The sequence below is a fragment of the Zeus faber genome (assembly GCF_960531495.2).
Source record: "Zeus faber genome assembly, chromosome: 13".
In the NCBI taxonomy this organism is placed as follows: domain Eukaryota; kingdom Metazoa; phylum Chordata; class Actinopteri; order Zeiformes; family Zeidae; genus Zeus; species Zeus faber.
In genome coordinates, this window is record NC_137198.1 from 14,164,983 (window position 1) to 14,235,686 (window position 70,704).

At 44.5% G+C, this 70,704-nt stretch overlaps 7 protein-coding genes across 9 annotated transcripts in view; 5 read left to right on the forward strand and 2 right to left on the reverse strand.

The window, feature by feature from the left end:
* Positions 1-10,332: 10,332 nt before the first annotated feature.
* On the forward strand, positions 10,333-16,743 carry bahd1 (bromo adjacent homology domain containing 1; the record flags this gene model as incomplete). Its single annotated transcript, XM_080012004.1, has 6 exons — positions 10,333-11,998; positions 12,798-13,219; positions 13,752-13,911; positions 14,018-14,097; positions 14,432-14,523; positions 16,105-16,743. The coding sequence occupies 6 exons, from the start codon at positions 10,333-10,335 to the stop codon at positions 16,295-16,297; spliced, it is 2,613 nt and encodes an 870-aa protein (XP_079868130.1). The 3' UTR covers positions 16,298-16,743.
* Positions 16,744-24,605: 7,862 nt separating this feature from the next.
* ccdc32 (coiled-coil domain containing 32) lies at positions 24,606-27,424 on the reverse strand. Of its 2 annotated transcripts, none has more exons than XM_080011776.1 (4): positions 27,332-27,424; positions 26,727-27,035; positions 26,029-26,182; positions 24,606-25,600 (listed from the first exon to the last, which is right to left on the reverse strand). In XM_080011776.1, the coding sequence occupies exons 2-4, from the start codon at positions 26,959-26,961 to the stop codon at positions 25,396-25,398; spliced, it is 594 nt and encodes a 197-aa protein (XP_079867902.1). In that variant the 5' UTR covers positions 26,962-27,035; positions 27,332-27,424; the 3' UTR covers positions 24,606-25,395. The 2 variants fall into 2 exon arrangements, with proteins under 2 accessions (XP_079867902.1, XP_079867903.1); XM_080011777.1 differs by having other exon boundaries at positions 26,727-27,006; positions 27,332-27,421.
* Positions 27,425-27,583: 159 nt separating this feature from the next.
* Positions 27,584-31,937, forward strand: pcmtl (l-isoaspartyl protein carboxyl methyltransferase, like). 2 transcript variants are annotated; one of them, XM_080012841.1, is made up of 8 exons: positions 27,584-27,913; positions 28,655-28,759; positions 28,847-28,878; positions 29,043-29,147; positions 29,272-29,392; positions 30,004-30,089; positions 30,238-30,407; positions 30,949-31,937. In XM_080012841.1, exons 1-8 carry the CDS (start codon positions 27,796-27,798, stop codon positions 30,959-30,961), a joined length of 750 nt encoding a protein of 249 aa, XP_079868967.1. In that variant the 5' UTR covers positions 27,584-27,795; the 3' UTR covers positions 30,962-31,937. The 2 variants fall into 2 exon arrangements, with proteins under 2 accessions (XP_079868967.1, XP_079868966.1); XM_080012840.1 differs by having other exon boundaries at positions 30,985-31,937.
* Positions 31,938-32,466: 529 nt separating this feature from the next.
* rpusd2 (RNA pseudouridine synthase domain containing 2) lies at positions 32,467-34,999 on the forward strand. Its single transcript, XM_080011775.1, has 3 exons — positions 32,467-33,056; positions 33,356-33,652; positions 33,823-34,999. The coding sequence occupies exons 1-3, from the start codon at positions 32,610-32,612 to the stop codon at positions 34,657-34,659; spliced, it is 1,581 nt and encodes a 526-aa protein (XP_079867901.1). The 5' UTR covers positions 32,467-32,609; the 3' UTR covers positions 34,660-34,999.
* A 250-nt stretch (positions 35,000-35,249) lies between these two features.
* On the reverse strand, positions 35,250-45,767 carry disp2 (dispatched RND transporter family member 2; the record flags this gene model as incomplete). The annotated part of the gene is made up of 10 exons (XM_080012005.1): positions 35,250-39,984; positions 40,109-40,270; positions 40,487-40,584; positions 40,965-41,080; positions 41,361-41,476; positions 42,186-42,309; positions 42,481-42,510; positions 42,622-42,911; positions 43,233-43,377; positions 45,676-45,767. 10 exons carry the CDS (start codon positions 45,765-45,767, stop codon positions 36,667-36,669), a joined length of 4,491 nt encoding a protein of 1,496 aa, XP_079868131.1. The 3' UTR covers positions 35,250-36,666.
* Positions 45,768-53,152: 7,385 nt separating this feature from the next.
* pkdccb (protein kinase domain containing, cytoplasmic b) lies at positions 53,153-60,890 on the forward strand (the record flags this gene model as incomplete). Its single annotated transcript, XM_080012441.1, has 7 exons — positions 53,153-53,734; positions 54,831-54,983; positions 56,163-56,437; positions 56,759-56,838; positions 57,170-57,277; positions 59,870-60,046; positions 60,523-60,890. The coding sequence occupies 7 exons, from the start codon at positions 53,153-53,155 to the stop codon at positions 60,615-60,617; spliced, it is 1,470 nt and encodes a 489-aa protein (XP_079868567.1). The 3' UTR covers positions 60,618-60,890.
* An 8,274-nt stretch (positions 60,891-69,164) lies between these two features.
* Positions 69,165-70,704, forward strand: part of eml1 (EMAP like 1) — a 49,234-nt gene continuing 47,694 nt past the window's right edge. The window contains exon 1 of the mRNA XM_080012331.1: positions 69,165-69,182. The gene's annotated coding sequence lies outside the window, so the exon portion shown is untranslated. The remainder of the gene's footprint in view (positions 69,183-70,704) is intronic.

Genomic DNA, 70,704 nt, shown 5'->3' on the forward strand with positions numbered 1-70,704 from the left:
TCGTTTACAGCCGTTAATTACACACTGTAAAGCTGATATTGATGATGCCAATTAGCCGTTATACCAATTAAGATGGATCTTTTGGCGATATGCCAGCCCGACGGCATAATGGCTGAATAAACATTTCGTTTTTAACACTGGTACATTCACTGGTTGTTTTGTGCAAATTGAGAGCCAATTATTATGCCAATAAGTCCTAAAAGTTAGAGCTGCAATCCATAGATTTGTTGCCGTTGTTTTGTCTTTGTCACTTGAGGTGGACGGAATATTTTTTTTCTTCCGAGGGGGCTGCTTCTTTCTTGTGAATGTTCATCCATATCAACAATTTACTGACCACAACGAGCTACGCTGCCTTGTCAAATTCACCGTGGCATTGCATTTTTCCTGGTATGGCGGACCCAGCCACCAACAGTGGAAACAATATACAAAATAAATCTCACGGATAACCACTTTAAGACTATTCGATCACCATTAATGCCTAACATTTACCAAGCTGAATTGAAGACATTTTAAGACTTAAAAACCTTTCACTTCTTGCATGTGCTCGATTAGCTGCATACAGGAATGGCGGACCCCGCCGCCAACAGTGGAAACGCTTCATAGAGGAATCACATACACAACAGCCAACACATCGAACGGCTGTTTCTTATAAAGTACCGGCTAAACCAAGTATCAAATATGGGATTTTCTATTAAACAAAGTCATTTCACAGATTACCACTGCAGAACTATATCATGACTTGGAAGGCTTAAAGTGGATTATGCTCCTTTTGACACAAGTCCGTATAGGTCTCTGAGGTCCGCAAAACATGTTTTTGAAGTTGTTTGCTGAAAATACCACTCAGATTATGCATTACAACCATTCTAACATACCTCTAAATCCATTGTGTTCCTGACGCCCTGCGTCAGTGGGTGGAGCCACCCTCCTGAGGCCACAAGTTATGCTAGCCAGTGGGGTGTGCAGACGTTCTGGGTTTCGTTTCATTTACTCCTTAACTTTGACTGATTTCACCTTATGCCGCATTCAGACTTTGTGATTCGGGCCTGATTTTCCACTCGCCGACAAGTTTTTTGAGATCGCCGAGAAAACCCCCAAATCGGATGAAAATCATAGCGCGCTCCCATGAGTGACGAGCGTGTGCCGTGAACTGCTCACAACTCGATCCGACTGCTCGCCAAGCGCAGACACCGGTGAGACATCAGGCGGGTTAAATATCTGGTCGTGTCAGGATCGAGTCGGGCGTGACGCAACGAGCTACACCCAATAAGCGCAGACGCAGGGTGGGGGCGAGAAGGAGAGACGGGAGTGCGCCGAAGCAGCAACCAGAAACACTCAACATACCTATTTAACTTCTCTTCTCTAGGTTTTTAATATATTTCTTATTTAAATTCTGCTTTTCTTCGTTTTGTTTTTTTTACAGTGTCCTGCGTATGGTATCGCTTCAATTCTGGTGTAACCTCTCGTGTGTTTTCGTGACAAAACGTAGTTTGGCCTGCCGTTGATCAGTAGTTTAGTGTGAAACCACGACTTCAAGATTCCCGATCACAAGACAAAGTTGTGTAGTATGAACAGTACAGCGGTCTGACTGGATTATCAATCCACCAAAATCTGTTTCTGAACATATTTGAAGCGGAAGTAAGCAATCCAGTTGCTGAATCTTCACTCATATTAGATCTACAAGGCCTGATTTAAAAGATTGTGTCTCGACTTTCGTTACCTTTCCCCATGCTTGTCGAGGACACCGCACCGAGACGCCGCACCGGCACTCTCGCATGCAGGGATTTTTTTGTTTCATGTAAACGTTGGGGGGAAAAAACGAAATACATCCATCCTATGATAAAAACACACTTTTTATTGGTTTTGTTTGGAGGAACGCATAGCAGATCAGCAGATGACCATGTAAATAAATCCGCGGGGAGCTGACGTCAGTTCGTGCCGAAAGTGGAAAAATATCTTTGGAAACCGAGCGTTCAGAGTGGTCGAGAGCCCCTGCGTTCTGCTCACATAGTTTACCTTCATCTCATATGAACATCTGACATTGTAACATTATATATATGACAGAAAATAAGGAAGAGCATAATAGGTCGCCTTTAATATTCATCAAAATGAATTTAAGACATTTTAAGACTTCAGTCGCAGATCAATTGCACACAAGAATGGCGGACCCCGCCAGCATCAGTGGAAACAGCATGTCGAGGAAGCACATACACAACGCAAATACAACCCAGCACAAAGGCTTTTTTTTTTTTTTATAAAGTACCAGCTAAAGGAATTAGGAATCTAGGGATTTTTTGTCAACAAAATATCCCTACGAATTACCACTTTAACGTTGCATGTAAACCAACTGGTTTGGTCCAGTTGGTGGTCGTGGGGGTGTGATCCATAACTGCAGCACTGGATCTATTGACGACTGATCGATTGAGATGGTCCCATGTCCTGACCTTTTGACAAACCCGTGTTGAGATGATAGAACTTTGACAGATGCCTGTGTGTGTGTGTGTGTGTGTGTGTGTGTGTGTGTGTGTGTGTGTGTGTGTGTGTGTGTGTGTGTGTGTGTGTGTGTGTGTGTGTGTGTGTCGCGCGCGCGCGCCTGTACGCGTGCGTGCGTTGGGCTGATCGGGTGTGTGTGTGTGCGTGCGTGCGTGCGTTGGGCTGATCGGGACCGTGCGCGGTGCGTCGGAGTCCCGGTGCAGCGGCGATGCAGCGCATGAATCTCATCTCCAGAAGTAGGTCACCGATTCACCGCGTCTCTCCCTCTCTGTGGAGTGGGAGCTCGGTCCGCGGATCGGCTCCACGCAGCCTCGCATAGAGACTTGACACGGAGGAAGCAGCACCGGATTATTTGTCATTATTTCTTCCGAGGTATTGGACCACCAACTCCACCGTCTAGTATTCCGGTAGGATTATATTTATATTTGTATGAGCGCTTGTGGGGTTTTTTTAAGCGACAAGGGCTCCGATCCACTGGCGATATCGTGATTTGGTTCGATTGATCGAGCAGCATTTACCGAAGCTCGATCGCAGGTCGATCGCTCGTCCCCCGGAGCGTTTTTTTTTTTTTTTTTTCTTCGAAATATCACAACCTAGAAAGCGACAAAATTGACATTTTCATTTCGCACCGCATGCTGTTGGGTGAACTATCCAGGAGCATGTGGTGTGTTGTGTTTATTCCAGCCTCGGATTCTGCGTTTCACTTTTTGCTTTTTTTTTATTGTTATTTTTTTAATTATTATTTTTTTTTAATGCACAATTATTAAGATGCGTCGTCGGGAGTTGTCGGGTGGGTGTTTATACTTGGTGCATGGAAGTGGGGATGTGGTGCTGCTGGTGGGACTGGGAGCGATGGTCTGGACAAACAGCCGGTGATACGCCCTGTGGAAGCTCCACGCCTCGTGGCGAGTAGATTAAATAGTGTGCACCCTGGACCGTGTCCTTTCTCATACCAGGGTGTCCTCGAAAAGTCCTAAAATGCCTTCAATTCAGTTGGGCAAATATTAACCCTTGCACGTCACTGGCTTTAAAGTGGTAATCCGTGAGATTATTTTGTTGGCAAAATCCCATATTTGATACTTAATTTCAGCCGGCACTTAATAAGAAACAGCCGTTAAATGTGTGTGTGTTGTGTATGTTTGTGTTGCTCCCCTATCTGCGGTTTCCATTGTTGGTGGCGGGGTCCGCCTTTCCCGGCAAGAACGCAAGAAGTCAGAATGAGGTGAATTTGATAAAGCAGCAGGTAGTCCTGGTCAGTGAACTGTCGATACGGATGAACAGCATCCTCAAGGGTGCTGGACAAATATCCCCACCACCACCTGTCTTAAAGGGATTAAATGTAACTCTCCGATAAACTCTGTGTTAAACGATAATACACAGGATTTAATGTAAATCCCTCGTGTCGGTAATTGGAGAATGGTACACACACACACACAGTTGCCAAACAACTTCACACAGTTCCGTATAAATGAATTTTCATGCATACGGAATTCATCGAAATTCTTTAAAGTTTCCCTCAGCGGTGTGTGAATCTGGTAACCCAGAAATTATAAATGATTTTAAATACTGATATGTTCTAACACATTTTAGATGACATATTTTATCAAATAATATAATATTATTTGTTAAAATCACTGCAGCTTAGCTTCAGAAACTCCGTTTTCATGGAGGTTATTTGAGTATCACTTATAAATGTGGCATAGATTATCCAACCCTTATGTAATTGAGATCCGAATTAGCACTTAGTATGCAGAATTATTAAGTGGATAGTTCAGCATTTGATGTCAGTTTGTCAATCAATAAGTATTTTCATGTTAATCCGACCTTCACAAGTTGTGATGGACTACTGATCCTTCAGTGTTAATGGAAGTGAAAAGGGAACGTGTGGGTCAGTATGTTTAGTATGTGCTTAGTAGCGCTTTTAGTATTTGTCCGAAACAATAGGATGCATCAAAATAGGGTGCAAACAAAATGTACCGGGACGACATACTACACTACGCTGGCAACGCATTGTCAGGGCAAGACAGCGATTAAAATGTTCTATACAACGTGCTGAAAATATGCGTTGCTGAAGACAGGGATTTTTTTGCTCACACACTTAAAAGTACGCTGGATGGAGTACGCACATCGAGCGTCTAAGATACATAATATGCCATTCAGACGCAGGGACGGTGCTTAAAAATGGTAAAACTCTCCATTTTAAAATGGAGAATTGAGAGAAACTTTGTTGTTTGATCTGTCCGTCTACCATGCTGTGGATTTTACTCTAAATCATTTGTATCCTATTTGTGTTGGATGTGTCAAGTTTATATATATATATATATATATATATATATATATATATATATATATATATATATATACACACACACACACACACACACACACACTCACAAATGTCATGTGTAGAATATATTTGTCCTGTAAAATATGAATCTCAAATAACAACAACGTTATCGGTTTAAAAATAAAAAGAAATATTACCCAGGGCAAGTGGGCGGAAATCATTTTTTCAGCAGAAGACAATGTTCGGTAATGAGCAATTCTTTCTGTACCCACGCATGTCGTCTCCATGCGAAGCAGCTTGATTTGATACCAACAGAAGCAAACTCAATGCGAGTCTCCTTCTTGTTATCTGTGAAATTTAATTCCTCTTTCATGGATTGCATTTCATGGTTGGCTGAGTCAGTCAGGAGTAAGAGTGTACTGGGTTATGCGATGGTTGATGATACGCTGCTGGAAAGTGCTGTCCGCTCCCAAAACAAGCCAGCAGGCCGTCTGCAGCGCAGTACTTTGGGAATTATTCTGATAGAGGACAGAAAACATCAAGCATCTTTGCAGTTTCTATCAAAGATTTAGATTTTTTTTGTTTTGTTTTGGGGTTTTTTTGTTGAGCAACAAGTGCCAGTTCTATACTGTCTGGAGGTTTGTCCATCATCCAGTTTGTCCAGTTGTTCCTAAAATGTATTGACGGAACAGAAACCAGCTCGTTTCTGAGCTCCTCCTTAGACTGGGGCTGCTCCTCCGTGTCCCTCTGATTGCTTCCATAAAAATGTTGAAGGAACTTGGTCCGCATAGCACACCCACAATAATTAATGGACAAGGGAGGTAGAGGACAGGGGGGATGCTAGACGGGGGGAGGGACCTTTCTCGTGCTTTCTATTTTTCAGGGAGACACTAGCTTTTTTGTTTTCCTACTAAACAGTAAGGAAACTACTGTTCACTGTCCCCTGCTGGCAATTTGTCTTGTAACCTGCAGAGACGCGATGATTTCTTGCGTGGGGTTAAAAAATGATTAATGGCACACTTGGGTGTCCTGTAAATCTTGTGCCCGAATTGATGAAATCACTTAAAAGATTATTTGGCCATCAGTATGCAGTGCCACATCAATTTGAGCAGAGTCGGTCTTCAATTTTGATCCATAAATATTATCATCATTATAATTTGGATTGTTACCAAACGGTTGATTGCTGCTTTCCTTTGGGCAGACTGTTCGAACCGAACCATCCCAAAGAAAAAAACGTGCTGCCAGCAAGTAGCTTTAAAACTGCTTTAACAAAGATCTCCGGTGGAAAATACTCTGACAACCAACCCGTTGCAAAGGCACCGGGAGATACGTCTTCCCAACGAATGTTAGCTGCCTTGTTTGTTGATATTCCCTCCTTTTATAAACCATGTTGACAGGAGCTTGACTGTATCTTGGCTCTCCACAACGTTCTGGACCTCCCTGCTTGATTGAAACCTCGGTCACTCCCAAACCCACTTTGAAGCTGCAATATGTGATGATATGTGGTGTAAAGCGGCGGGGGCGGAGGTAGAAGGCGACGTCTGATTGATGTGTTGCTCTCATACCTCTATCAGTACAAACAGAATTTATCACGTGTACAGGTTTCGTCCCCCGAGTTTCTCATTTGGGAAAAAAGGAGACTGCATCTCTTGATTGGTATTTAATATGTTAAGGTTTAATTTAGGTTTATTAAATAATCAGTTCCCAGAGTGTGTGAAATGGCGAAGCTCAATGGCTTTCTGGTTGAAGTGGCACTTCATCTGAAAGAGAGAAGGGGTCAAGTGGCTTAATTGCCTTTCAGGGCGAGTACTTGGTGATGAGGCTGATTCATCCTATGCTGTGTACAGAAGTGTCACTGCAGTAAGGGAATGCTATGTACACGCCTCAGTTTCTCTAAAAAGTCATGTGGGTTTTTTGGGCTTTATTTGAGAGAGAAAAAGACTCAATCAAGCTCAAATGAATTGCATGCACGCAAACTTTTGATTGTATTTCAGCAATCCCTGCACTTTATTTCTCTGAACAATATGAAAGCGGTCTTCGGCGCTGTTTACACCTGCCATTAACATGTGTCTTGGTTGATCCCAACACAAGTGGACAGCTCTAACGACATCTGTTCCCACCTGGCATTAGAATGCGTCTCCACATGCGTCTCGAGTAACCACTTGTAATCGGATCTCACTTCCCCGCTCTATATGCAAATCAAATGTATTGTGATTATAATATAGTAATATATATATGTATATATAATCTCATAGCAAAATATTTGGATTTATTTTGTTTCCTTAGTTCCTTACTTGTATGGAAAATGAAAACCGTATTGAGGACACATTGGGTGCCTTTACACCTGGCATGAGCGCCGTCCACTTTTGATCAGATCACCAAAGACGCATGTTGATACCAGGTGTAGACAGGGTCTACGACACTCTGTAGCAGCCTGTTGACTAGAATCTAAAGAGAGCATTGTGTGACAAATTTTACGCAAAACCTGCTGAAATACTGTTCAGTTGAGCCATTTGATAATAGCACTCTACACCGATCAGCCACAACATTAAAACCAGTGACAGGTGAAGTGAATAACATTGCTCATCTCGTTCCAGTGGCACCTGTCAAGGGGTGGAATATATGAGGCAGCAAGTGAACAGTCAGTTCTTGAAGTTGATGTGTTGGAAGCAGGAAAAATGGGCAAGCGTAAGGATCTGAGCCACTTTAACAAGGGCCACATTGTGATGGCTAGACGACTGGGTCAGAGCATCTCCAAAACAGCAGGTCTTGTGGGGTGTTCCCGGTATGCAGTGGTTAGTACCTACCAAAGGTGGTCCAAGGAACGGAAGGAAGGACAACCAGTGAACTGTTGACAGGGTCATGGGCGCCCAAGGCTTATTGATATGTGTGGGGAGCTAAGACTAGCACTTCTGGTCTGATCCCACAGAAGAGCATCTGTAGCACAAATTGCTGAAAAAGTTAAAGCAGCACTATGTAATGTGGAATATGTTCTTTGGTATTTGGCATTACAGTTTCTGAGTGCAAGTACACTTTTACAACACCGTCCTTAACCTCGAGCGAATATATATTTTTTTACCGGACAAAATTGAACCTTACTGGTCACATTTCAATAACAGTCTGTCACAAACGCAGAGAGGCCGCGGGGATCGGCCCCCTGCTACCGGTGTAGGCTCCTGATGTTCCAGAGGGTGAAACAAACCCTGTGGCGCAATGAAATTAAGTGCCGCTGTGCGCCGGCTGAGGCGTGGGTGCCAGGGTGCACCACTGGCCCGTCTCATCCACGCTGTTGGGTAGATGGAGTGGCTGCTTTTTGTATGAGCATTATTTCCTGCCATTTTGACCGGCAAGTTTATAATTTATCTTTTACTTTTTTTTTTTTTTTGGTAATACATTTTTACCAGGCAAAAAAACTATATTTACCAGAGCCAAACCATTGCGTGTGCATTATGCCATAAAGCATAATGCACATTTCCCATAGTTTCGTACCCGAACACAGAAGTTACATAGTGCAAGAACAAGCATTCGGGGGGTGGGTGGAGATGAAAGAGGTGCCATTCTCCATATTACAAGTCGGTGTAGCATCTAAATGATTTTGAAGCTGTTATTTTGAGGTAAAAAAAAAGTAACATAGTGTTGCTTAAATGCTGGCTCAGATAGAAAGGTGTCAGAACACACAGTGCATCACAGCTTGCTGTGTATGGGGCTGCGTAGCTGCGTAGAGTGTCCATGCTGACCCCGGTCCACCGCAGAAAGCATCTACAATGGGCCCATGAGCGTCAGAACTAGACCATGGAACAATGGAAGAAGGTGGCCTGGTCTGATGAACAGAATTTCCGTTATTTGGTAATTTTCGGTTTTTGATTGGGAAAATCCATTGAAATCCGACATATTTAAATCTCTCCGGTCATAATGTCCAGTGAAAATAATTCCCTCCAAGCGCAATTTTAATTGATTCTGGGCGATAAAACGATAACGATAATTATCACAGTATTCTTTTCCTCTATGGTGAAATGAAATAGAAATAAAAAAAATCCGCAGCTCTGTTTATTTCAGTGTTTGGCAAGTTCCAACAGAAAGCCAATGAGTTTGGACGATCTATAGCTGCCCTCTCATCTCTAACCATTCATGTACGTCGACATAGAAATAAGCTCCACCCCCTCCCTCATGTACAGGTTGCGCTTGTAAGCACACACTGAGCAGCGACAAAGCACAGCGTCCAGAACTCAGAGAAGCCGAAAGATAACGTAACGTAACAACAATGACACATACGTCCATATTTTGGAGTTTTCTGGGATATTTAAGTTCTGACCCAAAGCAGACGGTAAATACCCATTGTGTAAAATATGTCAACAAGACGTGCAACACCACAAACTTTATTATTTATTTAGACCTACTTGCCATATTTATCTTGTTTTATGATTTTATCAAAATTGTGTTTGAGTAAAATGTTAATTAAAGCAGCTGCACTTGTAACTTATTGGTCACAAACGGAAATGATTTGATTTCAAATCATAATATGCGTAATATTTATTTATTTATTTTTAAAACTGTGTTAACTGACGGGAACTATTTTATCTTGAATATTCAATAAAAAATATTATAAATCGATTTCTTTATATAGCCTGCTTATCAATAGTTTTTAAGCTCAATAGATACAGATAATATTTGACCGCAATCTCTCCCATTTGTCCGGGACATTGTAAACTTCCAGGACACGTTGACCGGCACAATTTTTTTCGAACAGAAACTTTGCCGATAAATCACGTTTTCTTCTACATAATGTGGATGGGCGGGGTAAGGGTCCGATCCGATGGAGCATCTGCGGGATGTGCTGGAACAACAAGCAGGATCCATTGGGGCCGTCGCGACTTCCAGGACTTAAAGGATCTGCTGCTAACGTCTTGGTGCCAGATACCACGGGGCACCTTCAGAGGTCTTATGGAGTCCATGCCTCAACAAATCCGAGCTGTTTTGGCGACACGAGGGGGGAGCTACACAATATTAGTGCTTATTAGTGGTGGGTTTTAATGTTGTGGCTGATCAGTGTACATTACAAGCATTCGCGTTGCGTTGTCTTTCTAGGTGTACAAACTATTTCAATTCTCGAATTGTTTGATTCGGGAAAAACTCTAAAATCTTTCATCGTGCTCATGAATGTGAGTCATTTATCTCTTCAACCAAGGGTTCATGCTTTACAAAGATTACCACCACTGACATGAAAAATATGGAAATGAAGATTGAAATGCTAGTGTTTTTCTTTTTTGGTCCACATCTGCCTGAAGCCATATGTGTAATGCTAAAACCTTTGGTGAATAAATAGTGACGTGTCTAAATAGTACTCATTCAACTGGAGGACATTCTTAATGTCAAACTGTGTACGAGCCATGGTCGACTTTAAAGTGTGCAATCTGTCTTTCCCTCAGGGGGTGTATGGGCCCATGTGATGATCCATGACCATGCCCATGGAAGGGCCTCTCTGAGCTGACACACCATAGTAGGCCTTGGGAACCGGTGGAAGCAGTGGTGGGGGTGCGCACACCCTTGCTGGGACCATGGTCAGAGCTCAGCCACCTAAACCGCCAAAACGAGGGAAACGTCAGAAGGGGAAAAGCGGCAGCATAGGGAAAGGAAAACTGAGGGAGAAAAATGAGCCGCGACAAAGGAAAAGAAAGGAGGAGAGAAAGTGTCGTCAGCGAAGGAAGAAGAGGCCCTCGCTGGGCGACGGGGACGCGCTCGACTGCTGCGTCCTGCTCACCCGTCTGGAAGAGAAGACAGCGCTCGCTAAGGGAAAGCAATTCCCGAGGAGCGGAGAAGGTAGAAAGCACGAGCTATCCAGCACTTGGGATAGAAGGACCAATTCCAAGACCAAGTCTTTACGAAGGAAATCTTCCATAGCCGATCAACAAGCACCAGAACCAAAACTCAGCCCGTCAGAAGCCTTAGTACCGCAGCCCCCAGCCTTCCCCGAGCCCCGTAGGAGGAGAATCGCCTCCCTCAACGCAGAGGCTGTCAACAGCCTGCTTCTCTACAGAAATGATTGTCTCGCATCAAATCTCGCGAAGAAAGAGAAACATAGCGGCAAGGGCCAAGCTAAAGATAGTCTGAGTAAAGCTGCGCGCATAGAGGACCATGAAGGGCACCGGACGGACAAAGAGGTTGCCAAGGGACCGGAACCAGACCCAAGTGAGAGACCCAAAAAGAAGAAGCGGAAGAAGCCCGCGAAGAAGGCCGAGGAGATAGACTGGTTGACGCTGTTCACGCCGACGCCTCGGCGCCGGGCGGGGCTCACCGCCGCCACATTGCTCAAGCTGACCAGCGCGCCGTACGGAAGCAGACGGAAAAAGAAGACAGAATGTACTCCAGGGATCGAAAGCGGGGCGGCCAAGGCACAAAACCAGCTTGTCTGTAAACCCATGAGCGAGGGAGTGGCGCAGGACACCAGACTGACACGTCCCAAAGCAGAAGAGCAGCTCAAACACGGAAAAGGGGTTACGGAGGATTTAGGCCATTCCAAGTTAACATCTGACGTAACAAGAGGCACCAGTGTTTGTAAAACAGAGACTTTTGATCACGAGGGGCAGTGGAAACGGGACGCCGGGGTGGAGGACTGCTACAAATTTGGGTTCCCGTGTGGCTCCACGTTGGGGTTTTCCCTCAAGTCCATTAAGGAGGAGCAGGGGGAGACGGGGGTGTCCTCCTGCTACTGCTGCTCCCAGGAGCGCTGCGTGGAGTACTGCCACAGACTGGCCCTTTTCCTGGACGAGAAGAGCTTCAAGGAGCCCGAGGACGGTTCTCTGTCGGAGGTGTTCCACCACCACCACCACCACCACCACCATCATCATCACCACCACCACCACCTTCATCCCTCTCACACTGTAGCCCACTCGGCAGCCATCACCATCAGTCCACACAGGTACACCTGTTGCCCCGGCTACTACGTCCACTTTAGCCAACCGGACAGCTCACCCCCCTCTATACCGCCGATCACGCTATGCTCCAGGAGCGGAAAAAGACCCAAGACCGCTCGCGACCCCGGTCCGCAAACTCCGGGCATCTCCCATCCGCTGTACTGCTGCACCTCGATGGGGGCGTGCTACGGGGAGCCTTGTGGAATCAACAGCTATTCGGCCTATGCCAGTGTTATACCAAACATCAGCACTAGAGGGTGCTCCATCAGTTCCAAAGACTGCACCAAATACAACCGCGGCATCAACAAAGGTAAGCGGACTCAAATTATCATTAAACATTAAGTTGATGTGTAGCTGTTGTGTTTACGTGTGTTGTTGTCACAATACAGTAAACATTGAGTGCAATAAACTAGCCGAAACCCAACCTAGCGGCCGAAACTAGTACCCATCCAATTCATTCGTTTTACTGAAAAGTGTGTCATACATCTGAATGTTTTATCACTGGAGGTTGTCAGGTTTTTGTTTCAACAGAATGTTTTGAATGCGTTGTATGGAAGTGATTCTAAAAGCCTTGGCCCTCAGGGGATAAACATTTCCTGTGTGTGTAATTTATTTGTCCCCCAGCAGCACTTGTAACTTCCCGACTCCGATTAAACCGACGTGTCTTGACGTCGTTCTCTTGCACCGCTGTGTGTGTGTGTGTGCGTGCGTGCATGCAGACTCCTAAAGAGACCTCAGCAGAACCTCATTACACAGTACTCATTACAAATTTTAACTGTCATTCTTTATCTTTCACTCTTACTCTCTATCCTCCTGTCTCCTTTTCTCACACAGGGCTATTAGACATATTATCGTGTGCGTGTGCGTGTGTTTGCATGTGTGTGTGTACATGCATGTTTGTGGGGCACTAATTGACTTTAATTGCTGCTGGTTGATTTTCCGCAGGCTCTTTATAACAAATGATTATCAGTCACGTCTCTGTTATTTAATCTTGAAACAAGATGTTAATCACACTGGTCGGACGCTAAAATACATTCGCTTTGAGTCTGAGTTCCTTGTATTCCTTCCCCTACCCTCTAAGCGTCTCTTGCTTATTATTTTCTCCACAGAGAAACATCAGTCATCTCTCAGCGACCAGCACAGCCTCTCCTCCGCCCCCCTCTCCCCCCCCAGCCCCCGGACCCTCGCCGGCTGCCCCACCGTACCCTCTGTGCCTCCAGCCGGCCAGTCAGTGCCCCGCGTCCAAAGCCCGCCCTCGGATCCCGGCCGGCCACAGGCGCCGCCGCAGGTGGCCAAGGAGTGGCCGCAGAGCACCAAGGCCCCCACTGGCTCCAGGTCTGGCGCTTGCGGCGCCGGCGGCGTCGATTCTGCTCTCCGCCCGATTAACAGGGAGGAGAAGAAGAAGAAGGAGGTCGGCTCCAGTGACACCGGAGAACGCGCTGTCGCCAAGCAGCTGAAGACTGGCCGCCGCAGGGCAACCAACGGCTGGCTGCCACTGGGCGTTCCCTTTGAGAAGGAGGTGTTCACTGTGGTACGTAAAGAAAGATCCAGCATTGGAATTGGGATTGTTAACTTTTCAGCTTTGCGGTGTATTACTATAGTTTTTGTTATTACTTTATTATTATTATTATTATTATTATTATTATTGTCTATTGTTTTAATGTGAGCTGCTGGTACACTGTAATTTCCCATAGGGAATGAATAGAGTATCCGTCTGTCTGTCTATCTCTATCCCTGTTATCTCTATCTTTATTATCTCTATGGCGCTTATCTCTATATCGCTTATCTCTATATGTGTCTATCTATTTATCACTTTGAGGCAGGTGTCGTACATTTTGATATTTTGGTTAATTTTGTTGACATGGAAACTGAGAAAGGGCATTGTGTGACAAATGTTTTACGTAAAACTTGCAGAAATACTGATCAATTGCGTAATTTGATAATAGGTCAATTTATTACAGATGTCTTGGAAAAAGCTTCTTACCGCACAGCTTCCACAACAGCCCATCATATCCATGCTACATGAGCGACCTGAGTACAACCTCAAGCTTCTGTTTTCTCAGGGGGAGGAGGCTCCCGTGCTGAGGAACTGTTTCGAGGGCGTCCACAGAGACGGGGACGTCATCCTGGTCAGAGACACGGTTCTCTTGAGGTCCGGACCCAGGAAGAAGTCCCTGCCCTACGTGGCCAAGATCTCTGCCTTCTGGGAAGACCCCGAGTCAGGTAGGACCTTCAGCCACAGGCCCAGATCATTCTAAACAATGACAAAGTTATAGTTCTGTGTAACTGGCTGTAAAAGAAAAGTAATTGACTGATTGTTTTGCATCAGGGGAGATGATGATGAGCTTGTTTTGGTACTACCGTCCAGAACACACACAGGGCGGCCGCATCGCCAACATGCACTGTGAGGTGAGATCATTCGTTCTCATTCCGTTTTTGAAAGTCACTTAGTTTCACGTGGTTGACAAAGCATCGATCACTCCGCGGCCCGCGCTGCCGAACAACAAACAAAGCGGAGCGGTTCCATCGTATGAGTGACGACTGTGGACCTGACGGAGCCGGAAAAATGCCCTGCACCCGTCTTCTTCGGCGTCCGTCTGTGAATGAAAAGCGGACACCGATATAATGTTTCACTGTCAAAGAAATTTTTTTTTCAAAAGACCTTTTTTCTAATGCAGTTCAAATTTATTCAGGATTTTGTTTTTTATATTTATGTTGTTTTTTTTCCCCCCTCTTTCCCTAGAATGAGATTTTTGCATCTCGTCACCAGGATGTGAACAGTGTTGCCTGTATTGAAGACAAGTGCTATGTCCTGACATTGGCACAGTATTGCCGGTAAGATGAAGGGGGAAAAAAAGAGCGATTTAATTCTACTTCTACTCATTCTACTTTACCATGTTGTTTCATTCAGTTTATCAGGGGTCCAGCCCGTAGTTATTGTTCGGCAGCCCCTTGTTATTGTTCAGGATCAGGAAATTCTCCGAATTTTTTTTAATTTACGTCTTGTTTGAACCGCGCTGTCACCAAGACCTTGTGGTTGAAGTTTCATCCAAATTGCTCCACATACGGAGCAGATATTGGCGAAAACTGACCAAATTTTGAGCGATTTTACACAGATGAGCCAGTACTGTACATCTGACGCCGAAATATGTCCAACCCGGCTAAAACTATCTGGAAGACAACCTTCAGCAGATTCTACGAACGCGTTTGAGGTGTCGTTTAAATTGCTATGTCACAAGGATCTCATGGTTGAAATCCAAATCCATCCACAAACAGAGCAGATATTAGTGAAAAACCAAACAACTTTGACCCGAAATATTGGTGTGAAGTGGTTAACTGACACGTCACACGTCTCGTTCTAAAACGAACAGGATGATATTTGCAGTAAGACGCTTTATGACGTCATATTATTTACTATAAATTTACAGATTTCAATTGAGAATGTCCAGTTGGACCGTGTCCAATGGGCGGCATAGACTCGGTCACTCTGTATGTAAATTATTGATTTACATGTATATTTATATAGCTTCTTAATTGGTGGATATCAGTACATCTGTGCGATTGATATTTTAAATCCGTGGTCCACATTACTTTGCGGGTTTAATGTAAAAAGGAATAGAAAATAATCCTTATAAATTCGTCAGCGCGTCCCTCAAACTCAGAAATGTGCGCCTGAGTGATGCGTTCAAGATCCAGCGAGGCGTCGGAATAATAAAAGCCATACAATGGTAAATACTCACAGAAATACCACAACGTTTTTCGTATTTCATAGAAACGCAACCTACTGAAAATGAAATCCAAATAAAAAACTCAACAAATAAATGACGTGCCCGACACAGCACCAAACTGCCACCCACCTCTGAGAGTGCAGCTCGATTTCCACTGACAACACAGTGAATTATAACAATGAGAAGTTCTGGTTTACAGGCAAACATGGACGGTTGTTTTAAAGACAGGAGGGTTGCGCTGTGTAGACCGCATAGTAGTTGCTCCGCGAGACGAGCAACCAGGAGGCGACAGACCGGAGGGAGCCCATGCTGCCTTCAAAGTAACCTGTAAAATCGTGCTGCGTGTCAGAGAACCTGGGAAACTGTAAAACGCACCCAACGCAACTAAACTGGACCCCGTGTATTGCTGCCTGCGGCTACATTTATTATTTTTATTATTATTATTATTGTTGTTGTTATTATTATTATTATTATTGTTATTATATTGTTGTTTTTGTTGTTGTTATTACTATTAATATGTATTCAATTATTTATTAATTTTGTTATGTTAACATCCTTCTCTCATCACATCTTATGTTAATATCATAATTGTTGTGTTCATGTCTTGTTATGCTTTAGCAATGCCGGAATCCTTGTCATCCGTATTGAATTGTGGGGTTAAGTCCTGTTGTTTATTGTTCATTTCCAGATTTTGTGCCTTGGTTAAGTGCCGTAAGGAGGGTGTTGGTGACAGCGCCACCTCCGTCGTGGTGCCTCCCACTTTGGGCCACGCCACGCCAGCCCACCGCTGTGTGCCCGACGACGTCGACCCCGACCTGGTGTTTGTCTGTCGCCACGTCTACGACTTCCGCTACGGACGCCTCCTCAAGAACCTGCAGTAGCGACCACGCTGCAGTCACAAAACACACAGTGCAGGATATCACATCATTCTACTCCTTTTTTTCTTCCTTTGAACCATTTCTACCTACCTACCCACAACCTCTATGAGAAGTAACACATGATGTCATAGAGATATGAGTTTCGGAGAAGAGCTCATTTAAATAAGGAATAGGTCTTGCCTACACTGAATAATTCATTATTTAAAAATGATGGGATTTTTTTTTTTTTTTTCTAAATGAGATATCAGTTATATAAATGCAATGTGAATATCCAATGTGATTGCTCTCTGGTATAAGTACCTGTGTGAGCTGTTTTTGTTCTTCGATACAGAAATACCACGGAGGCTCCCAAAATTTAAATGTGAGAATTAAAATCGAAGAGACCGACGGAAGGAATGACTGAAGATCCTACCGTCAGAGATATGAGATGTCTCAATGAAATGCGTCTAACTAATGCATCAACTAATGAAATGTGAGGGGGGTGGGGGTGGGGGTGGGGGAGCCTGTTTCGGCACCGCATATAAAAAGATTAGCAGCTTCCGAAAAGGAGACGAGAGATTTCTAAGACCTAAGACGCCAAAGTCATAATCTCATTTGCGGACGGATTTTGCTGCGTTGGAGAGCCGGCCAGCGCCCGTTTAAGGGATTGTTTCAGGAATCTGACGCTCTCCACAAAACAACACAGGCCATCTCCAAGACAGGTGTTTTTGTTTTGTTTTGTTTTTTCTTTTTTGTTGTTTTTTTTTTTTGTTTTTGTTTTTTGTTTTTTTCTCCAACTTTCACTAGACTAGCACTAGTTTACAAGACAATTTTGTATCTCTTTCTTAACACAGCTATGGCAAATAATAACGCGGGGGTTTCGATTCGAGGTTTCCGATTCATCCAGATCGCACTTCAGGGCTGACACGCAGAGACCGGCGTTGGCACCGCCTTTGTGTTTTTCGGTTTATCCGTGCGAAAAAGAGCCCTCGAGCCGCCCATTAGGATTAACTGTTGTGTACTTTACTCTCCCCTAGGTGGCTGCTGGAGGTATTATTTCAATCCCCGTGTCGGCTGATTTCTATATTTGCATTATCTATCTGGATGAGCGTCTGCACACGGCAGATGGCAGAAGTTAGTCACATATTTTCTTGTTTCTTCCTGGATGAGATAGCGACAGATGTACTGAGCAAAGCATTGAGATCTGTGATGATTCATTCCTGTGTCCGAAAGAAGATATGTATTTATTTCTGTAAGAGCTTATAATTTATTTCAAGAGATAATTTTTAAAGAGATGTATAGTTTTAAAAAAAAGGAAAAAAAAAAAAGAATGATTTGCGTTCCTCGTTAGAAAGGAGGTTGAGGATATACTCCCCTCCCTATATGCACTGTCTTTACGATGAAGTAAGGTGTGTCCGTCGCTTGCAATAGTATTTAAAGATCCGCTCTCATAGTTTTATCTGTGGCTGATTAAATACTGTACGTCGTTCCCAAAGAAGCCAGTCAAATCCCGTATCAAAAAAAAGGTTAGAAAAAAAAAAAAAAAAAAAAAAAAAAAACACCCACCCGAGAAGATTCACGCACAAAATAAAACAAATGACCAGAACCGAAGGACCAAAATGTCCAAATTCTCCTGCATCTTACACTCTCTTATTCTTTCACCTCCCGTGGAATGCTGAAGGTTTGTCCCGTTTCCCATAAAGATAACTCTTAACTTCATTTGACCTTCCACTCTCTGATAGCCTTTGCCCTAGCTTGTGCTGCCTTATTGAACATTCCCATGATGCCCATGATGTCCGCCTGCCGCTTCTCGAGCTCCATATAGCGCGACCCCATTTTCCAGATTTTGTGTTTCCTCAACTTTATAATCTGTCCACGAACCTGGCCATGCATCCACATAAACTATATAATATCACACAACACAACGTAGTAGAATAGGGTGTCATATGGATGGTCTGGTTACCCTTTAGATGTTCTGCATTAGAGCTGAAAGCCACTTACTTAGCTGCCTTAGGAATCACTTAATGGACTTTGGTTTATGAAGATGTGTGATGCATTGTACGTCTTACGTGGCCCTCTGTGCCTGTTCCATCTCACCTTTATTCCAAGTTCTGAAGAGGATGATGTAACAGTTTTGCCGTTATATGAATGCACCTTCCAGATACATTTTATTTTTGTCCAATAATGCCGGTTTGCTTTTGAACCACCCGCATTAACTGTCTGTACCAAAAATAATGAGGGAGGAGGGGAGCAAAACATGGATTTCTCTACTCCACCATTGGTTGGTTTGAAGTGTATTTGTATTCCGATTCTTTGCATGGAATTTGGGAAAGATCTGGGAACTATTAAGCACAGATTATTTGTATGATTTCAATGGACTTATGTTATTATAAAAGCAAATATTTAATTGTAATAAATAATATATGCGTTTGAAAGTGTTGTGTTATGATGTTTTAGGGTCCAGTTTTCTCAAGTTTCCTTGGACGAGACTGCAGTAACCGTAGTTCTCCACAAGGGGGCAGATGTAGCAAGTACTATCTAGATATATTACTCTACCATCTAGATTTCTACTGATAAGCCGTACGGTCATAATAGGAAGAAATTCAGAATTTGATCGTCACAAATAAATGAGGGTAGTGAGACTTTGAAAGACAATTTGAAGCACAGATTTGGATGTGATGTGTCACCCAGAATGCCATCCTCGATTAGAATAAAATCAAATGAGAAGAAAAAGGCTGTTCAAATTAAAAGACACAGCAGTCCATCTCTCATCTGGTATTTCATCAAGGCATGAAGATCCTGACCTGCTGCTGGAGGAATACTGCACACAGCACACAGCTGGCTGAGTCCCAACACCCCTTTAAGAGCGGTTTTGACAAATACGACTTCGGAGCAGAATGATTTCACATCAAAGATTTAGGTTTAGGCGGGATTAGGTTTTCTGCGACCTGCTTAACCGCTCCCTGAAGCAGCGTGCCGCGCCAATCCTGTGGATGTCATCCATCTTACCCCCTCACACACACACACGCCCCAGATGAGCAACCCAGTGCTACCCAATGACCCCAGGCCTGTGGCTTTAACACCTGTCATCACAAAGAGACCTTAACATTGATGTTATCTAGACACTGCTCCTCCTTGTTTCTGAAGCTTTCGGACAAGCAGCATCTCGCCAAAACAGTAGAGAAGGAGCCGCACAAATACCTTGGAACCGCCTTCGACAAATCGGCAGACTGACCTTTGGAGCCAACTGTCACGGAGTCCATGCCAAATGTCCATAAAGGCTGTTTTTTGTTTTTTTTCTGCCTGACCTCCCTGACCGAAACGATCCGTTTGGTCCTCATTGTATTTCACACCTGCTTCGCTGAACCGTCGTTGACATACTCGGTTTAACATCTGGAAGATTAAGCTGCATGGACTGAAATTGTGGAGGAGTGGAATCTTTGGAAAAAACGGCAAAGCAGCACGGAGGAGCTTTATGGGGAGCCCACGAGAAAGGAGAATGCGGAATGGATTTTCCAGTGGGTCACAGAGGGATAGGTTTTAAGGTCCCGAGGTTAAACTGGTCAAACACTGAGTGCTATACGTTGTCGGAAAAACAAAGTTCATGGGTTAAGCAGTCGTGACAAGGGTGTATAGTACTCAAGGTGGTGACAGAAGAACGAAATCCTTTAACTCCTGTGAGTAGAGCGGTGAAAGAAGGCTCTGACTACTCGGTCCGTATATGCATTTGGAATGGCGCGGGGTCGGAACACGCCTCGCATCTGCAAAGGCACAAAATGTGGGATAAGAGACGATGTTCATATTCTATTGATTATTTATCAGTTGATAAATACAAATATAAAATCCCCCAAATAATCGTATATACAGTGCCATTTTTTTACTTTCATTGATAATATATTCAGGAATACCGGAGGGCGTTGATGGGGAATGTCAGTAGAAGGTAGTGGTGGGTGTACAGTATAGTCTAAGCACAACAGGATCAGGCCACGGTGTGTACATGTGTGTGTGCACAACTGAGTTCCGTCCAGTAACTAGCAGAGAGAAGATGGGGGGGAATGAGAGTTTTGTCGGTATCGGCAAGTTGCATTTGAGTTGAGGTTCCGCAGAAAAGCCCGAGAAAGATTTTCCCCATATACAGTACAAGGGCATCTCCTGGATGTCCGACCCAATTTCCAGACTCTGCGAGATAGTGTCAATGAGTCATCGGGCTGCTGAGTGCTTTTCCAGTTGTGCCTGTGCTCAGATTGGATTCGTCCAGATCGGGCTGTGTTTACGAGTTTGAGATTCAACCCAGGACATTGTATGGGGTTTTTTTTTTCTGCAATACATAGATGATCAAATAGTTGGTTTAAGCTTTAGGTTGCTCTTTTGACTTCTATCTGGTTTATCGGACGGTCCTTGGGCACATTCATTTCTCTTAGTGTTTTGGAAAAACCTAAATTGCAAATCTCCTGCGTCCCCATCCATTCCCCGCGGAGAGTAATCTCCTCTGAATCGAGGCGGACGAAACACTTTAAACCGCTCGCTAATCTGATGTCTCTGATTACTCGTTTTTAGGGATTTCTATCATTGCGCACTCGTCTTGAAGTGCGAGTCATTCCAGCGGGCATGGTGTTTATTCTGCCACCTCCTAAATCCAAATGAAACTGGAAGGGAAAAAGAGAGGCATCAACCCGGGAGCCAGGAAATTATTGTTTTCCTCAACTACAAATAGCATGGAAGGATATTTCCCTTGTGTTAAGTCATTTGGTTTTGTTTTTGTGACCGAGAGTCATTGGGCTAAGGTTGTTTACCCTGACTAGTTTATTTTGAGCTGTTGAGCTGTCTTAATCACGTTGGGAGTGCTACTGTACTATGTTGTACAGGTGTAGTCAGGCTCAAATGAGGCTGAATTAAAACGGATGCTAACATTTTCTAAGGTTTCATTATCCAGCCAGAAATGTAATTTTCTGGTTCACCTTGGTTATAACTTTTTGTCCCATAATCTCTCCACTCAGGGATCTGTGCAACTCACAACCTAAGTATTTACCAGATATAATCAGCCTCTCCCATTGTTCAAACTGAGCTCCGAGGACCTATTCGACCTTATTTTTAAACCGAATAATACAATATAGATTCAGTTTTCTTAAGATGCAAAGATAATTTATTTTCAGACAGCCAGTTACTGATGTTTTCCAATTCATCACCTAACTGGCTCTCAACAATGTTCTTGTCCTTGTGGGAAACCAATAAAGCTGAGTCATATATCGAAAAAAGATTACATTTGCAAACATATGTCATGTCACTAATGTATAACAGAAAGAGCAAAGGACCGAGGACACTTCCCTGTGGCACACCACATTCCCTCTCGCCTCAGATAGAGTGCTGTTAATAGCAACTCTTTGATGCCTAGCAGTCAAATATGACCGAATCCACTCACAAGCCATGCTATTGAAACCCAAAGCCTTTAGTTTAGTGAGTGTGGTGTGGGGATGGTGTGGTTTGAGCAGCCACGCCTTTCTTGGGTCTAGGTAATTGGGCCCAGGATCTGGGCGGCTGTGCGCCTGTTGCTGGTGAGAGTAATCAACGAGCAACAGGTAAAACCCCGTCCACACACTCACACACAGGAGAGGGGTCCTTGACATGACGTGTTGTCCATCCACCTTGCCCACTCTCTACAATAAAACTGGTACTTTTCAACCCCGTCGCCTGTGTCTCTGTGTCGGAGGGGCCTGGAGACGCAGCTCGGATGGTGTGCGGTGGCAGGTGAAACTGCCACATGCAGCAGAATCTGATGCTCTACAGTGTCACATAGTATTACATAGTTGGGCTGATTTCAGCTAATGAGGAAGCAGCCTACAGGCTTGAGGTGGAACATCTAGCTGAGAAGTGTAAGGACAACAACCTGGTGCTTAACACACCTCCAAGACCAAGGAGAGGGTTGTTGACTTCAGGAGAACAAAGGCGAGGGGCCACCCTCCCTCTCCACATGCACGGAGAAGCAGTGGAAAGCGTGGAAAACCTAAAGTTCCTTGGAGTAGATTTGTCAAAACAGCTGACATGGACCTCACACTTGGTTAAAAAAAAAAAGGCTCAACAAAAACTCCTCAGGAACGGGCCCAGCTCCCACAGAGACTGCTGCTGAGATTTCTATCGGAGCACCATCGAGAGAATCCTGACTAACTGCGCCACCGTGTGGTACGCCAGCCGCACAGCCGCCGAGCCAAAGAACCTGCATCGTGTGGCGGAGGCGGCCCATCCCATTGTCGGAAAAGGCGCTCCCGAACCTGAACACTATCTACTGTATGCCTGTCGGCTGAGGAAGAAGGGAAGCAGAATTATCGAGGACACCACACACCCCGAGCCACTCCCCGTTTGAAACGCCGCCGTCCGGCAAAAGGTTCAGGGCAACAAAATCCTGCAACGACAGACTGAGGAACAGCTACTTTCCCAGAGCTGTGGCCTCCATCACTCCCCTCTCTGCCAAACCACAGGACAGATTAGAGGAACTGCGAGCGCGCGCACGCACACACACACACACACACACACACACACACACACAATCACACATCAATCAAGGACACTGACACACACACACACACACACACACACACACACACACATCAAGGATTGAAACACACACACACGCACGCATGCACACACACCCACCTCCACCCTCAGAGACTGCTGCCACAGACACAATATTTTTTTCATCTATTAATATTTATAACATTCAACGATCAAGTTGTACTTGCACATGTCACTTTTTCTTTTAGCATCGTGCTGCTACGACTACTTGTCGTACAAAGACTCTTGATACGACTCCCAAAATGGAAACAGGTCGATAGTTTACCCTACCAGACTCGATGGAGGGATTAAAAAACGTGAGTGAGATACGGCGCAATATGTTCTGCAGTAGGATCACTCAGAAATCTGGCAGGCACATCATCTAGCCCGGTTGCTTTAGAACATTTAACGTCTTTCGATAGCTTTAACACCTTGTCCTCTGGAACCCTAGAAAGCCAGAAAGAGTCCGCTCCCAGTTGTAAATTGTATTGGAACATTTATTTTCCATCACACATCTCAAGATTGCCCGGCAGCCTATCCACTAGATGTGAAAAAGGTATTAAACTTCTCTGTGACCTTGGATGGATCAGAGGAAAGCTCGCCATGAATGTTGAGACCGATATTATTTGCCTTCGTCTTGAGCCTTTTGCTGTACCCAATTTGTTTTAGAAACTGACAAAGTGTCTCTGGGTTATTTTGTGTAAAAATGCTTTTTTACTCTCATTGCTAATTTTTTGCAACATATTTCTCAGTTTCTTGTGATTATCCAAGTCACCCTGATCTTTGGACTTCCTAAAATGGAAAAGGGCTTTGTTTCTCTTGGTAATGGTGTATCACTATTCATCCACTCTTCATCCATGGGTCCGATCTGTTTCACTCTTATTATTTTCATAGGAGCAACCTTGTCCACCACCTTTAAGAACAGACATGTGAAGTGTTCCAATGCTTTATCAACATCCCTACATTAGCACTGGAGACCAGTCTAATGCATTTATGCACTCCAAAAAAATGATCTCGGCTGTAGTTCTTGACTGACCTAATTTTGATTGTATTGTGATCCTTGAATGCCTTTTCCTTTTTCCTTGTACAATAAATAAACAAGTGGTCGCTCAAGGTACAATTTACAACCCCTATCTGGGAAATCATAGATCGATCAGACACCAAGAGAGATGTATGACAGTTTGACTTAGTTTCCCTACTCAAGTGGGCTCTCGAATAAGTTGTTGTAAATCCAAAGCCTTGAACATCCCATGATCTGCATTTGAAACATCCGTGTTGAAGTCACCAATCATTATAATCTCAACCTTGTCAAAATCTTTGCAGGAGGTAAAAGATTCTTCCAAATCACCACTTAATAAAGGCTTGCTTTCATATACGTATAAACCCATACCCCGCCCCTGTTGCGAATACGACCTTTCCTCAAAATAACATTTTTCAATTTCAATACCACTGATGGAATAGTCCAGCCATGTCTCTGACATTGAGTAGTATTCTAGAACTTTTTAGCTTTTAGGACTCCCAACATATTAAGTCTGGTTAATAAGATTTTGGCAACAAATCTGGCATCAGCAAGATATCTGGCAACAATGCCTACTGCTTGTATGAATTCATATTTGTTGCTATTTTTGATGAATCTCTTTTCATTCACAGTTTCCTCATCAAGTAGTGTGTGTGATGACACTTAAAACCAATTATTTGGATAAATAGAATTCCTTTGTTTAGAATGACAAATAAGAGTAAGGATGTCCACTTGTATTACGTTTACATTGAATCCATTCTATTTAGAATACAAAAGAAATAAAACATTTATTCTGGTTGACACATTAGGGTGTACATTAAAAACATACATTGGGTCTTTGCAACATAAAGGTATGGACACAGGAGATATTTGGACTGAATTAACATAGCAGTAACATGCCAACCTTAGCTTGTAAAGTACAACGCACTAAATTAGAACACTGTGAGTAGCCGAGAAGTTTGATTCAATTCTGCTCGAAACTGGTAAAGTAGTGGTGAAGGAAGACAATAAAGGACTTGTCAGCTCGTCCTACCATACCCAATACTTAAGTCCAGGGCTGGTAAGAGTCTCTGTCTTCTAATAGTCAAAATCATTCATGACAGGCAGCCCGAGGACTTGCATAGTGCTCACCTGGGCTGTTTTCTGGTATATACACAACATATTGTAAAATAATCACATTGTTAAATAGTAAAACGTGTATTCAAGGACATTTGCCACAATTCGGATTTGAATGGAAGTATTTGATGGAAGACACATATACACAACTGTTGAGTATAAAAATAAACAAGTCATAGATCCTGGCCTTATGCATCTGAACCAACGCAACTGACAAAGGACTCAACATCCAGCTGCTTGGGAATTATAAGTGAAGATGACAACAAACAAACACCAAAGTATGTTCAAAGATTCGTTCAAAATACTGCATTTTAGTTTAACAACTGGTACGAGGAGAAGGCGACTGAAATTTGCGATTCGGTTGCATTTGATTGCAAATGGACACCTACCAAAAAAATGAAGCTCTTAACTAGTTATCAGTTACATACTACAACTACATCAGTTATTTCTCTGGGCTGGGACAATCCTCCTCCTCCTCAGAGGGGGCTCTGTCTCCGGCTGCTTCCTGCTCGTTGAGTGTTTGTTCTGGGTCGGTGGCATCATCGGCTGCGTCCTTGTTCTGAGATGGCCTCAAGAGATACTCCAGCTCCTCGGCACTGATGGCCACCTTCTCAGGAATCAGCCACCTCTTGAAGTGTTCCAGGGCACTGAAAGAGAAAGAGCTTCGTGATTTCTGGAGGACGGACATGAAAGTTTTTCCCCACACAGACACGTCCATATTGTTTTGTGACGCTAACTAAACGTTGGAGTGGACTATTGGATGAAATATCTGCCTTGAAACAAATCTCAAAATTTCTCTCTCTTTCTCCTATGTATAGTCTATATATGATTACAACACATCCAATTCCAATATTCAATCTACAGTCTGCCACCTACAAGTGTGTAGAAGGTCAATATACATCTATCCATATTTCACACCTGTACGAAAAAATCTGAAATAGAAACACAAAAGCATTACAAGAAAATATGCACAGGTTTAACTCATCCACCAGAAAATCTCTCAATTTTGTTTTGTCTTGAGAGTTAATTTAGAGGATAGGAAATAACAAATATCGATCTCTCGATTTAGACGTACCCATCATCCATTTCACTGCCTTGGAAAAGCTCAGAGGTCTGAGGATCATGTAAAAATCTGTCCCAGCATTCCTTCTTGGCTTGAGACAGAGAGCGCAGCATGTCCCTTGAAGTCACGTCACTGGATTGGCCCTTTAGTCTCTTCAGACGGTTTTCTAAAAGCCGAGATGGAGAAAAGTCTGTTCCAATGTGTAACACCTACAACAGCTCAGTAGTTGAGTTGGGTAAGTGTAAAAGGCAAGCGTGACAGCAAGCGTCAGGTTCAGTTGTGGTCTTAGGGTTTTACAACAGAAATGGTGATAATGATGCAGAACTGGACTTACTTTGACAGAAATGAATATAGGGGCAAATAAAATCAGTTTAAGACTATTGAATGGCGCCCAATATTTGTTAAAACAAATTAAAGACCTTCAAAGACCTGCAGACTCCTGCAGCTTGCCAATAATAGGGACCGGATACTGGATGAGTGCAAGTTATAAAGTATTTGCGCAAGCAGTATTTCCCTCATTATGCAGGAAATTAGACAAACATACAGTGCAGTCGAAGCAGTGAAAAGACGTCAGTGTGTTGGTGGGTGGGGTGGATGACAATATCAAAGCAGGAAACCTGAAATAAATTGATATCATGTGCCTCTATAGAAGAAAATGGGGTGGTGGTGATGTGGGCTCAGGGGTAGAGAAGCAGAAATAGTGTCTGTACCTAAACTGGCTATGTAGATCTCAGAATCCTCCATAGGTTCCCACTGGGCGCTGGAATCGCTTCGTCCGTTGGGCTGCAACCCGGCTTGCAACGATGGCTGAAAGGAGTCCGTGAAGTGAACGTTGTTTTCTTGACTTGGCACCGGTCCCTCCCGTGTTTCTGGCAGGCTGGAACAGATCTCGGACCACAGCTCCCCACTCGTCCGGACCTCTTGCGTCTCGAAATCGTCGATCATCGCGCTGGACTCGCGGGGGACGCCAGCACGAAAGTGGCCCGGGTTCTGGTGCGAAACATCGGACACGTGGACGACTTAGTGAGCCCCGGGTGCGAGACGGGCAGAAACACACACACACACACACACACACACACACACACACACACACACACACACACACACACACACAAAACAACACAAAACGAAAACAGAAGATCTCAAATAAATGATCATTGACCAGTGGGGACTCGTTTGAGTTTAGCTAGTCAAATAGCTATGAAGCAGGCTAACGCGCTTTGCGCTCTTACAGTAGCTCAACCCCTGAATGACAACGAGTTGCTGGTAGAAATTGCAAATATTCGTTATTTCATTATCCGCTGCATCGTCTTACCTATTTAAAAAAACAAACGGGGCCTTCAAACGTACAAATAAAGAATATTTTTTCCGCCACCTCCCCCCCAGCTAAGCACCACGAACTCTGTCGGACGCAACGTTACGACCAGCACCGAACCGCTTCCGTGTTTTGAGAAGGCTGATTGGACGGCGCGGCCGCCGCTCCGATTTCCCCGAACGCCGACGGGCTGCTCCCCCCCCCCCGCGTCGGAACGGTACCAGCCAATGCGACGGGAGCGTTGCTGTCGTCCCGAGAGGGCACCAGGAAGTCGGGCGGATTCGGGCGCCGCGGTCGTCGGCGACGGGCCGTCAAGGTGAACGCGCCCTGCGCCCAACGGCTGGTTTCCTAGCGCGGCACCCGCAAACGCGCTCGACCTCCGCGCGTTTGCGTTTCGCCTCCCGTGTCTGCGGGCGGGCTATTGACTGTTTGTCCGCCGTCGTCGGGTGAATGCGCTCCGGGACATGCGCGCGTTGTTCCGCCTGGCGGTGGTAGCGGTGCCCATGGGTGTGCTGTTCTCCCGGACCATGGCGTGGATGTCCAGCGGGAAAACGCATCCGGAGCTCGTCGGCAGGCTGCGAGGTGAACTCCGCACCACACGTCCGCACTAAAGTGGACGTAGACGACGCAGGGGTGCGCTGAAACCGGCGGTCGAACGCGCACTTTCACATGTTACATATGAGTAAAAAATCCACTTTATCCTCACTGAGTGCTTCTCTTGGGTGGTACTTAAAGTATTAAAAAAACCCAACAAAGTACTTGTCATATCCACTGCCTTGATATAACAGAGCCCATAGCCTATAATAAGAGCCTATAATACGGCATAAAGTGGGGGACTCTTACCTTTTTCATCCATATACTGATCACAATTTATGAAATAAATAATACAGGCGGTGTCATTTCAATCAGCGTCAGCCTTTATTGGCCAAGTCATTTAACTCTATTTTCAAGGCAGTTCCCCTAATGAATCATTGGCGAACAATACCTAATCAGCAATTTGTTAGATACATTATCTGTAAAAATAATTTTACATTTTGGCCTTGGCGTGCTTTTGATATGAATAGAAGTAATATTATATATCAAAGTTAAAGTAAAATGACTGAGTAGTGGAGTGAAAAGCTGAGGTATTTACTTTCAAATGTGTTGCAGAATTAAAGTCAAAGGTCCTGAAAATGAATATACTTAAGTAGGTACAGTACTGCATTTTAGTACAGTAGTAAGTAGTATTTGAAAAATGTACTTGTACTTTGTTGCTTTCCACCACTGTTCTTAATTGAAATAATTTTGAAGTTCAGCCTCATCGCCTCTTCATTGTTCCTTCAGACCAAGGAGTGATCCGCAGTGACCGTGTGTTTAATGCCATGCTGGCTACAGACAGAGGAGTCTATTCTAGAGACTACCCATATGCAGACTCTCCTCAGTCCATTGGTATAAACAAATTTCATTTTCTCCGTCAGAAAGAAAAATACATTTTTGTATTTTGCATTGAAGAGGTTTTCATTTTTTTAAACTCAGGGTACAGAGCAACCATAAGCGCACCACACATGGTGAGTAGTATCATCTTCAAGGAATGGGCTCCAACATGAAACAATAAATCTAATGCTTCCACATGTCAGATTAGAGATCTGGGGGAAATAATTGACTTGCATATTATATCATTGATTTACACATCATGCATTGACCTTTTTATGGGCCTTGATCTTTCTGACAGCACGCTCATGCTCTGGAAGTGCTGAGTGACAAGCTAACTGAAGGAGCCTCGGCACTGGATGTGGGTGCAGGAAGTGGCTATCTTACCTCCTGCTTCGCCAGGATGGTAATTTCAATCTCCACTATTGTATTAAGCTCATTATTGACTTTATCCACTCAAATACTTCTGATTAAGGCGTGGCACGCGTTTCTGAACAGAAACAATGCGTCAACTCTTCTTTTGTGTGCAGGTTGGACCCAGTGGTAAAGTGGTGGGGATTGAGCATATTGAGGAACTGGTCCAAACAGCGGTGAAAAATGTGCAAGCTGATGACCCAGAGCTGCTTTCCTCTGGATGCATCAAATTTGTGGGTGAGTGATGTTCCGCAAACTAACATGTTAAAACTAATATCATTTTTAATGAACCAACATTTCCAAGGACTCAACTCTGGGTTTAAATTAGCAAGATTTTGAGAGATTATGTAATTGTGGTGGTGTGGTTTGAGCAGCCACACCTGTGCTGGGTCTAGGTAATTGAGCCCAGGATCAGTGTGGCTCTATACCCGTTGCTCGTTAGAGTAATCAACGATCAAGATCAAGAGATTTGTCACATACATATGCAGTGAAATGTCATGACACCTGGTGATTACGCACAATAAGCTCTATAAGCCGAGCAACAAGTAAAACCCCCATCCCCACACGCACACAGGAGAGGAGCCCTTGTCTTGGCCTGTTTTACATCTGCTCCGGGCTTGTTCCACCTTGCCCACTCTCTACAATAAAACTGGTGTGTTTCCAAAACACGAGGCAAAACTTCTCCAGTAATGTAATGTTCTTATTTTATTATGCATTTTAACAGGCAAAACCATAGCGCTAAGAAGAGGATATGACTTGACCCCAGATTTGTTTGATTTTGTTAATGTTTGTGGTAATCAATTCATTTCAAGCATTCTTTTATTTTTTTTCTCTGATATCTCCAATAGTAGGGGATGGGAGGCTTGGGTACCTGGATGGAGCGCCGTATGATGCCATTCACGTTGGAGCCGCTGCAGCTACACTTCCCAAGGCTGTAAGGACATCTTGGATTTACACTTGAAAGCAAATTTTCTTGAATATAACTTCACCGGTAATAGACACAGGTTAAAAATAGAACGAAAAATCGATTCCAGTAAATGTCTTGTTCGACTTGTCGTCTTTCCCTTGCACTGTTTCTGAAGCTCTTGGAGCAGCTTAAGCCTGGTGGGCGTCTGGTTCTTCCAGTGGGTCCAGACGGCGGCAGCCAGGTTCTAGAACAGTACGACCGGCAGAGCGATGGGACCTTCCTGAAAAAAGCTCTAATGGGCGTGGTCTACGTTCCTCTAACCGACAAGAGGCATCAGTGGCCTGGGTAAGATGTGTACTTTGCAGGATGAAGACGTTATCCACAAAGTTATCTTTGCTCAGTCTCTTTAGAAATTGATTATACGTTCATAAATCTGGACACATCAAACATAGATTTGTAGTTACCAATACAACACAGCTTTTTTGTTTTGTTATGAGTTTTTTTTTTTTTTTTCAATAATGAAGTGCCAAGTTTATACACAGCCTCTTTCTTTCCGTTAGTAAGCAGCTGTGGTTCTAGCAGAAGATGAACTCTGAGGTGTCCTGATAGAGGAATAATATATATAGAGGACTTGGCAAGATGGAACTCCAATTTTCACATAGTGCTGCCTTGTAAATTATTTTCCTGTATTTTGACACCTTGTTGTGCATTATTGCAAACTGAAAGCATGACTTCTCACCTTGACCACACATGTCAATGATATTTCATTGTATCGTCAGGATGACTCATATTGGTGGTAAATGTACAGTTATTAGTAAAATCCACATTTTACCGGTAAGTAGATGTAAATATGCCTTTTTGTTGTTGCTATTCCTTCTTTTCCCAGAGGTGAGCTCTGACTGCAGTGTCGTTGCCCCTGCAGGAGGTGGCAATGGTGTTGCAGCTTTGGGGTTCCATAGAAACGCCTGATGGTTTTATAGGGCACCACTGTTCCCTGCGTTTGCTCCCACAGCTTGTCACCTAGCAACACGCTAAAAGCTGCCACCGCCTGCCTCATCAGCAAGTCTTCTCATAGCACTATAAAGATGAGCAATGGACTGACTAGAACATTTTAGTGGTTAAGTTATGGCTATGACCTCCTGGCCACACTCAGAGGATCTAGTGAGTGTGTCTGTGAAAGGAGGGGTTTTCTGTAGATAAATTCAATAATTTGTGTGAAAGACTTGCTTTGAAAAGTTTGCATTTGCATTTGCATTGTTAAAATGCTAAGTTTAGTATGTGGAATCCATAATGACATGGCTTTGTCATGACTGCATTAATGCTTAAACAGTGAAGCCAAGGAAAGTCATTTATTTGTTTTTTATTGACATTAAACTTGTAATGTCAGATCTAATGAAGCATAGGCAATTTAAAAATATATATATTTTCTGGTAAGACTCTACCATGCAACAAATGATTTCGCTGTAAACGCCATGTTTTATAGCATGTGATTTTTATTTCCCTTTTAAACTATTTTTTTTTAATATATAAAACAACAATCAACTTTAGAAACAGGGTATGAATGATAACGCACAATGCAGAAAGTTAGTCTTTCATGAAAGTGCATTGTTTTATTGATTGAATGATGTTACACATTTATTTGTTCATATAACAGTAACTTGATCAATTAATGTCATTATTGCTTAATTTATATATTTTTTTGCCAATCCACTGGGTAAACTAAATTTCCAACTATTTAAATTAAAGTATATCACGCCTTTGGTTGACATTAACCCTTTAACTGGAGCAAGGTCATGGGACGTTGTACTTTATTTTTGACACAATAGGCTGCACTTAATATTACATTAATAAGATTTAATAATAAAATATTTGACAAATAAACGTTTGTCTCTTCGTTGAGTTTATATGTACAGTATATGTTATGTATGGCCAATCATTTGCACGGAGGTTCCAAAGGGAGCCTTTTAATGCTGCCTTCCTTTGACATCGGAGCTCGGAAAAACCCGATCTCTTTGGAAAAGTGCAAAGGAACGGCCGTTTCGATTGGAATTTGGCGGCAGATCGTTCGGGCCCGAGTTTCCCTAGAGACACTGGCCTCTCGGCACCAAGGAGGCGCACACCGTTAATGTTTTACAAAGTTACCTCGGCATGGGGTTTTATTGGGAAACACGTATCAACTTCTACCTAAAATACTTTTCTGGAGTCTCGGGGTTTCCGATGTCCGAGTAGCCTCGGCGTAACGGCCGCGACAACGTGATGTCATCATTGTGTGCCGACGTGAAAAAGGCCCTTTAGCTGAGGGCAATGCACGTGTGCGTTCTCGGCACAGTACTAAGCGGTTGTCATTTGCCTTTTACTCGTCGAGCAGCGTTTTCAAATGGCGCGTTAAAGAAAACCTATTTTCTTTGCAATTTGGTCAGAGGTTGTTTTCATGAAAGAAGGGAAATCAGCGGAACGACGGGACCGCTACACCCTGCACGCCGCAGACGTACTGTGACCTGTCTATTTAACTCAGGCTGTCGTCGGAACAGCCCCGCCGTTGCTGTCATGGAGCAGGAGGAGAACGTCAACACAGTGGACGCGAGCCCCGCCGCAGCAAACAAGGGGGCAGAGGCTGCCAAACGCAAGAGCGACGAGACGCAAGAGTCCGAGGGAGGTGCCCGGGGGAAAAGGCGCAGAGGAGCCGGGGGGAAAAAGCTGCGCAAGGGGGAGAGATACGTACCGCCTCCGCAGAAGAGAAACCCCGGCGTCAGCTTCAGCCGGGAGCACTTCGACGAAACCTCCTACTACTTCGAGCGCGGTCTGCGCAAGGTGACCCCCTACTACTTCGACTTCAAAACCTACTGCAAGGGCCGGTGGATCGGGAAGACCCTTCTTGAGGTTTTCAAGAGTGAGTTCAGGGCGGAGTCCATAGAGTATTATCAGAGGGCCGCCAAGGCGGGACGCATTCGCCTGAACGAGACACCAGTGGAGGACCTCTCCATAGTGCTCAGGGTGGGTGTGATTCATCAACGTTCCTCATCTACTGCATGCCCCCCTCTTCCTTGACACCATCTTACTAGCAACATTGGAATAAAAATAGGCATATTTATTCAGGTTGTTTTATTGTTCCACTGGTCAATACCCATTTTGGAGAAGATACACTGTGTTGATCCTCGGGGGAAAATATTCTCAGCCACCCTAACTATCTCGACCCCAGCCTGAATGGCACCCAGGTGCTCCTTGCTGTGAGGCAGCAGTGCTAGTCCCCGCGCCGCCTTTTTCTTAATTGTGAGATATTCTCCCCTCCACAGAACAATGACCACATGAGGAACAGTGTGCATCGCCATGAGCCGCCCGTGGTCGGCAGGCCCGTGGAGGTGCTGGTGAACGACGGCGAGGTGTTGGTTGTCGACAAACCCGCCTCCATTCCGGTTCACCCCTGTGGGCGTTTTCGCCACAACACGGTGATCTTCATCCTGGGAAAGGAGTTGGGCATCTCTGAGCTCCATACGGTTCACAGACTGGACAGGCTCACTTCCGGGGTTCTGTTGTTCGCACGCACACTAGAGGTGTCCAAGAAACTAGATCAGTTGGTCCGAGACAGACAGGTAGGGTTCCCTTTGCACCATTAACACCCAATATGCCATAAAATTACAAAGAGCTATAATATGAGGAAGTAATTATGATAATCATATCATCATATTTAACTTTTTATTTATATATAACATGTGATTCATGGTTGTACATTTTATTGTTGATTCTATTCTTTGTTTAACAGCTTGAAAAGGAGTATGTTTGTCGTGTTGACGGCGAGTTCCCAGAGGGAGAGCTGGTCAGCGAGGAGCCCATCCTTGTTGTCTCCTTCAAGATTGGCCTGTGTCGGGTTCACCCCAAGGGCAAAGAGTGTCGGACTATTTTCCAGAGGCTCAGCTTCAATGGCAGCAGCAGTGTGGTCCGTTGCCTGCCACTCACTGGCCGCACACACCAGATTCGGGTTCACCTCCAGTACCTGGGCTTTCCAATTCTCAATGACCCCATCTATGGCTCCACAGCATGGGGCCCAGAAAGGGGCAAGAGCGGCGTGGTGGGGAAAAGTGACGAGGAGATACTGAAAGCTCTAGTGGAGGAACATAGTTCCAAGGAAAGCCTACACCTGCTGGATATTTCAGAAGAGGAGATAAGAAGTGCACAGGAGGGAGTGCGTGCTGGTGCAGAGACTTTGCTGTTAATGCCAGAAAAGACCAGAGATATATGCGAGACAAAGGTAGAAGCCCAGAGTGCACAGCAAGATAGCAAATGTGAGAATAACTCTACAGCAGATGAGGTATGTGAGAGCACTTGTAGTACAGGGTATAATCCCGTTCAGGACCGCAGCAGTGACTCGCCAACAAAATCACAATGCCCTGTCAAAAACAGGGATCAGACTGAGGCACCTTTGAAGCAGATCCCTGTTGGGACAAGAGACAACCTGTGTAGTGAATGCAAGCTAGTGCGACCAGACCCCACAGAGAAGGAACTCATTATGTATCTCCATGCACTACGCTACAAAGGACCAGATTTTGAATATTCCACACGCTTGCCTGATTGGGCCAAGGACGACTGGGTTGAGGATTAATGAGACGTTATAATGAGCTCCTGAAGGCTTATCAATGCTGAGCTATTATGGTCATTTTGTTCTGTTGGTTTAGAATCCTGAGTAGTGTAGGATTTTGTTTGAATTGATGACTTTTCAAGATTTTACTTCACATGCTCTTGTTTTTTTCAACCTGGAATTTTTTGTGGACAAAAACAAATCCCTCAACTTAATGGATGGCCAAGAAATTATTTTTTAACCTATACTGTTTTGACCAAAATTGAAGGTGTAGAAAATAAAGCTCTGCACTCTGCCTTGGATGCTGAAGACTTTTGAGATTTTTTTTAATTGAAAGAATATAAAATCACAATGTTACTAAAAGTGCGGCTATGATTTGATGTTGAACAAGATATTTGTCCACATTTTCAACAACAATTTTGAAGAAATAAATACAGCCTTTAGAAAAAGAAAATCTTTTATTTCACAAAAAGTAACAGTATTATCAGTTCAAAATAATACTGGTGGCAACATGTCATTTATTCTGATCATACAAAGCCTGTGATGAATGTATTTCATCTTTTTGAGACAGGTTAAGGGTAAGCCTGTCTTTCGGTTATGATAATACAGTCTGTTTTGTCAAAATAACTCTGCTTTGAGGCACATATGACATTGGTCTGTTCTTCTCAATGATTCTGTTGAACCACCAAACACCCGTGTTGCACACCATACATCACATTTATGACGACTAACATCATTTAAGACCTACATTTACTTATGTATGAGACATATTCTTTCACAACACACACACTCAACAGTTGTTTCACGTAATAAAACGGTTTTGGCACATGCTGCACATACTGTATATAACATTTTTATGGTACAGGACAAAAAATTACTTCAGTGTAATGGAATTTCATATTGAAAGTGCAGTTTCAGGTATAGTCATTGTATTTATTTAAATCTTTCTACAGTTTATGAAGACTGCAGTTCTGCAATGTGGACTGAAGCAGTAACATGCAGTGGTGCAACGACTGCTTTGAGAATCTCAATAAGTACTGTACGTCATTTCCAAAAGGTATGGCACACACTGTCACAGTACCTCTTGCTCAGAATAAGTTGCTTTTATGCCTGATAATGCTCACTCGAGGAAACCCTTCCATTTTAAATCAAGTAACTCACATCTCTTGTCACAGACACAAACAAATGGCAAAGTTAAATTTCAACAGTGAATTATTAAATCCTGACAGTGCATAACACCTCAAATAACACATTGCCAATGCCAACTGTAGGTCGAATTAATTACGACGGTCACGGTCACAATGCACAAAAACACCACTGCTCTGACGATAAGTAAATCATTTTTTGTTACTCTAGATGCTTTGAAGGTTTGTTGTCTGTAATGCCTAATGAAATATCTAAAAACAGCATATTCCCTGTAATTGTTTTTGCAATGGTTCAAGACTTAGAAATGCTTCGGTATGGCTTGTAAAGGTCAATTCCAGCATTGTAAAAGTTTTTTTATTTTATTTTTTTTAACTCCGGCTGTGCCAACCATATAGCATGCTTTAAGCAAAATTATATCTCCGAGATATAAAGAATTTCAGGCACTGAGTGACATTCCGCAACATTAGGCAGCATGTTCAATACTCCATTTCCTGGTGATCGTCGGGCTTCCACAAGTGTGAAGTGATGAAATGTTCCAGTTGTGAATGATGTGTGATTCTTTTTAATCTGCCTGAAAAGTGCTATAAAAGAATAAGCCATGCTTGGCTTTGACATCTCAGTGAGAAAATGAAGATTCATGCTCAAATGTTATTCAGTTGCAGTCTCACCTTGTATGACCTTGGGAAAACATTCGAGAAATATGCTATCATTTTTATGTTACTTATGCGACTGGCTTATATTTTCCTTAAGCATCATTGTTATTACCAAAAGGAGAGTAATTTTTCATTTTGTAATGACCATGTATTCGGTATGATTACATGTTTTTTTCCCCCACGGGACCTAAATGCACAGTGTTAACACTTTTTCTCCAACATACTCATCACATTAATCTTCTTTCTGTCCATCTCTCTTTATCCAAACATCTGGTAAGTCCGGCTTACTGTTGGGTAGGATGACCACTTCCTCGCTCTGGCTGATACGGCCCTTACCCAGCGAGGACGTTTCGTAAACCGTTTCCTTGAGCGAAAGTCGCAGGGTGTCCCTTTTCCCGTTAAGGTGTCCCGGTTGTAACTGAGCTTCTTCTTCTTCCGCTGCTTGCGGCGTGTTGGAAGGTCCTGGTTCGAGTTCACTTAGACACGTCTCGTTGGAATCCTCCAGCCATTCGCAGGAGCTCTGGGACTGGTAGGAGAGGTGTCCCTTAGGGGAGTGATGATGTTGTTGGAGTGTCATCCCAGTGAAATGCCCCTCTTTACAGGGCGAGGGTGGGTCAATGGTCTCCAGGGTCTGGGTGATGATGTTGTCCTCTGTGCTGGAAGACGAGGAGAAGGAGGCCCTCCTCCAGAGCTTTACTGCCCCAGTTTGACCCCTGCAAGTCTTACAAAGCATCCTGTCTTTTGCCACGTCTTCTTGGGGCGGGGCCGCTGACCACTGGGTGTTCCCTTTGTAAGGAGAGGAAGTCTGAAGGGCCGGAGGTGGATGACAGTCCTCATGCTGGTGGCTGCAGATCTCGTGTTCTGTCTCTATCCTATTACTTCCTGTGTCTCCCCCGCAGTACTCAATCTCATCAGAGAGCACGGAGGGCCGGTTTGACAGCTTGCTGGTACAAGTGCTGTTCTCAAAGCTGTCGCTCAAACGGTACGCCAGCGGCTGAAGCTCATACTGCTCAGGCCCACAACCGCCACCGACGGCGAGCTGTCTTTGTCTCGGGTGCCGCTGATGGTGGTTGTGATAATCACCATCATCTCTCTTGACTCTAGGTCGACCAAAGGACCCGTTGGCGGCCGAGGCTGATGAGGAAGGAGGCTCTGATACCGAACAAGAGGACAACACCATGTCATTGGCTTGCTCAATCAAGCATGGCAACTTGATTCTACCAAAATCTTTCTGGGGCCCAAAGAAACAGCACAAGGACTGGAAAAAGAATGTCGCAAAGCCACACGCTACACATTTTACGAGGAAGAGGAAAATCCCTAACTTTCTAAACAGTAATGCTGTGGCAGGTAACATAATTATCCCCATGCAGAAAAATGCGCCGGAGCCTATTGCCACTGGACACCCCATTATTTTTGTAGAATGAGCTACCCTTGCAATCCGCTCTGAATGTGGAGCTGAGCTGTAGGAAATGCAGTAGTTGGCGATGAAGTCTACAGACAACCCCGCCGCCGTTGAAATCAGCAGAGCCTCGATGCCGCTCAGCTGCCATTCGAGAAGAACCAGGAGGCCCACGGTGACAAACACGCTGCCTGCTACAGCCACAGTTCCAAATATACTCAACAGAATATTCCAGGTAGTCAAGAGGAGCGAAGCAAATGTGAGTGCTATTGAGAAGCCAATCACTAAAAGTGTCTCTGAGCTCAGAGATTGCTGTAGATCAAAGAGAGACAATTGGCTGATGAACCATCCCCTTTGCAGTCCCTCCGGCGCCTCTGATATCTCTCTGGTAAACCACGTTGAGATGTCTCTGTAAAAAACACTGGTTCTGCTGAAGTTGAAACTATAGAAGTATGTTGTTTTAAATTCCAACACAAGGGCAGATATTCTACCATCTGCTTGGAAGTATAAGCCTCTGCTGTGGGCCAGATGGCCCTCACCATGCTTCTCTGCCAGCATAATACTGAGGCATTGCTCAAAAGTGCTGGGTGGGTAGGGAAAATGGATATTATCACAGCACAAGTGTAGGACATTGGCACTCTCTGGACAACGCCTTGCAGATACCCAGTGTACCAGCTGCTCCACAAGACAGACATTATTTGTTATCGGGCCTTTCTCTTCAGATGACGGAGGCAAATAGAAACTTTGGTTCTGAATCTTCCCACATAAATCCATTAACCAGACCTGGGCGTCTATACTACTCATGTTGAAGCTTGAGTCAAGAACCAGAGAGCCATTGCTTCTCGGGTTAAAATGGTCCCCATTATCAGTTGGTTGGACCCCCCAGACGAGCATGACTGTAGCAGGCCTGTCTTCCCCGTTGTTGTGTCTCTCAAACATAAACATGTGGCGGTACTCTGCGTCATATCTCTCAAACGGATGGCTCGAACGAAACAGCTGAGTGGACCTGCTGTCTAAGGTCGGCAGCTTCATGCCAGGGTCGATGCAGGATATGTACGTTCCGCCAGCGGCAAGGGCGGCAAACCAGCACATCCAGATGTATCGAAATTTAACCACGCCGCACGGCAGTATTTTAAGAAATAGCAGGTTTGAGGTGTCGGTTAGGCCCCGTTTCAACCCCCTCAGCTTTTGTCCCGCGGTGAATAAGCATCGCTTCCGTGAGCTTGTATTCCAAAAGCCACCTGGGTTCTTTGAGCAGCAGGGCTTCCACCTCTGCACGGCTACAGAGGAGGCTACGGTGTAACGCTCGCGTAGGATGAACGAACACGGCAGCCACACCAATGTCGACAGCGAACTGATCACAGAGGCGGTTCCCAGGTAAACGGAAAAGCACCTGATTGCCGTGACGCTACTGAGATAACCAGAGAAGAACGCCACGCTGGAGGTCAAACCCGATGCGAAAATCAAATAGCCGACTTCCTGCATCGCTCTGTGCACTCTCTTCTCCAGGGAGGCTGGGGGGTTCTGGGAGAGCTGCAGATTCCAGAAGTCGGCAAAGGAAAACACATGATTGGAGCAGCTGCCCAGAAGAATGAGTGCGGCTGCCAAGTTGAGCAAGGGGAAAAATGTTAGGCGGAAGGCAAGTTTGTAAACGAAATAGGAAGTAAGGAGAGAGCATGTGATCGCTATTAGGGACAGAACTGATATGAAGAGAGAATGGAGGTACAGGGCCATGGTGAAAAAAAGTGACACGACGGCCAACACAGGATATACAGAATCTCTCGCCAGGTAGTACTTGAACAATGTCTGCTTTATACCGAGGTCCATGCCAGTGATAGTCATATTGTTATACGTCAGATCCTGACCTTCCAGACTACTCATGTATATGTCCATCACACGATCCCCCTTTTCCACGGGCAAGAACAGAAGGCTGTACTTAAGTGAAGGGACTTGGTATTCCACCGTCTGTGGGCCAAGGAAGTCCTTATCAACCAGGAAGTGTAAGATCTGGAACACCACAACGGATTGTTTGCAACGGGATGGAACCGAGGCGCAGCCGCCGTGTTTGGGCCTCTTGACGCAAGCTTCCACCAAATGTCCACTGTGATAGTATGGAGCGCAGTACCGCAGCCGGTTCAGGGACTCAGACACCTGGTGTAAAAAAAAAAAAGAAAAAAAAAGAATACCAGTTAATGCATAGTATAGTAATTACACCAAGAAATAAAAGAGACGCGACGACACCTCAAAGTCAACTGTTTGTCGTGTTCAAAATCACCTGATGTGAGGTGAGACTGAGGCAGGAGGAGGCATTGGTGAGGACGGCCAAGTAGTTCCCCAGAGACCAGCTGGGACAGCAGCCACCTCTGGAAACTATTTCCTCCGCTCTACCCTTCACATGCTGCTGGCACAGGTCCTGGAAGCGGGCCTGTGAGCGGATCTGAACAAGACAACAACAAACAAACAAAAAAAGTCCCCATTTTTAACGTATGCCGAACTTCAAACTCAATTCCTGAAACCGTAGGTGGTTCGCGGTCGTGGGACAATGCGGTCGGGCTGGAGCTGAGCGGGATGAGCGAGAGGAAGGCGTGACGAGGGGAGACGTGTTGCGTGAAGAACAATGACGAGATGGAAGATTTGGAGGAGCGGAGCTTACTCTGGCTTGCTCCATCTCGCACATGGAGTGGATGGCCTTTAGACTCCACAGACTGGCTGAGTTCCCCGAACGGAACACCAGCTGGGCAAATCTTTCGCCTGCGTTGATGAGAGACACACTTCAGAGTCAAGCAGAGCCAGACAGCATTGAGTCATCCGCTTTTCAGGCGGTGCGCACATTGTCTGTGATAAAAAATATTCCTATGGGTTTATTTGCTAAATAAAAACAAACATTCCCTTTTCTGTTTACAGCTTTTTTTCTTTTTCATCTGATTTGTGTTCGCTAAATTAAATCTAAAGATGCATTTCACACTTTCAGACTATTTCAATGTCTACATTCCGTGCATACTCTTTGAGAAATCGTTTTCTTCTGAATTCTACTCCAGAGATAAATAATAGCAGTTTGATGGATAAATGAATTCACGCTTAATTGATCTACGGTATTCATCCACTGGAAGTGATGAGGACGGATGGCCGACCTGGAGAGTCGCAGAGGTAAGTATCTCGAGAGGTGTCCCTGTTCAGCATCCTTCTGGCGCGCTGCCTGCCGTCGTCCTGGTCGCCGCTGGTGTCTCCGGTGATCGCAACGCCAGAGCTAAAAGCACATACGGGAACACGCGCGATGATTGACAGGAGTTCCACATCAACAGGGAACCACACAGCGCCCTACGGCAGGTTCCCTGTAACGCAAGTATTGGCGGTGTCGTAAAAACCAAATCAAGTTCTAATCAGCATTGCATGCAAAAAGCCCCAGACTCAATCAGCAACCTCGTCTGCTTTTATATCCACTTCCAATGGCTAACGTGCAGCAGTCATTGTTGCGACCCTGCTGTGTGGGAGCTCTGCATGGGGCTCTGCGGTTCCTCCCCACTGACCTTTCCTTGACCTGCTGCGGGACAGAAGACAGAGGCTTCCCTGACCCCGTGTTCTCCCGCAGTTTGTCGAGGCTGGACTGGCGGACACTGATGTAGGTTCCCCGCGGCTTGAAACCCTGATGAAAGGGAAACGCACGCGACAGATGCGCGCGCGCGCAAACAACATCAAAGGTAATGAGCGCGGACAGCGTCTGTGCGGGAACAGCAGGCTGAATGAATTTACATTTAGAATAAGTGAATTATGAGGACGGAAACATTGCGCGACCGTTTCATCAAATGGCGAGTGTGTTTATTGAACGCCCGGTGGAGAGGGAACTAACCTGTGTACTAATACTCTACATATCCTTAAACATACTGTAGACATCGTTCAATGGCAAATTATTTAAATGTTGTTTTTTTTATCTACATTTTGTTTTCGGGTAATCAGATGTATTACTATGGTTTGTATGATTTGTTATGTACGTATGTTCCCTGCAAGCATGGGATAGAATGTTTCTTATAAAAAAAAATACATTAAGTATGACCCAATTCGATATGGTTCATTAAATCTAAGATTAGGCTGAAAGAAAAGGGTCTGGTTTAGTTCATCGCAGGAAGAGGCAAATTAATGCTAACCCCGGGGTGATGACGGTATTTATATTCATTTGGACAGAAAGTTGGCAATAGAGATTCATACAGCAGCATTTACTGCCCCCAGGAGGCCTCCATGATCATAGACTAATACTAATCATTAGTGTGTGTGTGTGTTGTGTGTGTGTGTGTGTGTGTAATTTCATTATCTTGCATGCATGCCTGCATCCGAGGCCTCCGCACTAGCTGACTCACCAGAAGCGGGTCAGAAAAGTCTGGCAGCGGTCCAACCAACAGGCCGGCCAGCGAGCATCCCAGAAGGACCAAGGCACAGCCCACTAACACCACCAGTGGGTAGTCCACGATCACCTGGGAATAGCTGGTAAATAAGACAAAACCAGAACTGTGGTTACTGATGTGTAGCAACTATCTGAGGGAACATTTCCCTCAGATAGTTGCTAGTAGTGAAAATGAGAATGTAGAGTTATGTAAATGAAGTCGGTTCAAATGCCTGGGAAATGCATTATTCAACAGATGCATTAGCACTGACTTTTTAGGAATCCGGTAGAGTCCTCCAGCCCTAAAACAGCACAAAATAATTCATTAAAATAAGGGCCCAATTGCATGCGATATGGAAATAAGTCCTATAAATGCGCAAAGACACCAGAGAAGTCAGCCGACACGCACACACCTTACTGTCACAACATGGCGCTGTGTTGTTTTGTGGGCACCGCTTTCATGCGGCCCATGCAGCCAATGACAGGACCCCGGCCTCTGGCACGATGCCTGGCTCACTGAGCTGGAGCCGTGGGGGGCCTTAACCCCTCCGGCCTGCCCGGCCGAGCAATCTGCGCGCGGACCTGCCGAGTTTGGGGGACAGTCATGGCAAACGCTGGATGTCATTGCCGCGTTATAGCCACAGCGGTGGCACCTTTGGAGCTGTGGCGAATGGTAGGCTGTACCCGGGGGATCTTGGGGAACCTAGAGGCAAAAGGAGGAGGAAAGAAACAGTTGAAGAGCGTATTGTTGGATTTCTTTCCCGGCGTGTAATACTCAGAGGCTCTCCTCTATCCGAACAGCGCTACGGAGTCTGGACAATAGATTATTCCTCGAGCCAATTCCTTTTAGTTCATGTTTAATGAAGCCTGTAGCCTGTTACACTAGGGGAGATCCATCTGCTATTTTTGCCGCCGCCTCGCCTCGCGGTATAATTGAAGTGTTCTCAGGGCGTTCATAGGCGGCCCGAAACATTTTTTTTTTCCGGCAAGCCTTAGTGGCGCGGGGCTCTGCGCTCAGACATACTTGGTGGTAAAGCTGGCAGGAGGAGGAAGCGGCGCCCAGGCTGCTGCAGCTGTCAGCTGCCTCCCCCTCAGACTGGATGACTGTCAAATGAACCTCCCTGGAATATGCGCTGTCAGGAGGGCACAGAGACAGCGTCGGGATCTCACTAAAGGGGGGAGAAGAAGAGGGAGAAAGATGTCAGAGGGTGAAAGGAATGAGGGTACGAAAGACATGAAGATAGAGGGAGAAATGAGGTGAGAGGAGGAGGTGAGTGGCAGGTAGGTAAGACCTGGAAGGAGGGAGTAACGGGTTATCTTCGAAAATAAGGATGCACAATGTGATATTTTCTCAAAGTGTCTTTGAACTGAATGTACGCGTGTTTTAGCGCACGTTATTAACAGAGAAGTCGGCAGGCTGCTCAACCTGATCTTGTGGTTTCTGTCCGCCACCCTGTTGCCACTGTTTGCCAGGGGGCCCAATTAAACCAGGGAGGGGAGGGATTAAACGACAGTGAGTGTGTGTGTGGGAGTGAGGTGAGCGTGAGTACGGAAAGAGAGACGGCGAGATGCAGCAAACCCAAGGATTAATAATAACACAGACCCCGTTCTGCGTGAGGCAGGAGGCTGCACAAGATGGGAGACACCTTGGGAAAAGTTGGTGGCAGGAGCCTGTGACACTGACACAATAGTTATAATAAAATCGGTTTATTTCCGTGACATTTTGTCGATTACCGTCTGCGTTGCTGCTACTTGGAAGAAAGTTTCTATTTGATTTGAATATATTCCCCAATTCCATCAAATCCATGCACAAAATGTCCAAACAGAAAATACTTTGCTGGTTTGTTTCTATTGTTTGTGGGGGGGGGGGGGCATCATTTGTTGTGAATATCAATACAATTTAACTACATTTTTTTCAAAGTAAAGTGACTGAATCTAGATGAACTAGATAACATTTACATTTCCAAGTAGGGAGTTCTCCAGTTACTAGATACTGTACTAGTCGTAGGAAAGTAAGCCATATGGTCTGTGCTCTACAATGCGCTATTTTTTTCCCACAGTTTGAATGCAGACTCACATCTTGTCTCGTCGCTATGACAACTGAGTAAACAGAGGCTGTGACCTCACACACTTTATTTGCACCCCAGTAAGTTCAGGTAAGGAGTCGGCAGTTGAATTGCCGTATCAATGAAGTAAAGAGATTCTAGATTTTAAATTGGTACTTAAATGCATGTTGATGAAGAACTCACAAGAGGCAAAATATAAATATATATACTGTATATATATATATATATATATATATATATATATATATATATATATATATATATATATATATGAATAAATATATAAATATGAATTACTTATTTGCAACTCAAACTGTTGTCATCGTCAACTTCACCCTCTAACTGACAACTTGCCGATGCATATACAATATGCACAATATTATGCACATACGGGGGAGCATTTTTGTGAGGCACATTAATATTTCAGTGGCTGGCTGAATACAAAAATACACTCATGAAGGTGTTACTGTGGTGCTGCACGAGAGCTGGGAAACGGAAACAGCGCACAAGGTGTGAATATCTGCACAAAATTAATTAATAATTAATGAATACATTCGCTGCCTTCACTGTAAACCATATAAAATACTAAAAGTCAAACCAAAAGGCACCATGATGACATCACACTCAAGGAAGCGTTGACTGAATCAGATAAATATGATTACGTTGAAGTAATTCAAAAACTATCCCTTACCCCTCTTCTCCTCTCTCTCTCTCTCTCTCTCTCTCTCTCTCTATCTCTCACACACACACACACACACACCCAAATGCATGTACATGCACATTGACACACATACACACAGCAATAGGAGATGGAATGACTGACAGGTTGACAGAGTAGCCCAAACTGCACCAAATCAGCCAGCAGGCTGGACTGGCAGCATGGCGGTCAACTGTCACTGTGATGTCTAACAACGATGTCTAACTGTCTAACAAGCACATAGGGCAAAAAAAAATAAAAAAAAAATAAAAAATATCATGGATGTTTACGATCATTTTTGGGGGGAACTCACGTGATTTGCCATGTGTTAGTGTTTGGTAGTGTAAAGTGAATGTTCGTTTGAATAAAAGTGAGTGGATAACACCACAGTGCGTTAATGCGGTTACCTCCTGACAGATTGAATCAATCATCCTAGGTGTCAGGCTTTAAACTAATAATCTAGCATAAACAGCAATCATATGAGTGATGTCTTGTGTGATTGTCTGACAGTATGTGTGTGAAGTAAACAATGTTGTTTACTTCACACACAGAGCTGGGTGATCAATTAGACCCACCGACAGCAAGACAGATACAAATCAAAACAAAATAAAAAATGAACAGCAACCGCACACTGCCTCTCACATTTGTCGCGGATGAGTTGCGGGTGCAGAGAAAGCCACAGACAAAGGGGGGAAAGGACCAACCTTTGGGGGATCCGCATTTCTCCCTCATCCGAGGCAGAGTCTTCCATCACGGTCGCGTCCGTGCGCTCCCCTGTCACCGGGCACGCCTCCATCCTGGCGGGGTTCTGGGAGCGAAGCCCTGGGTGGACGGGGCGCCGCTTTCTCCCCCGCCGCCCCCTCCCCTCCCCTCCCCTCCCCTCCCCTCCCGCCCCCTGCGAGGAACAAAGTTTGGACGGAGAAATAGCCCCGATCTAGGAGGATCGTGCCAGGAGCCTCATAATAATCTTATTTCTAGGGGCCGTGCTGGCGAGTCTGCCTCGCGCCGCCCTCTGATTGGCCGACGCCGCGGTGACGCTGCTGTTGTAAAAAGGCTCGCGAGCAGCGCGGGCGCTGTCCAACCAGGAGGGTGCTGGAGGGCACGTGACCGCCCAGGGGATCGATCTCGTGATTGGCTCGTGGCGGCACTGAGCTTTCACGAGGAAGAGCAGATGCTCCGTGATAAAGAAGAGAATAATAATAATAATGATAATAATAATAATAATAATAATGATAATAATAATGATAATAATAATAATAATAATAATAATAATAATAATGATAATAATAATAATAATAATAATAATAATAATAATGATAATAATAATAATGATAATAATAATAATAATAATAATAATAATAATAATAATAATAATGATAATAATAATAATGATAATAATAATAATAATAATAATAATGATAATAATAATAATAATGATAATAATAATAATGATAATAATAATAATGATAATAATAATAATAATAATAATAATGATAATAATAATAATGATAATAATAATAATAATAATAATGATAATAATAATAATGATAATAATAATAATGATAATAATAATAATAATAATAATAATAATAATAATAATAATAATAATAATAATGATAATAATAATAATAATAATAATAGAATAACAATAGAAGATAAGGAAACCGTAGAATATAATAAAGTATGATATACAAGTATAATATAGTATAATACAATAGAATATAATTGAGAATTGAAAGTCCTTCCAGTCCTTGCATCATCCTAACTATAGTAGACATCATCCTAACTATAATATACATCATCCTAACTATAGTATACGTCATCCTAACTATAGTATACATCATCCTAACTATAGTATACATCATCCTAACTATGTATACATCGTCCTAACTGTAGTATACATCATCCTAACTATAGTATACATCATCCTAACTATAGTATACATCATCCTAACTATAGTATACATCATCCTAACTATAATATACATCATCCTAACTATAGTATACATCATCCTAACTATGGTATACATCACCCTATCCATCGTATACATCACCCTAACTATATTATACGTCGTCCTAACTATAGTATACATCACTCTAACTATAGTATACATCATTTTAACTATAGTATACATCACCCTAATTATAGTATACATCGTCCTAACTATAGTATACATCATCCTAACTATAGTATACATCATCCTAACTGTAGTATACATCATCCTACCTATAGTATACATCACCCTATCTATAGTATACCTCATCCTAACTATAGTATACATCATCCTAATATAGTATACATCATCCTAACTGTAGTATACATCATCCTAACTATAGTAGACATCACCCTAACTATATTGTATGTCGTCCTAACTATAGTATACATCACCCTAACTATAGTATACATCATCCTAACTATAGTATACATCGTCCTAACTATAGTATACATCATCTAAACTATAGTATACGTCTTCCTTACTATAGTATACATCATCCTAATTATAGTATACATCACCCTAACTATAGTATACATCATCCTAACTATGGTATACATCACCCTATCCATAGTATACATCACCCTAACTATATTATACGTCGTCCTAACTATAGTATACATCACTCTAACTATAGTATACATCATTTTAACTATAGTATACATCACCCTAATTATAGAATACATCGTCCTAACTATAGTATACATCATCCTAACTATAGTATACATCATCCTAACTGTAGTATACATCATCCTACCTATAGTATACATCACCCTATCTATAGTATACCTCATCCTAACTATAGTATACATCATCCTAATATAGTATACATCATCCTAACTGTAGTATACATCATCCTAACTATAGTAGACATCACCCTAACTATATTGTATGTCGTCCTAACTATAGTATACATCACCCTAACTATAGTATACATCATCCTAACTATAGTATACATCGTCCTAACTATAGTATACATCATCTAAACTATAGTATACGTCTTCCTTACTATAGTATACATCATCCTAATTATAGTATACATCACCCTAACTATAGTATACATCCTCCTAACTATAGTATACATCACCCTAACTATAGTATACATCATCCTAACTATGTATACATCGTCCTAACTGTAGTATACATCATCCTAACTATAGTATACATCATCCTAACTATGTATACATCGTCCTAACTGTAGTATACATCATCCTAACTATAGTATACATCATCCTAACTATAGTATACATCATCCTAACTATAGTATACATCATCCTAACTATGTATACATCGTCCTAACTGTAGTATACATCGTCCTATCTATAGTATACATCATCCTAACTATAGTATACATCATCCTATCTATAGTATACATCATCCTAACTGTAGTATACATCGTCCTAACTATAGTATACATCATCCTAACTATAGTATACATCATCCTAACTATAGTATACATCATCCTAACTTTAGTATACATCATCCTAACTATAGTATACATCATCCTAACTGTAGTATACATCACCCTATCTATAGTATACATCATCCTAACTGTAGTATACATCATCCTAACTATAGTATACATCATCCTAACTATAGTATACATCATCCTAACTGTAGTATACATCATCCTACTATAGTATACATCACCCTATCTATAGTATACATCATCCTAACTGTAGTATACATCATCCTAACTATAGTATACATCACCCTAACTATAGTATACATCATTCTTACTATAGTATACATCATCCTAACTATGGTATACATCACCCTATCCATAGTATACATCACCCTAACTATATTATACGTCGTCCTAACTATAGTATACATCACTCTAACTATAGTATACATCATTTTAACTATAGTATACATCACCCTAATTATAGTATACATCGTCCTAACTATAGTATACATCATCCTAACTATAGTATACATCATCCTAACTGTAGTATACATCATCCTACCTATAGTATACATCACCCTATCTATAGTATACCTCATCCTAACTATAGTATACATCATCCTAATATAGTATACATCATCCTAACTGTAGTATACATCATCCTAACTATAGTAGACATCACCCTAACTATATTGTATGTTGTCCTAACTATAGTATACATCACCCTAACTATAGTATACATCATCCTAACTATAGTATACATCGTCCTAACTAAAGTATACATCATCTAAACTATAGTATACGTCTTCCTTACTATAGTATACATCATCCTAATTATAGTATACATCACCCTAACTATAGTATACATCATCCTAACTATAGTATACATCACCCTAACTATAGTATACATCATCCTAACTATAGTATACATCATCCTAACTATAGTATACGTCTTCCTTACTATAGTATACATCATCCTAACTATGGTATACATCACCCTATCCATAGTATACATCACCCTAACTATATTATACGTCGTCCTAACTATAGTATACATCACTCTAACTATAGTATACATCATTTTAACTATAGTATACATCACCCTAATTATAGTATACCTCATCCTAACTATAGTATACATCATCCTAATATAGTATACATCATCCTAACTGTAGTATACATCATCCTAACTATAGTAGACATCACCCTAACTATATTGTATGTCGTCCTAACTATAGTATACATCACCCTAACTATAGTATACATCATCCTAACTATAGTATACATCGTCCTATCTATAGTATACATCATCTAAACTATAGTATACGTCTTCCTTACTATAGTATACATCATCCTAATTATAGTATACATCACCCTAACTATAGTATACATCATCCTAACTATAGTATACATCACCCTAACTATAGTATACATCATCCTAACTATTGTATACATCATCCTAACTATAGTATACGTCTTCCTTACTATAGTATACATCATCCTAATTATAGTATACATCACCCTATCTATAGTATACATTATCCTTACTATAGTATACATCATCCTAACGTTAGTATACATCATCCTAACTATAGTAGACATCACCCTAACTATAGTATACATCATCCTTACTATAGTATACATCATCCTAACGTTAGTATACATCATCCTAAGTATAGTATACATCATCCTAACTATAGTATACATCACCCTATCTATAGTATACATTACCCTAACTATAGTATACGTCATCCTAACTCTAGTATACATCATCCTAACTGTATTGTGGGCAGATATGGAAGTTGGACTTAATCACTGAAGTCACTCACACAAAATCTTATCATATGCGCTCTTTGGTCTTCTGCGGGTCCTTGTTAATAAAAAGGTTGAGAATGACAAGTGTATACTTTTGCATTCACATAATGAAGAGGTGCACAGTGTGTATTACAACAGTGTTAAGATGTGTATATTTACCTAAGGTTATTTATTGCCTGGTACTGTCATTTACACCCTCATTATGTAGACCTATATATAGATCTATTCTGCACATTTGCCCGTTGTGGCTGTCATGGTGTGGTGTAAAAAGCTTTTACTTAAAGGTGCAGTGTGTAGAATTTATGGAACGGATTTTGCAGAAATAGAATATAATATTCATAAATATGTTTTTATTTGTGTATAATCCCATGAAAATAAGAAATCTTCATTCTACAGCAGCCCAGAACGGACAAACCAACCACTGGCTCTAGAGAGGGACATTTTTCACGAGTTTCGCCGCCACCGTCTCTTCCGCGGAGGCCGCCATGTTGCACCGCCATGGGGAGGGGTATTCAGTTGGTTGGGATCTGCAGCCTCACCGCTAGATGCCACTACATTCTACACACTGAACCTTTAACTCAGTGAACGCAGAGTGAAAACAACCAAATTGACAGCTGTCCAATATAGATGGTTTGCTGCCACCTGTTGATCTGAAAGCATACACCTTCTCCACGCCTCTTTTGGGGTATGCATTTGACTTGAATTGAAAATACAAATAATGAAAATATAGATTAGAATGAACTGGATTGAGTGGATTGGATTGAGCTTTATTCATCAGTAGGGTAGAGCCATATAGGGAATGGTGTAAAACTGTCATTCTCAACTTATTTCATATCAAGGACCCTCAATTTGATACACATTAGGTCACAACCCCTGTTTAATAAGGTTTTTATCTCTGAGTCCCCAATCTGAGAAGATTTTTATTGTTATATATGCTTTAGTCCAAACCTTCCTCTGTACCTCTCTATACTGTAGTTACGGCGATAACATCAAAACTATCGGACCCCCCCTCGGAACTTATTGAAGGACCCCTCGGGGACCCCCTGGTGTAAAGAATGCCAAAGAAACGTCCCAGCATCTCCAATTTTAAACTTAGATAAGTAAAAGAAAGAACAATTCAATGTATTTTCTTTAGATGTGTTACAGAAGGATGTTGGTAACAAATTATATTATCAATGCCTCGGACCGTAAACAGCCCTGTGCTGCCCTGTTTGTTGATCTGGCCAAGGCATTTGATTTTGTCGAGCATGGACTGCTGTCTGGCAGGCTCAGTGATGCCGGTATCGGTGTCAAGGCTCTAGGGTGGTTCAGGAACTACGATGCAGATGGAACCCAGTGTGTATATACAGAAGGTCACAAGTCAAGCTTCATTGGAGATCTCTAAGGGAGCCCCCCCCCCCCCCCCCCCCCCCAGGTTCAATTTTAGACCCTGCCTTATTCTCCATTTTTATAAATAACAATGGGAAGGACATGCTTACAGCTAAAGTGCATCTTTATGCAGATGACACAATAGTTTACTCAGTTACCCCTCTTCTCTGAATCAGGCTGTTGATGAGCTCCAGACTGCCTTTCAACAGCTGCCCAACAGGCCTCATTGTATGGTCCAAGGTTGGTTCTTAATGCTAAGAAAACCAAATTCATGATTATTTCCAGAGCTCCCTCCCAGGCAGTTGCTCAGGAGGTAGAGCGGGTCATCTAGTAAGCAGAAGGTTGCCGGTTCGATCCCCAGCTCCTCCTGGTAGTGTGCTGATGTGTCCTTGAGCAAGACGCTTAATCCCCTAACTGCTCCCCGGGCACTTCTATATGGCAGCCCACTGCTCCTTGATATGTCAGTTACTAGGATGGGTAAATGCAGGGAAATTGCAAATGTCCCTGTTGTGGGACTAATAAAGGTATATAGAAGAAAAAAAAAGATCTCAGATAATGTTGCCTTACATGTCCTCTAGGAGGGGACTGAAGGTTATAAACTGGGATTTTATTATCGAAATAGGGCGTGCCTTAATTTAGCAGTTAGGGAAAAACACTTGTACAGGCTACGTTCTGAAGTGTTCTGTTCTGTTCCTAAAGTGTAGACTATGGGGGATATTATTTACATGCATGTTGCCTCCTCTACACTTCGCTGCCTAGACTCCGTCTATCACAGTTCTGTATGTTTAATATCCAACTCATTGTCACCTACACATCACTGTGAACTTTATTGTATGATCTGGTCTCCTGGTCTTCATTAGGCCTAAGGAGACAGCAGTTTTGGTAAATGATAAACTCCCTTCATGCCTGTGTAATCTCCTATCACTCACCAACAGCTACTATGACTTTGGCTCCTCTAGAGTCTAGATGGCCGCTCCACCAGGTGGTACCCAGGATTTGCTCAGAATTGGGGAGAGCAGGTTTCACCAATTTTCGCGCCCTGGTCATGGAATAACCTCCAGAACACACCAGAGCTGAATGATTTTGCCGTCCCTGGGGGAGTTCAAAGCTCTGATTTAAAAAAAAAAAAAAGAAAAAGAAAAAACTGTGCAACTGAAGAGTGCAATTGCTATTCCTAAACTGGATTTTGTCTCGTGCATCTTTTTGTTATATTTAAATGCTCCGTCTGCCTGTTTATGGCATGCTCTATTTTATAACTTGTGTAGCCTTGTGGCGGTGTGCTGTCAGATGTTTGATTTTTAATCTCAAGGGTTAAATTAAGGTCAAATAAAATAAATAAATCAATACATAAGAGGTAAGGCCTGCTGGTCCAGCTCGGGCCCCGGTGGGTATGGGTTTGAGAGGGCGGGGAGGCGTTGTGGGTGTAAAGTTTCGGGAGGACGCGCCTCCTCCGTGGGGCGGGCCACGGGAGCTTAACCCGAAGGGCGGGTCGCTCCTTCAGCAAAATCCTTCCACCAGTGAGCGGTGACACATCTCCACCTCGGAGCTGCCTTGCGGGGCTGTCCTTTTGCCGTCCCCCCCCCCCACGCCAATTAAAATGCGTGTGATGGGCAGCCCGCTGTGTGCGGCTGCGCTCCTGGCTCTGGTGGTGATTTCTGTGCTGCTGTCACTTTTGTTGGGTAGTTTGCAACTCGGGGCCAGAAGGAGACTTTCCGCCAGCGGGTCCGCGGACGCGCGGGGATCGGCCCTGCGGCACCAGCTCAACGAGAGACGGAAGGAAATCATCCCGCTGCTGTCACCTTTCGGCCGGGACGGACCTCCCCCGGCAGCGTCCCAGCGGCGGCCGGGCGAGCCCACCTCGGGCGCCGCCGCTCCGCGGGACGAGATCTCGGCCGCGTCCGGGAGAGGCTCCGCGCCGGACGAGATGGGCTGCGGGTCCCTGGCCGGGGTGCGCACGGTGGACGTCCTGGGCTCCGGGTACACCAAGCTGGTCGTCAAGGTCGTGCTGCCCCGCACGGACCAACCTGTGGCGCTCAAGTTTGTCAACGAGCAGGGGAACGACATGGAGAAGTGTCTGCAGGACTTTCAAGACCCCCGCGGCTGCCACGAGCTGGTTTCTTACAAGATCAAGAAAGAAATAGTCCTGCTGCAGAGGCTGAAGCATCCGAACATCATCGAGGTAGGAGATGACCCTCCACCCTCATGCAGTCATGCGTTCATGCGTCCATGCATTCATGCATTCATGCATCCTCCCTCTCTCTCCAAGTTTCTAAATGGTGCAAGAAGTACTCAGTGAAAAATGTCCTGACAAAAGTACTCTTAAGTGCTATGGTTACTTGCTCTTGAATTCCCTTTGAGTCTTTAAAGTAAGTACTTGTATTGTCCAGTGCCCTGATATAACAGCCTAAAATACAGCATAAAGTGCTTATTTTAATCCTTATGCCGATGCATATCCTGATTACAATTTACAAAAAATAAAAAATAAAAAGATGTTGTCATAGTGATAACAAGGATACAAACCTAATGAATCATAGATGAGTAAACATAAATCATTGCTTTGGCTTGCTATATATATATATATATATATATATATATATATATATATCCTGGTTTAAAAAAGACTGTGGAATAAAAGTCCAATACATTTAATATATTGGACTATATACTTAGTATATTAAATATATTTAAGTAAGGACTTAGGTAAGTGTACTTAGGTACAGTAACAAACAACTTTCACTTTCTCACTTTCCACCACTGCTGTTTCCTTTGTGTCCGTGGATCCTCTGGTCACTTTCCTCTTTGCTTGAGTGCTTTACCGGACGCGTAAATTAGATGAGGAGGCCTCGTTGCCTCCGGAGAATCTCCTCATGTAATTCAATTAGATCCATTCAACCCCCTCCTGACCCCTGGATCTGCTTTGGCGGAGAGTGGCAGGAGACAAATATGCCTCTGTCCCGAGAACAATCCGTGCTTCCATCTGAGGCCTCCAACCCTATTAAGTCAGCTTATCACTTCAAATGCGTACAACCTGAACTCAAACATTTCCTTTGGCTGCAGCAGCAGACGTTCTCGGCCTGGCAGAGCACTGTTCTGCCATCACGTCCTTTCAATTTAGCCCACTTATTTGTGTTGAAATCCTGTAGATAAAACACCCGTGGGTCGGTTTAAAAAAGGAAGACCAAGCCATGAGTTTAATGACTTTATAGCGATTTATAGTGTGATCATTGCCTGTGAGTGTTTCACTGTGACTAAGTGGAGAGACGCCCTCACCACAGCTCAGAGGCCACTGCATGGGAGACGCAGGACGAGACGAACGAGGAGAAGAAGGCGCCGGGAAGGAGGGAGGGAGAGTGACGGCCATCCTGGAGCAAGGGAATCCTTTCCAAATGATCCAGCTGCTGCAGAGCCCCTGGGAGGAGAGATTCAGGGTAGGGCCACTCTCTCTCTCTCTCTCTCTCTCCACAGCTCCCTCCCACAGCCCTCACGTTCATTCCTACGGCCTGGGCGCCCGGCCGCTCCTCTCTCCTTCCCTGCACTCTCAATGGCCTTTGGAGAATGTGAAGCCTCTCCCTCTCCTCCGCTCTTCTCAGTGGTCACTTTCGCTCTCTCTCTCTCTCCTTCACACACACACACACACACACACACACACACATGCTTCGCAGACATACAAGCGTGGCTCTTGGCAGGAGCTACTGAGACTCCTCGAGACATCCGAGATTCCCCCGAGGCCTGACATCTGTCCCTCAGCCTGTTTGGTCGGACGGCAGGCGGAATGGAGATGGCACTCGGTTAATGCACCCCAGGCTGAGACTCTCATACCATGCACTTTTTTGCGCGCGCACACACACACACACACACACACACACACACACACATTGCACACATTTGACCAAATAGCAGATGTACCCAGGAAGTGACTATATACACTGAGGGAGTAATATTTGGACGGAGACGGAAGTCGACGGCGTTTGCCGTACTTTCGCCGGTGCCAACTTTAAAAAGCGCGGCCTGCTCAAGTGGCGTCCAACATACAGGAATGTTTTGCCGCATCGTCCCCGGGAAAGATGACATTTCGGTATCGCTTTCAAGCCCCTTTGAGCTACATCTGCGGCAGGCTACAGTGATCCGACGGTGTTGGGTTTCACCCACCTCTGTTTTTACAGTGCTCCGGCCCCGGCAAGTGACGTTCAAAAGAGGCTCGCAGCGTTACCTGATACTCCTGCTGTGTTTGTGGCGCTAAAGAACCATTTTGATGCCGGGATAATACTTTATTTAATTTGGGATCATCTGTCAGTCTGTAACGCCGCACACACAAACTCTATTGAAAGCGGGAACGTAAGGTTTCAATCACCTACCACTGCGTTGGTAATATGACCAGGGTTTTGCCAGAATAATGTATTTTTTTTTTCCACATTTTATTCTTTATTGTTGTGTTTATAGCGTTGTAATTAAGTCCCCCATTATAACCACAACAATCCTCCGTCGATGCTTCTACAATTTCCCTGGCAAAACCATTCCGGTCCTTAATTCTTTGGGGCTCCACCTGTTATTAAATGTCAGATTTGGCGGCTCAGTCTTTTTCTTTTCCCGCCCCCGCTGCGTCGCAGGTGTGTTTGGGCCTGGTTCGGCTGCTCCACTTCCTGTCCCGCTCCCCGCTGGGCTCCGTGGCGCTGCTGGACTTCCAGCCGCGGCAGTTCGTCACCGTGTCGGGGGAGCTGAAGCTGACCGACCTGGACGACGCCAGCGTGGAGGAGCCCGCCTGCCGCGCCGACGCCGACTGCGTCCTGCACTTCCCCCGCAGGAACTTCACACTGCCGTGCTCGGAGACGCTCGGCGTCTGCCAGAGGCTCAACGAGAAGAGGAACCTCTACAACGCCTACAGGTAAGGGAAGACGGATGGATTAACAGATAAAGGGATGATTGCTGAAACATATGTTGACCTGACATGGAAACTGTGGTCGATAGTAACGAGAGGCAGAATTAATGGTTAGACGGGGTGTGATGGATGGGATATGACACCTGAATTAGTGGTTTCGATACGAACGGGGGTTTTTCTTTCCTACTTGTATTTGAAAGATCCGTCCAAACCGCTGACAGGTTTATGGCTTTGACAGGTTGTGTTCTGTGTGAATTACGCGAGGAGGCTCGTCTGCTCTTTTTTTTTTTTTGTTGTCTCAATGAGTTGTTTTCTCCTGGCCCCCAGGTATTTCTTCACCTACCTGCTGCCGCACCAGGCCCCGCCCGGCCTCACACACCTGGTAGACCACATCATGAACACCACAGGTGAGCGCCGGGGAGGCCTAACATGACAGGACGCAGCTATTCAAGATCAGAAAAGCAAATCAGCCCATTATCTCAGTCGTGTGATAACACGCCTTTTGTGTCGGAGCTTCATTAGGAGGGCGCTGCGTCGCGGTTTAAGGAATGTCCATTGTGCTCTTTAAAGTGTTCAAAGTTTTCCAGATAAGAATTAACAAGTAGGGGCATATTGCAACGCTTGCCGTGGTTGGGGTTTTAATCGTGTGCGTGTGCGTGTGCGTGCGTGCGTGTGTGCGTGCGTGCGTTCGTGCGTGCGTGTGTGTGTGTGTGTGTGTGTGTGTGTGTGTGCGTCCAGGGGAGCTGAGAGCTGACATCAACCAGACGATGGAAGCCTTTGAACACGTCCTCCTCCTCTACAAGTCTGGCCTGCACCTGGACAACCTTTCTCCATCAATAATCAGAGGTAAGAGCTCATGGAATGAAGGCCTCCCTTTTTCGTTTTTTTTTTTTTTACATTTTTTTTATTTTTTCATCTTTTTGATAAAGTAGCGTGAGAACTTTCTTTCTTTCTTTCTTTCTTTCTTTCTTTCTTTTTTTCCTTAAAGAGGGAGCAGATGAGAATACTTATATAATTTTTCCCCTATTAGATAGATGGAAACACGGCGTCTGCACAATTAAAAAAAGGTCTTTCCCTTTCTTTGGTCTATTTTGACTTTGAATGTTTGACTGTTTCATTAGTTAGACTGTTTTGACTGTTTCGACTGTTTCGACGGGCACAGCAGAAGCGATGACGCCGCGGTTTGAAGCCTCCTCCTCCTCCCTGGATAGCTGTAAATATTCATGATATATGGCTCCCATTTAGCCCTGCTCCCACTGCTCAGATCAGTCTCAAGATTAATTGAACTTATTCTTTTTTTTTTTTTATTGTTCTTCAAGGACAACCCCTTTCACGCTGTCTTGCCGCGCCTGATTTCCTTTCCTTCCCCATTCTTCGCTTTGGCTCGCTTCTGCTGCAACGCCCCCCCCCCCCCCTCCCTCCCCCTTCCCTTCAGCTTTATGAAATATTAATAACAGAATGACTGGCCGGGTTCCTGCCATGAGACTTTCCAGCCCCCAAATGCCGGACTGTTTGCATAGCAGCACTTTGTGAATTTAATCACAGCCGCGGAGGTTAAGGGGTTGAATACCGAGACGGGCCGAACGAAGCCGTGTTTAACCTTAACAAGGAGCTGCGAGGCCGGCCGCGTTGATAGCTTTTACAAATAGAACCGTGTAAACGTTTTGCATTTTCGCCACATTTAGTCTCGACTGAGTTTTAGGAGTTGAGGGGGGAAGAAAAAAAAAAAAAAAAGCCCGGGGAGCCCGGTGAGCGTCTTTCTGTGTCGTGTTTTTTTTTTTTTATCACTGCCATTTGGAATTCCCTCAGCTGTGAAACTGTTTGTATATGCTCAAGTAACGCCGTTATGACTCAAAGATTGTGCAAGTGAGATTTAATAAGGCGAGGTCCCGCAGAAGGCACAAATACTTTTAATTAACAAAAGCAGTCATTTCGCGAAAACACAACACATTTAACCCACAAATAAACAAGTACAGGAAATGAAATGCATTTGGTCAGCCTTAACTAATTTAACTCATCTTTATTGGTGGTGTGTGTGTGTGTGTGTGTGTGTGTGTGTGTGTGTGTGTGTGTGTGTGTGTGTGTGTGTGTGTGTGTGTGTGTGTGTGTGTGTGTGTGTGTGTGTGTGTGTGTGTGTGTGTGTGTGTGTGTGTGTGTGTTTAAAGGGAAAAAGAGAGAGAATATTTGTGTTGTGTTACTAAGGGCAAACAAACAGAGCGATTTGGCTCATCGGAGAGGTTCCGAGTTTCTTTTTTTTTTTCTCTTTTTTTTTTTTTTTAATTTGGAATTGCTGACAGATGTAGATTCATCAGCAAAGAATGCGGCTTTTTCACACTCGACATGCCTTAAATCCACAGACCGACCGGGGTTGTGAATCCATTCCGTCTCGGTCCGCGGCGATACGACCGCCGCTGTCTGAGCCTCGCTCGGGGGAAAAAAGGGGAAGAGAGCGTCTGAAAGATGTTCTGCGTGTTATTTATAAACTGTAAACGTTTCATTTCTATGTTTACATTGAAGGCAGAACGTGCGGCGTTGCGTCGGGTCCGACATGAATCCGCGCCATACATCTGCGGCTGCCGGGGAGGCTGGAGCGCGTCTCCCCCTTTTAGAGCAAATTGACAAGCCTCATGTTCTTCCCTTAACAATGACCCTCTGTCCCGCTCCATAAACAGCCCCTTGTTTTCCTTTTTTTCCCCAACCTCCTAAGACTGATACTTATGGATATATCCTTCGGAGGTCGTGCTTATCTTAAGAACCTTTTCTCTGTGGACCCCCCCCCACCCACACACACACACACACACACACACACACACACACACACACACACACACACACAACACACATATATAACTAAGCCTGGCGATGCAGGAATGTGCAGCTTTTCTCACGTTGGCAAAGTCACTGATTTACTGACTTCTATGTTCTGGGTGAAAAGTGAGGGAGTGAGTGGATGGTGGTAACTAAACGTGTGTGTGTGTGTGTGTGTGTGTGTGTGTGCGCGCGCCGTGTGTGCGTGCGTCATGCGCGTCTGCTCCTCTCCCAAGGTTCCCTACTAATGTGAAGCAGATGATTTGAGGCCGGATCCAAAATCTGTCAAACTTAGCGAAATATCGCAGACGGTATATCGGCAACTGTTGGGAGCGGGGTTTGAAAGCGGTCTGCATCTCAGTGGAGGAAAAGAATTTCTGACCGAAGGGCGAAATGTGTCGTCTCCGTGTGTTGTTTTTTTTTTTTGTTTTTTTTCCTGTAATGTATCCCATTTGTTGCAGTTACTTCTGTATTCCTGAGGGCGTTCTACTTCTATGGTTCCTCCCTCTTTTGTTTTTTCTTTTTTTTTTGGGCTTTTTTTTTTAACGCAGCCGTGAATCAAAGTTGTTTTTTTGTTTTTTTTTGGTATAGTGCTTATAATTGGAGTTCTTTTTTGTCTGCCGGACGCAGATTACACGGTGATGCGGGGCATGGCGACCTCCGGCAACGTGGAGTACCGCTGCTGGCTCTCCTACAGTCACCAGGGCTGTGTACTGTCAGTGCACAACGCCCAGGAGGCGGCGTTCATCTGCAGCTCGCACTCCCAGTGCACCAGCTTCAGCTTCTCCGGACAGAGGACGTGGACGGGTCGGTGTTGATGTGTTTCGTTTAAACCGCGCATAGCGCATCCCACTTGATTTCATTCTCGCTAATTTAATTTCCCGCATTCTCCACTTGTTTTTGTTGTCATAGCCTTAGGGGGGCTTGTCCTAGTTTCCCCTTTTCCATATCGACTCTCCATAGCTTTCGATCTTTTTGGGAAAACTCTATATTTGAAAACTATGTTATGTGTTTAGTTATTTTGAACCGGCCCAGTCTGTTTTAGTGTATAGATCTCTTGTGTGTTCTTTTAAGCTCTTGCAATCACATTTAATACAATGCAAAAATGCCTGTATTGTAATGTATTGTAGCATGTTCCAAGACTCATTTTCATTTGAGCATTTTTTTTTCCAACATAAAAAACTGGAAAAAAAAAAAAAAAATCCTGCACCCAAGTTACCCAAGTTACCAAACTAGCATTGCTGCCACTTTTTACATTGTCTTCTCCTCCTCCTGGCTCGCAGGTCGCCTCCTGGCCTCTTTCAGAAGCAGCTTCAGCCATCTGGTGCCTGATGGGACGTCAGAGGTGTATTTGAAAAAAGCCAAACCCTCGGTGTGACGCCGGGACCGGGCGGCCTCTGGCTTCCGAGGCCGAGCGGAGTTTTCTAGCGGACTGCGAGGGGAGCCGCGACCGAGCCGTCGACGTGACACGGAGCGAAATGTTGCACATGTAGTTCGTGTAAAGACACGCTGCGCAGAAATGCTGCCACTGGGAACAGGGTGAAGTGAAATGCTGCGATCCGTTTGGCGTCACATGGTGAACCAAAAAGAGGCTGTGTGTGTGTGTTTGTGTGTGTGTGTGTGTGGGTGTGTGTGTGTGTGTGTGTGTGTGGGGGGGGGGGGGGGGGTCTGAGGTGGCATTTGAAGTGAGGCAAGTGAACGTGATGTATTTATAGAGCTTGGTCTCTGTTTCATCTGCCAGCCAGCGCGCTGCCTCTGCCAAAAACTATTTAAAGGGATTTCCCTTCAGGTACAATTAGTGGGGAGGGGGCGGCCTGGGCCTTATAGTACTTTTCTGCAGCTTGTCTTTATTTGGCGTGTGTTGTTTCCCCGGCCCCTGCAGTAGGGATTAAAAAAAAACAAAAAACAAAAAAAAAACCCAAAGAAGCAGTAACGGCATCTTCCAGCCTGACGCAGTTTACTGTTTTAAGGACGGAGATGGGAGAAGAAAACAAGCGCTTATGCAAATCCGCTTTGACGTTAATGTGCTGAGGTAGCTGTTTTTACATGGTTAACCGGGCCGGGGGGAACCGTTCTCCAGTGCAGCAGTGTGCACGGAGAATTCATACCATTCCATACGTGTTTTTTTGTCTTTTTATTTTTTATTTTTTGGTCCATTTCAGACCCGACTCTTGTTTTCTTTTTTTGTAGATTTATTTATGTTTGTATGAAAATCATAAATGTTTTTATTGTGGATTATAGTTTATGAACATCTTGTGGGTGTAACTGTTATTTTCAGTGAAAAACTACCTAAAAGTGATTTTTTTATTTTTTTTTGTACCATTCTTTTTTTTTTCTATGTTGTACAATTTTACAATAATATTGTAAAAACTAAAACTTTTCATTGTCTTTGTTTTGTTATGAATAATTTGTACCTTTTTTTCACCAGCACCAGCTGATTTTGGTGTGCGTGTGCGTGTGCGTGTGCGTGTGTGTGCCAGGAGGTGGACATACGGTACACATGCTTGCTGTTTTGTGTTCGTGTGCCCCCCTCACACAATCTAACTGAATCTGAATGTTCTCCAGGGCCCTGGCGCTCCGCAGAGTTTACACTCTACCAGAGGAATGCCTTGGAAAGCCCCCCTCATGCTGGGCTAATGATGAGCCTTAATTAATACATGTAAATGAGCCTTTACTTACTGGCCCTTTCAGATGGAGAGCGTTGGGGGGGCATTAGTGTGAGACAATGGCCGTCATCATGACAATAACAATCAAATCTCCGGTTAGCACACGAATGGGCTGGCCATCTGTGCGTGCTGAGATAATGCCAGAGCTCACTCAGGCATGCTGTGCAGGGCTCGGGTGGCTGGGCCTTTTTAGGTTTAAAAAAAAAAAAAATTATAATTTTGAGGAATGAGGAAAGGGACCGGTAGCCCTCCTCACTTGTAAACGAGTAAACGCAGAACTCGACGTGTGTCCAAATATTCAAAACCCTCATTCCAACAACCGGACCCTTTCTCAGGAGCTTTGCGGCTCAGCCAGAAAATGAACTGCCGCCCTCATTTAGCCAGCACTTACCTACTTGAAGGGGCACGTCCTATCTCCAAAATAACACTTTTATGGTCGGGTCATTGGGGAGGCCCCTCTGGGTTCGCTCCGCAGGGCTTTTGGCCCCTCGTTGTCTGGGGCAGGGCCGGCCGATTAGAGCCTGATTATCGTGATAAGCGACTGATAAGATTAAACCAAACCGACCGAGCAGGACCGGCTTGAAAAGTGTGAAAAGGGGGGGGGGGGATTGTTAGACGGACAGAATGGCGCCAACAAAAGGGTCTTTTGTTCTGTCCGCGCAGCGGCGGAGGAACGGCTATCACCTTGAAATGATCAAACCAGAACACACACCGCAGGCTTTAAATGCGTTGTATTAATTTACAGCCACGCGATACGACCGCGAGGGCATGGGAAAGCCGTCAGGCAGTTCCATCGAAATGCGGTTCTGTATTTATAGCGAGATAATGTCATATTTCTGCTCAGATAAACGTCGCCATAAAACTCCGCGGGCCCAACGCGACTGCTTGGTGTCGTTACAGATCCGCATTAATTCAGAGTGCACTCGGCGCTGACTTGCCAAAGTATCTACCGGTTAAAACAGTTGACCTATTCAGACTTACGACTGCGGCCGTTTTTCATGTCAGCCCCGAGGTGAAACCATCTGGCATCCTGTAGCCTCTGACTCCGTTAATGGCTGACTTGGCATTGAACGAAGATTTTCTATAAACAAAAAGTTTGAAAGACATTAGCCGGTGCCAAGAGTCGACGAACCGTCTGCCAGATATTTTTTGAATGTAGTATTCATTCCCCCCGGTGCGGGTTATTTACTTTTTTTCTCCGAGCGTTTTGGTCTTACGGTGTTTGTTTTTCAGCTTGCCGGCGTACGTTCGGAGTTTTAATCGGTTCCCTTCGCTCCTCTTCCGTTGATCGGCCGAGAGGGCGCCGCGGGCGTGTCGGTGTCGCACGTTTCTTTTCAAACTTAAGGGAGCTTGGATAACACACTCCTTCTTGCCCGACGTTCACCCATCTTGCTTGTTGCTTGTTCACCCATGTGTCCTCGCCACCCCGACATTCAGACACAGCGCCCCTCTGTTTTTTGGGCTCTTGTAGCTGACAGGCTGGGGGTCGCTGGGGGGGAGGGAGGGACGGATTGTTTTTATACCGGGGTCTCTGCTCCTCGTGCTCTGTTTTTTTAGTTTCCAGTTTCACCCAAATCCTTTCCATAGTTTTTTCTTTTTTTTTTTTTATTCGGGACCTCCATCTGGAAATAATATATGTTCATGAAAACAAGCCATCTGCAATTTGAGGGGGAGGGACACGTGTGCGAGCGTGTGTGTGTGTGTGTGTGTGTGTGTGTGTGTGTGTGTGTGTGTGTGTGTGTGTGTGTGTGTGTGTGTGTGTTCGAAATCCCCATGCTTTGGCTCCGTTTGAGGTATAACACCGAGGTTAGTCATCGGAGATCACTTGACGCCCCTTGCTTTTGAAAAGTTGCGCCTCATTGTGCGTCATTTGGAGAAAACTCAGCCCTTGGCGGCTAAAGAATGTGAACCGAGTCTGAGAAAGACGCTTTAGATGCTTCATTATCTGCCTCCGTTGGTTTTTCTCGCGAGGTGTCCCGATTGTATTTGAGCTGCAGCGTACGGAGCCTCTCTGGGGGCGTCCAGAATAGAGGCTGCACTCTGCTTTGGGCTTAAGTACACCGGGCACCCTCACCTGGACGACCATTCGCGGAGGAATCAGCGGCCATCGACCCGGGCATTGCAAGACGCCGGGCATTGCTTAGGTGGCCGGACCCCGTCCGAACATCAGACTGGCTCTTTAACTAAGTACTTGTCTGTCTGCCTGTTTGTCTGGAGCCGATACAATCCTCCGGAGAGCCATAATGACTTTAGCAGGCCCTAAAGGGGAGTGTGTGCATGTGTGTGTGTGTGTGTGTGTGTGTGTGTGTGTGTGTGTGTGTGTGTGTGTGTGTGTGTGTGTGTGTGTGTGTGTGTGTGTGTGTAATGGAGAGAGTGGGGGGGGGGGGGCGACAGAGAGCAAGGTTTTTTTGTTTTTTTTTGCCTTGAAAGGTGTTTTTTTTTTTTTTTAAGCCCTGAAGTTAACCCCCAGTCAAAAGGGTTACGCTTTGCCACTAAAGCCACAGAGGCATCCCGAGAGGTGCAGCGGCGGCCCGGCGTTGGATCCAATGACATGTCCATGAATACGGCGAACAGTGTCCCAGTGTGCAGCCGCGGGGATTCCTTTCGCCGGCGGACCGAGTGCAGTCGGGCTTCGGAGCGGAGTGCTCAAGCTGTCACATCATACGGGCCCTCGATCCAAAAATAAACATTATATCTTGTGCACACAGCGTTTCATGCAACCCACAGGCCTTTAGTTATCCTTGTTTTTTTTTTTAGACGACTGTGATTGCTAGATGGTACGGTGCGTACTATCACGTGAAATACCTTTACTATACTTTCTGAGGTTTCCCTTTTGGTTATTGCGATCGACCCCCCCCAACCCCAACCCCACCCCCACCCCCCACCGCCTCCGCCCGGCAGAGCGGCCTGGGTCATTTTCCTTTGAACCTCCACCTCTACCACCTCTTCCACCTCCTACCCCCTGCACCCTACCCATAACACTCTATCCATCATACAGCGGCTGTGGAACCATGGTTTCCGCTACCCCCCATCGACTTCTTCCTTTTTTTTCCGTCAGGGCCTCTACGCCTCTATATTAGTTTGCCGGTCATTTTCCCCAGCGTCTTTCACATTGTTCCCCTCCATCCGTGGCTTTAAAAGCCTCCGTCGGCGTGGCTCTCCGGCCGCCCTTCCCTCCGCCTTCCTCGAGCCGTGGGCACAAAAAAGCTCCGTAAATCATCCAGAGTTTCCCCCCGGTTTTTCAACTGGATTGGTGACCCGAGGGAACCGCTGCTGTTGTGCGGACGGCGTAGCGCCCTAACCGTGCATTTGTAGCGAGAGTGTGTGTGCGTGTGTGTCAATGTGAGAGAGAGAGAGAGAGAGAGAGAGAGAGAGAGAGATGAGAGAGAGAGAGAGAGAGAGAGAGAGAGAGAGAGAGAGAGAGAGAGAGAGAGAGAGAGAGAGAGAGAGAGAGAGAGAGAGAGAGAGAGAGAGAGAGAGAGAGAGAGAGAGAGAGAGAGAGAGAGGAACTGACTTGACAGTCTACAGTGTTTGGCGGTGTACTGCTGAAGTTGAAATCAAAGTGACTGCCTTTTGTCGAGCCTCCTGAAATGCCTCAGTCACACCTCGGTCGTTTCTCAGTGGGACCACTGCCTCCAGCCAGGAGAGAGAGAGAGAGAGAGAGAGAGCTCCTTAGCTCCTTTCTCTCTCTCTCTCTCTCTCTCTCTCTCTCTCTCTCTCTCTCTCTCCCCCATGTTCTCCTCAACACTCCTCTCCCCAACAGGCTTCGGCAGATTTGATCGGATTCATCGCTTCAACTTGACTGCTCTGCTTTTTCGCCTATTTTGGGTCTGAGCTCCCCCCGGCGACGGATTTGACGAACCCGCGGCGTGAAAGCGCGTCAAAGTCGTCATTTGCAGTGTTTGTTTGCCGTCATGCTTAAGTCGCCCCCCTTTGACACAATGGGCTGAAGAAGTGCTTTGCGAAGGCTGTTAAAAACCCGGAGAAAGCTGTGAAATGCAACTCTGCCACAAGTCCTCAATTAGAGCTCTGCCCACGCGGCCATAAAACAGTTAGTGGAATCATTGGGAGGCTGTTAGATTTAACACTATTAAGAGTTCATTAGTCGTCACACTTACAAGCGCCGCCGCTGCAGAGGACTCATTACCATGCACCCAGTAAAATCAAAACAAAAAAAAAAAATGCAGCTCTTTAAGCGTCTTATTAATTCCGCTGTTGCTTCCTACAGCGTGACTGGTCGGTCGGTTTTGCTAGAATGCGGCAGGAAGCCGGTAACCGAGGAGTTAAAAGCATGAAGTACGTAGACCAACCTTCGGCCCAGGGTTTCGGGTTTTCCCTGCGAGGGCCGCCGCAAAAAAAGCGTCGCTTTGAAGCGGAGCCCAATCGAAGCTCAGTGGGGCATTTCAAACCGCATCATTATTGATACACGGCTCTTTTTTCTTTATGTCTTTGGTGCAGCCCGCTCAAATCCAGCCGTCCCCTCCACCCCCCAAAAGAAGGCGAAGGTCTAATGACTGATTTTACACCACTTCACGAGTAAACGAGGTGTAATTGGCGGTCTGGTTAGCGTGTTATTGTGGAGTGTATTACCTCATCCCAAGCAATTGCACATCATTATACGCATGTAGAGAGTGAGCGCTGGATGGTCCCGATTCAGCACGGCGGTGGGAGAGGGAGAGGGGTCGGCTGGGTTTTTTTTTGTTTTTTGTTTTTTTTTCCAGGGGTCGGGGCTTTTAAGGCTTTAGATTACGTTTGCCCAGAGCCCCCAAGCTGTTCTGCAAACAAGAGCTGGAGATCAAACATCAAAGCGGGCCTGGGTGCAAGTGGGGGGTGGGGGTGGGGGTGGGGCTGGGGCTGGGGCTGAGCGTGGTTGGAGGGGGGAGAGCGAGAGAGCGTGTGGGGGGGGCAGGGGGGTTCTGTCTGTCAGATACCCTCCTGCCTCTGTGCCTCGACCTTTGGCTGAAAACGAAAAAGGCAGAGTCGCTGCCATTGTTTATTTAGGCCTGGAATCCCACGATAACGCCGGGACACGGGCGCTGACCTCCCCGACGCGGCGACTGGACGAGCAGGAGAAACACGCCGGACTAATCTCACTTCCGTGGAGCGTTTCCTGGCCCCGTAATCTGTCACATCAAGCCACAAAGAGTGAAAAAGTTTATTAAAAGTTATGGGTTTTTTTAGGTGGCGGTTGTTGATAAGCGTGTAATCCAGGTCAGAATGGAGCTGGGCGATCGTGAAGAAAAACAACAAATATCACTATATATTTTTTAACCCTATTCCGAAGTTCCCAAAACGGCATTACTCTAGTGTTATGCAGCCTTGAAGACAACGTCTCACTGTATCAGGATATTACTACAACCCGAATCCCCCATCATACGGCGATGTGGATAGAAAAATGGTTGCACACCCCTCGCACACCCTGCTCGGAGCTTGTAATCACGCTCGGGTAACCATGCGTACAACATTGTGAACGGCCTGACAACCACGTTTCTTTGTGTGCTAGTCATCACCGGCTTTAGCAGGAGTGACGAGGGGGCGGTCATCAATTCCTTTTTTTTTTTTATCCATTTTGCCTGTTATTTTAGTTGTTCTTTTTGGCCATATGCTTACCTTTTTCCCGTTTCATATTTCATCCTTTTATTTCTTCCTAAAGTTTAAGTTATTCCTTTGAGTCAGTGACGTGTCCCTACGTTCTTCAGCTCTCTGTGCGGCTTCCATTCGGATCGTTTTGGTTTTGGTTGGATACGAATCAACTATGCCTTTAATGTGTTTATTCAATATCTTCTAATCTGTTTGCTTGGTTGGTAGCGTATAATTCAATCACTCTGTCTCTGTCTATCTATAGCTATTTGTTTATTGCCAGTAATTGTACTAATGGCCTCTATCTGAGAAACAAGGCTCCCCCGGTGACCCTACAGAATTTGGAAAGGCTGTCAAGCCCCTTGTCAACACCTTCACGGTCGAGGAGGGCGACTCGCTCCACAAACAACAACCTGAGGACAGACAGAGTGGTTGAATGGAGGTGTTACAAGCAAACGACAAAGCAGGGTCAAGGAAGGATCACTGCCATTTGACAACCCAACCAATCCAAATGTGCAGTATTTATCTATTTATAATTGTTTGTTTGTTTGTTTGTTTGTTTGGCTGCTTGTTTGTTTATTTGTTTGTTAGTTGGCTATTTATATTTTTAAATAATTGTTTATTTATTTATTTTTTAGTTTGTTTGTTTATTTTTTTGTAGGTCAGATCGTTGTTTTTTTTTTAATTTAGTAGTTTATTTGTTTTATTTATTTATTTATAAATATTTGTATTTATTTATATTGTTTATTTTTATTTACTATATATATATTATTATTATTTATTAATTTGAATTGTTTATTTATTTATCTATCACATTTACATTTAAGTGTATAGTCTATAATAAGCTGGGATGTGAATGTAAGTGCTTTAAAACAGCTATAGAGCGCCATAAACAGTATATTTTAGTTTGACACTGGTGCCATCTATAGGCCAAAAGACTCCAACCAAGTCTGCAGAAACCAAGTCTCAATGCCAGAGCCTTGGCCAACTTGCCTGGCGACAAAGGTCAGTAGGTTGATCCTCCTTGAAGGTTTAAATGGAGGAGCTGTGTAGGCCTACATTATAAATGATTGGTTGTTTTTCTACATATCCCAGCCTTAATGGCTGTTATTTTTCTTCTTGAAGTATGGACCTCATTTAAGCCACATTTCATCCTGTTACAAACTATTTTTAAAGAGTGACAAATTGTTAGTCAGCGCTCTCCCTTCCCACAGGGGTCTGGTCTGCAGTGCCCGTAGAGAAATGTGCAGAAATGCTCATTATGAGCCTGTGTCCTACATGAAGTAATCAAAAACCCAAATCCTCTGTAGACAAATTTACTGTCCAATTGCACTGCACCTACTGGTTTGATTGGCACCACCACTGGCCTATAGTCACATGTTTACATCCATCACTGGTCAGGTGGTGCTGAAACAGAGAGAGGGAGATGGAAATAGAGGAAGGGGTGAGATAGAGAGAGGGGGGTGGGAGAGACAGGGGGAGAGGAAACAAGAGCAGTCAGTAAGTAGAAGAAATTAGAAGGGGTGGCGAGGGATCAGAAAGTAAGGGAAAGCCACCGGATCTGGGACTGGCACAGGGAACCACCGGCAACAGGAAACAGAAGCCATAGAAGTCAAGAGTCCAGAGAGGAAGACTGAGGAAGACTGTCCCGATCCTTCTCTCTGTGGCCATGTCCGACTCTGAGGGTCTGCCTATGGGTAAGAAAGAGAGAGGAAGACTGAGAGAAAAACGTGTCCAGGAGAATGAGAGAAATAATGTATGTGCTCCTGCAAGACAGTGTGTATGTGTGTATTCATAAATAAAGTATGAATAGGTATGCCTGTTTGTACGTATATGTGAAAGAGTGTGTGTGTGTGTGTGTTTGTGTGTGCCTGCCTGTGTGTGTGTGTGTGTGTGTGTGTGTGTGTGTGTGTGTGTGTGTGCGTGTGTGTGTGCGCGCGCGCGCCATAAATGCATGTGAATCCCAGGGAGTATCTATCCTGTTTTGGTGAAAGCTCACCGCTGGGACCGCTCATCCAGCAAATATTTCACCCTCTCGACACAGGACCTTATATGGAAACTTGGAGAGATTTCCATCACCAGTTCACTGCCTGGCCTTACAGAAGCTCCGATCGAGAGATAGTGAGGGAGACGCAAGAAAGAAGGAAGTTGCGGGATAGGAGGAAGGTGTGGGAAAGTCACATGAGTCACATAATACGGGGAGTTTATAGCAGGTTGCTCCACTTTTTATCCCCGAAGTAGCAACAGGAGTAAGGTGTAGAAGGAGCTGAATGTGACTTCTGTGGTTTCTAGTGCAATGGATGCACATGGTCTGATGTGTGGGTGTGTGTGTGTGTGTGTGTGTGTGTATGTGTGTGTGTGTGTGTGTGTGGGGGTCTGATGTTTGTGTGTCTGTGTGTGTGTGTATGTGTGCGTGTGCATGCGTGTGTGTGTGTGTGTGTGTGTGTGTGTGTGTGTGTTGTGTATGTGTGTGCACGTGTGCATGCATGTGTGTGTGTGTGTGTGTGTGTGTGTGTGCGTGTGTATGTGTTGACATAACTACAGTATATGACAACACAGCATTAAGTGAGGGGTCATTTCCCACAAGCCGAGCCAAGAGGAGAGAAGCGTGGAGGATTGCCCAGCTGTCAGAGCAGCGGAGACGTGTTTCTCACGTTTACTCACGGTCGCTTCTTCATCACTTTCTTACCTGGTCCCCTACCCAGTCTTTAGTGACTGAATCATTGTTCTGTTCCTTTCCCTTCTCTTATCTATAGTTTCAGTCTTTCCTTTCGTCCTTTTCTCCTACCTTTTTTATCATGGCTTTTTAGGAGTTTTATAATAAATGACCATATGGGATACTGTCACATCGGTGGCATCGGCCAATATAAGTGGAGATCCCTCCATTATTATTCTTTATTTTGGTCCTTCTTCATATAGGCAGCCACCCAGTTAGCCATCCAAAAAGTAGGTACTTTCTAACCAAGACAATTTAGAATTTGCCCTTTACCTGCTGCATTCCCATGCTCCCCCAACAGAGGGCAGCAGGGACACAACAAATGTCACAGGGTGGTGCTAAAAGTATTTGTGTGTGTGTGTGTGTGTGTGTGTGGTGCTGGTGCATAATGCGGGCCCCGATATGCAGATGAGATGTGAAGAGTGCGTCATCTCTCATGCGCTGACGTCAGTGGCTCCATCTGTGGCCTCAATATAAGGGCAGGCCGCTTTGCTGACATCACA

Bases quoted from the DNA above. Each gene is read 5' to 3' on its own strand.
- ccdc32 (XM_080011776.1), bottom strand. From the start codon at position 26,961: ATGATCGACGATTTCGAGACGCAAGAGGTCCGGACGAGTGGGGAGCTG. The intron at 26,183-26,726 runs GTACAGACACTA...CTCGGCTTTTAG, and splicing joins GATCTACATAGCCAGTTTAG to AAAACCGTCTGAAGAGACTA. The intron at 25,601-26,028 runs GTACGTCTAAAT...TTTCTCTTTCAG, and splicing joins GGCAGTGAAATGGATGATGG to TGCCCTGGAACACTTCAAGA.
- pcmtl (XM_080012840.1), top strand. From the start codon at position 27,796: ATGCGCGCGTTGTTCCGCCTGGCGGTGGTAGCGGTGCCCATGGGTGTG. The intron at 29,393-30,003 runs GTGAGTGATGTT...TATCTCCAATAG, and splicing joins TGGATGCATCAAATTTGTGG to TAGGGGATGGGAGGCTTGGG. The intron at 30,090-30,237 runs GTAAGGACATCT...CTGTTTCTGAAG, and splicing joins CAGCTACACTTCCCAAGGCT to CTCTTGGAGCAGCTTAAGCC.
- rpusd2 (XM_080011775.1), top strand. From the start codon at position 32,610: ATGGAGCAGGAGGAGAACGTCAACACAGTGGACGCGAGCCCCGCCGCA. The intron at 33,057-33,355 runs GTGGGTGTGATT...TCCCCTCCACAG, and splicing joins ACCTCTCCATAGTGCTCAGG to AACAATGACCACATGAGGAA. The intron at 33,653-33,822 runs GTAGGGTTCCCT...TTTGTTTAACAG, and splicing joins AGTTGGTCCGAGACAGACAG to CTTGAAAAGGAGTATGTTTG.